Source organism: Diadema antillarum, unplaced genomic scaffold (genome assembly GCF_040938485.1).
Source record: "Diadema antillarum isolate AM-2024a unplaced genomic scaffold, OU_Dant_1.0 seq00001103_RagTag, whole genome shotgun sequence".
Taxonomy (NCBI): domain Eukaryota; kingdom Metazoa; phylum Echinodermata; class Echinoidea; order Diadematoida; family Diadematidae; genus Diadema; species Diadema antillarum.
In genome coordinates, this window is record NW_027271919.1 from 19,316 (window position 1) to 91,404 (window position 72,089).

General features: G+C 38.5%; 5 protein-coding genes and 1 long non-coding RNA gene across 6 annotated transcripts in view; all 6 read left to right on the forward strand.

The window, feature by feature from the left end:
* Positions 1-1,711, forward strand: part of LOC139743714 (roundabout homolog 2-like) — a gene marked incomplete at its 5' end in the record, with an annotated part of 18,608 nt that extends 16,897 nt beyond the window's left edge. Inside the window, one exon of the mRNA XM_071654171.1 lies at positions 1,212-1,711. Coding sequence (XP_071510272.1) covers positions 1,212-1,342 — 131 coding nt within the window. The remainder of the gene's footprint in view (positions 1-1,211) is intronic.
* A 3,336-nt stretch (positions 1,712-5,047) lies between these two features.
* On the forward strand, positions 5,048-6,529 carry LOC139743670 (uncharacterized). The gene is made up of 2 exons (XM_071654131.1): positions 5,048-5,101; positions 5,786-6,529. Exons 1-2 carry the CDS (start codon positions 5,048-5,050, stop codon positions 6,527-6,529), a joined length of 798 nt encoding a protein of 265 aa, XP_071510232.1.
* Positions 6,530-6,760: 231 nt separating this feature from the next.
* Positions 6,761-7,210, forward strand: LOC139743672 (uncharacterized). The gene has a single exon (XM_071654132.1). It carries the CDS (start codon positions 6,761-6,763, stop codon positions 7,208-7,210), a length of 450 nt encoding a protein of 149 aa, XP_071510233.1.
* Positions 7,211-30,390: 23,180 nt separating this feature from the next.
* Positions 30,391-49,049, forward strand: LOC139743673 (uncharacterized). Its single transcript, XM_071654133.1, has 9 exons — positions 30,391-30,518; positions 31,353-31,439; positions 33,601-33,948; positions 38,623-38,955; positions 42,031-42,360; positions 44,030-44,419; positions 46,718-46,816; positions 48,000-48,799; positions 48,885-49,049. Exons 2-9 carry the CDS (start codon positions 31,376-31,378, stop codon positions 49,047-49,049), a joined length of 2,529 nt encoding a protein of 842 aa, XP_071510234.1. The 5' UTR covers positions 30,391-30,518; positions 31,353-31,375.
* Positions 49,050-49,060: 11 nt separating this feature from the next.
* Positions 49,061-49,510, forward strand: LOC139743674 (uncharacterized). The gene has a single exon (XM_071654134.1). It carries the CDS (start codon positions 49,061-49,063, stop codon positions 49,508-49,510), a length of 450 nt encoding a protein of 149 aa, XP_071510235.1.
* A 2,880-nt stretch (positions 49,511-52,390) lies between these two features.
* LOC139743702 (uncharacterized) lies at positions 52,391-55,873 on the forward strand. The gene is made up of 3 exons (XR_011711774.1): positions 52,391-52,649; positions 53,131-53,416; positions 55,467-55,873. It is a non-coding gene; the product is annotated as an uncharacterized lncRNA (long non-coding RNA).
* Positions 55,874-72,089: the final 16,216 nt, after the last annotated feature.

Consider the following 72,089-nt stretch of genomic DNA (forward strand, 5'->3'; position numbering starts at 1 on the left):
AATACACGAGTAAGTTATATACCATAATGAAGGTAATTTGTTTGGTTATCAACCTGGTAGGTGAACAAATACGGAAACCTAAGGCATGAGTGAACACCATTGTTTTCTCTTCCAGGGCACATAAGTAAAAATTGCAAAACTGAACGAGTTGTCATTCTTGTGTATGTGCTCTGCCATAGATCAATGAGAATAAACAACATATTTCACACAAAAAGAAACATGAATTAAGTTGCAAAAACAAACCTTTGATCTCCATGATATCTTTAAAGCCTAAAAGACCAATGTAGGCTAAAAATGATGGAGGAAAATAATGCATCTTATGTCAAATCTAAATTCAAATGAAATAAGAGAAGTAATGATTAACAAAAATGGTAGAAATGTGACCCTTTTTTCAATTTAGGAAATTGTAAATAGTGTTGGTTCTTGAAATTGTCACATGGATTCTTAAGTCACTAGATTAAAAGAAATAAATAAAGAAATTCTGATCATTTAATCAAAATTAAGCTTATTACTCCCTTTATGTCATTAGAAGTTTGACTTGACAAAAAATTCTTATTATTTCCCTTTAGTTTCCCATTGTTTTTTCGAGGTTATAAAGAGATATAGAGAACAAACACTTATCTTTCCTATTTCATTCATATCTCTCATTGTGTTAAACTGGTCTTTTGTTGTCAATGTAATCGTGAAGGGCAATTGCAAATGAAAGAGAACATGTCAATTTTTGCAATTTTCAATTTTGTGCCTTGGAGGACAAAAACGAATGTGTTCTCTCAAGTTTTCTTTTTACTTAACCTATTAGCTTAATAGGCAATTAGACTACCTTTAATATGGTGTATAATACATTGATTTTCATAAAAATCGTCTATGAAACATATTACCTCGATTTTTTTTTTTTGCTGAGTGTATGTATAGGTGTGCATGCAGACGTTGCAGTATGTTCACATTGCCTTTAATTTTCTCGAGCTTTATCTATACTATACTGTTACTACTGTTCCATTTTCTGAAATATATTTTCCTTATATCGTTCTAACCATGTGACATCACACACTGTGATAGTCTTACCATCCAGCAGTAACTGCGCAGATACTCAAAAAGTCGTAGCTTTTGAACGGATTGTCCGATTTTCTCCAAACTCTCGATGTGTTCTACTAATTGCTGCATTCACTCAATTCACATGTGTATGAACGTGAACTTGCCCTTCAAATGCACAGGTAGCGGACTACCATTCGGCAGCACAAGAACAACACAAGCCGCGTTCACACCTGCAACAGTGGCAGGAAGCCAGACGGATGCAAACAACATCGTAACATCACCTGTTTCTGTGAAAGGTGCCTGTGAGTAAAGAATTGAGTATAGAATATTGAGGAGTTGTTCACAACACATACACTTGTAGCCTGAAGTGATAGAGCTAAGGACTTGGGTGAGGGAGTTGGCACATCCATCTCTTTCTTTCAAACGTGGCGAAGGTAAAACTGATAAAACAACCTACGACGGTGCTAACAGATTTCCTCAGCGAAGTGGTAGGAACATTTTAATCTGTTTCGTTTATCGAATAATTGCTGAGAAAGAGACAGTGGATCTATCCCGTTGTTCTATGTGCTGCATCATTCGTTTGTGTCGACCATTTTGTTTCAAGTGAACCCTGTCACAGCATTGAAGCTTAACTACGACGGGATACAACAGATAGAAATGAATCTCATATCAGGGTCAGAGGGTGCATGTTAAGGTAGAAGGCTGATCCTTTTACAAACAACAATATATATATATATATATATATATATATATATATATATATATATATACAATATACACTGCAAAAAGTCCGGTGTTAAATAGTGAACACCGAGCTGGTGTTACATTTTCGGTGCTCATTTATGGTGTTAAATTAACACCTACAGGTGTCATTTCCGAATTTTAAACTGTTTTTTTTTGAGAGTTTCTTAGTAACTGCACTTCTTGTTGATTTTTAATTTAAACAAGACGATCAAGAATTTTTCATTAAGATACTAGATTTTTGGAAAAATTTGAAAATAAATTTACACCAAAGTAACACCAGCTGGTGTGGTCCCTTATTGAAGCTGGATGGGTGTTAAACCATTGATATTAACACCAGCAAATATCAAATCAACACCATGTGGTGTCATTTTTTAATTAACACCAGTACAGTGTCAAAATAACACCAGGTACAGTGTCAAATTAACACCACGAAGTGTCAGGTGAACACTTTTCAACACCATCACAGTGTATTTTTAACACCTGTGGGTGTGGTCCTTTATTGAAGTTTGATCGGTGTTAGATTTAACACCCGTGGTGTTAAATCTAACACCGATGTTTTTACAGTGTATATATATACATATATATACATAGGCCTATATATATATATATATATATATATATATATATATAAATTCACATTAAATTTCACGTTGGTTGCTATTGTTCCATTTCAGAAAAAATAATGAAAACAGCCTGATCAAATGCCACATCTTAAACTGACCCTGAAGTTCAAATCCATATACAGTATATGAAAGCATATGTATCGATGTACTATATAAGGTAATATCTATATATCAAGAGAAAAAGCTGACCATTTGGTCAAGCCATGCTTAGTAAACCAGCTAATTGTCCTCAGCCATTGTCCCGACGGTATGTTGTATTTGTCTTGCAATCGAATGCCTCGGGTTGCGGGCACAGAATCACAGTGCGTCTCATTGAGCAATGTTGTGTGTTACTATTTCGTCCCGTTTTTAAATGGTTAACCCTGCATGTCATTACAAATCTCTGTCTAATGGAAACGGGACGGGACATTTACAATAGTCACAGCTTTTCTCATCACTTCAAACACACACACACACACACACACACACACACACACACACACATCACTTACACTACGCTAACCGCTTCCAGTAAGAAACAACCCTAGATAATCAACTGCCTAATACTCTTTCCTTCATCAACCATAGATGATAAAAACAAAGACTTACTTGTATCTTAGATTATTCTGTTCGTGTACTGTGCATATCACACATTTCATTTCATTTTCGAAAAAGTACATGAATGTTCTCTCATAGGAAAATGGAGCGGTGGTTATTGTTTCAACTAACAGCTATTCTACAATGGTATAAGACTCTGTTGCCTGCACAGAAAGCCCTGCTCGACCCTCTCGGTGCAGTACAAAAATCAGGGCAAACCACTCACTCCGGATGACAGAGCAAGCCCAGGTCTCCCTGCCCTTGTGGAGCCGGGATTTTGTTAACACGCTGGGAAATGTGAAATCTCCAAAATTGCATCAATGTAAAAATGTATCGCCGTGAAAACACTAGAAAAGTAAAGACGTTAAATTTTGCCGGTAAATGTAAAAACGCTCCCGGGAAATTAAAAACCATGTACTCCAACAGTATGACGTCCTATAAAGATGTCTAACAAAACTGCTCATGAACCATTACCGTTTTCATTTTCTAATAAATCCACAACGGATTTTCCCCAAACTTGACAGATGGTGATATGATCTTAATCTAATTCGGTAGAATGAGTCCGCCCCCCCCCCCCCACACCACCACCACTACCGAATGGGGGGGGGGGGGGGGGGTGAAGATTCAAAGTCCCTTAAGTCTGTTTTTTTCCTTCGATTTGTCGAACCCCCCAAAAAGAAAAAAAAGATGAATTTAAGTTAGTGTTATGAAGACATAAATGACTGAAATGTCACGTTTGACTATGGCAAATCCATGAGTCGCCCTGATCGGGGAGGGGGAGGATGGGGATTTTCCACATTTTCAGCATCTTCTTGAACAACCAATGACGGATCTTCACCAAACTGCAGAAATAGCATGTTGTAGGTATACTTGTTCCAAGACGTAAACACGGTGTCGGAATGCAGCTAATCTTGAGCTCCACCGTGCAGATATTCCTTCCAAGTCTATTCGCATTCCTATTTCGAGTAGGCCTAGAGAAGCGACAAACGCTATTTACACCGTCTTGATTTAGCTGCCAGAAAGCACAACATAAATATACATTTTATTTTGACTTGCTATGTTCAAGTTGTTATAATGTTGTTTACATTTCCAGCAAAACACACAGAACAGTTATTTCATATTGCAATAGAAAATGTCTAGATAAACGTCATTTATCCCGAATTGTGATATATGCTAAAATAGAAATGTAAGTGCAGATAAAATGATGTGTTCTATAATATATCGCATCGTAATGGTTAAACACTGACAACTTTCTGCCTAAAATGCTCATGCTTGTTGGACGCAGTTTTCGCAAACCGGTTGGAATTAGGTTTTAAGTTATTACACTATCGTCATGGCCAATATGGATAGGAGGATGTTATTTACATGTTGCACCTAATTCGTGAAGGCATGTTGGTAGAAATACAAGGAACAATCATTTCTTCCCGCATATTACAGGTTAAATGTTTTTCATCAGCAATAGTTGTGAGATGCCGTATTGCTCAAAATTATATTCCACAGCTGCTGCGGTGCCTGTGATCCTAGTCCTTCTAGTCCTTATCATCATGGTAATTGCAGGAATTCTTCTTTACAGGAAATATAAGAAGAAAACGAAAGAAAGTAAGTGCACAATATATTTTTTTTTCTGCGTTTCATTGTGTTGCAAATGTATATATATATAATGAAATCTCTGATGGCATGTACAGTTTTCTGTCAATTTTATAAAGCCTAATATGGAAAATCTGTTATTCCCAACTGTAAGCTCAACATAAGCAAAACACCCTAGTAATATTCACTTCAGCAAAGTGAGTCTTTCCCTTCAGTCTACGGAAACAAACGTAAAAACGAAACTTTACAAATAAGATATGTCCACTCTTTATCAAGAGACTGGATATACTTTATGCTTGATTTTTGTTTTGTTTTTGTTTCTTGGTTTGTTCTTTGACTGATTATACTGTTTGAGCGGTTTATGGTCTTTTTGTATGGGGATGGTTGTCATTGAGATAAATATTTATGCGAAGAGAATTTTAACTTGCAATATATAAGTATATGTATACGTCATTAGATATTCGATATTCGATGCTGTGGTTAATATGCTCGGGAGCGAAGCGACCGTGCCCGGTCGAGCAAAGCGAGGGAGGCGGAAGGTGGGAGGGGAACACCCCTTCCGTACTGATATATATATATATTTTCCCCCCAGTTTTGTTGTTAATAATAAATTCGGTGATTTATTTGGCTTTTTTTTTTCAAACTTTCGAAACAGTCCTATAGCTTCTGGATTCAGTAGAAGGAAGTATTATATTGACCAGTACTAGGTTTAGGGAGGTTGTCCGAAGGGGGATGGTGTGAGTGGAGTGTTCACTCTCACGCAAGGGTGCTTTTGCATTCTTTTCAATACACACTGAAATATTGCACTTTTCTATGAACAGAAAAGCTGCAAAAAATATTTAGGAACAATGTGAATGACTAAAACGTAGGTATCTGTCACCTTTTATCCGCTGTGCGACTTCACAGTTTCCTAAGGTTGTAGAAGTGAACCACAAGGGGAGGGACGGTGTAGGAGGAGGTGTCAACTTCCAACACGACTGGGCATTGGCATACATAGAATTGAAATGAAACTATGCGTGCCTGATTCATTGTTTTCACATATTGATACAATGAAATCTTTGAAGGCTTCCGTGGTGGTAGAACGTTGGATGGTAGAAGGCTTCACGCTGCAAGAAACTACCCAGAGACCCTACACCAGCTCTAGAACGAAGGGTAAACGACAAGCTCCTTTCGCTACAACGGAAGGACGCCCTGTCCCAGGCCCTCTACCGCAAACTACGTAGCTCATCGGGCCTGTGCCCGATACTCTTGGGCAACCAAAGATTCACAAACCGGACATTCCACTTAGACCCATCGTCTCGACCAGGGGCTCTCCCACATACGCACTAGCTCAGCACTTGGCTTCTATCTTGCAGCCTCTTGTTGGCCAAACTGTGCACCATGTGAAGAACTCCAAACAATTCATTGACCAAGTCCGTCAGATGACAGTCTCTAACAGTGATCTTCTCATCAGCTTTGATGTTGAGTCACTATTCACGAGTGTGCAAGTTAAGGATGTGTGCGCTATCATCCTCAAGAGACTTGACTCTGATCGAACTCTACCAGACAGGACCAAACTGTCTCCAACAGAGATCCATGACTTGCTCGGTATGTGTCTCAATTCCACCTCTTTCATATGGAGAAACACTTTCTACCAGCAGACAGAAGGCGCAGCAATGGGGTCCCCGCTTTCCCCTATTGTCGCAAATCTGTTCATGGAAAACTTTGAAGAGACAGCACTACAGACAGCGACGCTCCGACCCAAAGTGTGGCTTAGATACGTGGATGACACCTTTGTGGTCTGGCAACATGGTGCAGAGGAGATCAACAACTTCCTTCAGCACCTAAACTCTCAACACCCTTCCATCAAGTTCACCATGGACATGGAGAACCAAGGGGATATCCCCTTTCTGGACACCAAGATCACGAGGACGGCACAGGGATCCCTTTCCCACCAGGTTTACCGCAAACCTACTCACACCGACTAGATATCTGAACTACCGTTCATATCACCATCCGTCCGTATTGAGATCCATCAACAAGACCCTGGTCAAGCGAGCCTACGAAGTCAGCGACCAAGCCCACCTACCCAGGGAACTGAAGCACATCAAGCAGGTGTTGAAGCGCAACAGCTACCCCCACACAAGATTTCCACAGAGCTCCCACCTGTGCGGAATGACAGTGGAACGCAACCAAAGTCGAGACTGATCCTCCCATACATGGGTGCAGCCTCTCACAAGATCCAGAGGATTCTGAGAGAAGCCGACGTTGAAGTTCGTCACAGTTCTTCAACCAAACTTCAATCTCTCCTCACCACACAAAAGGACAAACGACACTCCAAGAACCTTCCTGGAGTCTACCGCATTCCTTGTGAATGCGGTAAGGTCTACATCGGAGAGACAGGCCGATCCTTCGCCACCCGGTTAAAGGAACATCAGGCCCATGGACGACGAGACGAACGGGACAAGTCTGCTATTATTCACCATGCCCACACCTGTGAACACAGGATCCTATGGGATGAGAGCAGACTCATCACACAAGTCCCCAACTGGTACCAACGACGAGTCAGAGAAGCACTGGAAATCGAGGTGCATAATACTGTCCCACAGGATAATGGCCTCCACCTGAGCAATATCTGGCTAACTCTACTTGACAAGCAGGCTAATTAACACCCCTTAGCCTCCCCACAATAGTGGCCCTAATTGATACTTACAGTTTTAGACAACCACCACAATGTGTGCAGCCAACCGTGACAACCCCTCCACACAGGAAGTGACTGTGTGCACTCAACCTTGACCTGCCCACCTACTGTGACCCATTCAGCCAATCAAAGACTTTCCCTCAAGGAACACAAGGTCCCTTTGATCCTTCATGAGGGTATTTAAGCCGGATTTTCCACTCACATTTAAGCCGGATTTTCCACTCACTCACTATCGCGAGCGATACGGGTGAAGGCTGAGCCGGGTTTTGATGAGTACCACTTTAGATAATTAGTAGATAATGTTAGTTTAATAAATACTAAGATAATTTATAAATAAATTAAATTTGTATGATTTACAGTAGCTCCTCTCTGAATACCGTATATACCTTTGTCTGCTTATGCTGTTTTCTTTTTTCTCTCCCCCTCTCCCTACTCTTCACTTGTGCTTTCCGTGATACTCACGGTTCTGCTTTATTTACTCATTGGTTTCAGAGTGATACATCTCGTCAATTTGCTTCTGCTGTATACTGTATATACTTTGTAATAGAACACTCTGCCTGTATACGATTTGTTCCCCATATCTTCAGTTTGTATTGATTACCTGTATACTCATACACGATTTATTCCTCATATACGATTTGTTCCTCATATCCTGTATACGATTTGTTCCTCATATCTTCAGTTTGTATTGATTACCATACTTATACACGATTTATTCCTCATACCTTTATTTGTATCGACTATATTTATATACAAACCCATACACGATCTTTTCCTCAAAACTTTGTTTGTACCGATTATCTGCATACACATCACTGTGCTTATTACACCAATCTTGGTCTCGCAGACTAAGGTGGGGAAGTTTCCATCACATCTCGCATTGTTTTTCTTTTTCCTTTTTTTTTGTATTATCAACTATTTCTAGTTTCAACTTTCAACCTATTATCAACTTTTCTAGTTTCCATTTGAGAGCGGTATAACTACAACGCTTCTTATCCTTTCCCACATAGTTGTCATTACATACCCATAGGTCACTGTTAAGCGCACTAAGATCTGTACAGTTTCGCTTCACTCCATAGCTGTATACTCTGTCTTTCATTCACCGAACAGTGGACTTTCCTAAGCACGGAGATTAGCCCAGATACTCACTGCAAGCTCCTCTGAAACTCTCCGGGAATTTCTTTTCTTCCCTTAGTAATAACAATCCGTTTTTCAGCACACTCTATTCCTCGCATTTCCCTAATCCCTTCATCTGTGAATTAGGTCCAATCTGTGCCCGTGGTAGCAGTATATAGGTCGTCTCCTGTGCACCTGTCACAGTCCTCTTTCTCTCATTTTCTTTGTGTTTCTCAGCACTCCCATACAATCACTACAAAACATAGGCTCAGCTCAATCAAATCCATCAAATATGGAGGACACTGAAACGGAACCTGACCCAGACCCCAATGACACTATGTTCACTCCTGTCAAAAGAAACAAACGATCCCGAAAAGACACCATATCACTCGAAGACAACGAAGATGAATTCCACACCCCCTCACGACCGTCAATCTCACTTTTTGTTACAATAACCGGAGTTGACAAAAACATAACTCAATCCAACCCTATCCAAGTAGCAAGGGAAATCAACCGCATAGCAGGACACGTCCTACAAGTACAACGCCACCCCAAATCGTTCGTGATTAAATGCGCCAACTCAAAACAAGTACATTCTTTTTTAGCGACAACCAACTTCTGCAACACTTCAGTCTCCGTGACCAACACCAATACCCCCCTCACCTTAACAAAGGGAGTAATAAAGCGCGTTCCAGTTGATTTATCAGACGACTCAATTCATCAAGAACTACGGGATCAGGGAGTCACCGATGTACGCCGTATTTACAAAAAGATCAATAATACTCGCTCTGCCACATCTGTTGTCATTGTCACTTTCAATCTCAAATCTCTTCCTTCAGCTGTATCATTAGGGTACGAACGTTTCGAAGTATCGACGTACATTCCCCCTATCACGCGATGCTTCAGATGCCAACGATTTGGGCATGGCATCGACACCTGCCGGTTCAAGCTGCGATGTGTCAGGTGTGGTGAGCCCCACCAACTTGACCAGTGTCCCATCAAAGGTACCCCTCGATGCTTGCGATGTGGAGGGCCCCACAGTGCCGCTTATGCAGGTTGCCCTGAATACAAACAGGCAAGGAAAATACAGTCAGTTAAAGTACTAAACAAGTTATCTTATGCAGATGCAGTCCAGCAAGTACGGAACTCAACACAACCTGCCCATACCTCTCCGCCCGAAAACCCAACAGCTTCTCAAGTCATCTCAGACCCCGTCGCTCTCCCCACGCCGATTAACCAACCCTCTTCTTCCCATACGAACCCATCCCTTACTGTTACATCGTCTGCCACCCCTCATTATCAACATCCTCCCGCTACAGCCAAACACTCATCTCAAGTCCTCCCAACCCCTAATCTTCCCCCCACAAGACCCTCGACTTCAGACGCTTCAACACAGGTAGACAAGATCAACCAGTCTTCGCAATGCTCTCCTGGTTCTCCACTTACAGTCGAAAACCTGGTCACCTTCCTTGTTTTTGTTATCAACAACCTAGAGACTGCCAACTCGAAGAGCAACAGAATAAAGCTAACAGTACAGGCCGCCAACACCTGTTTCGGCACAATAATACCTCCTGAAAAAATTCATGAGCTGTTAACATCCATTTCTCAATAATGGATATACAGCTGCTCTGCATACTGTTTTCCCTTCCCCTGTTCAGTATGCAGTTCACGCTCTGGCAGTGGAACGCCCGTGGAATATCGTCCAACGGACACGAATTAGTTTACCACATTAACACCTCAAACGTTCCCCCACACATCATTTTGATTCAAGAAACTTGGGGTCATATACACACTGATTTTTCTATTCCTCATTATGTATCCATCTGGCGTCACCGTCCCAACTCCCGTAGAGGAGGATGCGCCATTTTCTTACGCTCCGGTATCGCACACGACATCATTAACTGCGCCCCCTCGCTCGAGGCGCAACAAGTTAATGTTTTGTTAGGCACCGCTAAATTGTCTGTTGTTAATTTTTATAATCCATTAAAAAAACTTACGTTAGATAATCTCAAAGCATTAACCTCCAATTGCCTCCCAAATTTTATATTAGCAGGTGATTTTAACGCTCACCATCCTATGTGGGGCGGAACCACGGAAGATCATAACGGGAGACTGATAGCTGATTATATATTATCCAACAACATATCTATATTGAATGATTCCTCCCCCACACGAATCGATATTTCACGCGGGACATCGTCTTCCATAGATTTAACTCTCTCAAGTCCCTCTCTAGCCGCACGATGCAACTGGTCTGTCTCTACTACCACTATGGGAAGTGATCACTTCCTGATCAAATGTGATATAGCACTTAATACACCTGTACCCAACATCACTCCCACTGATTTCAGATTACCTAAATCATCCCTATCCTTCCACAGGGCCAACTGGGAGCTGTTTGAAAAGGAATTACACAATACTTACAAGATGAAAAATGTTGACATTGAAAACATTTATGATTTCTACAACTTTTTTATTCTGTGCATCCAGAAAGCAGCGGAAACCGCCATTCCAACTAATAAAATAAAAAAACTTCCCCCTAATCCGTGGTGGAATTCAACATGCACCCAGGTTATCAAGGCTAAACACAGAGCTAAAAGAAGATTGGAAAGCTCATATTTATATTCTGATCTCTGTGATTATCTCAAAGCCTCCGCTCTGGCGAGGAAAACGATTAAATCTGCCAAACGTGCTCATTTTGAACAGTTCTGTAATACATTAAACCGTTTTACTCCTCTCTCTACCATATGGCGTAAGATTAAAATACTTTCCAATAACCGCCAGCATGGCACGACTTTTCCTCCTCTCCATATCAATGGTTCTCTTTCTTCTGACCCTCTAACTATAGCCAACGCTTTAGCAGCCTCATTCTGTGAGAAGTCCGCCTCTTCACATTTCTCAACACGTGAACTACCCACTACGGCCACACCGAACATCATTCATGATAACAACACCCCATTAAATTCCCCCTTTACACTTAGGGAACTAAAAAGAGCCATCCGCATAGCCAAAAACTCCTCACCTGGAGCTGACGGGATCAACAAAGCTCTCATATCCCACCTGACTGATAGCATGATTCATTCGCTGTTACGAATAATAAATCACATATGGGACACTTCCACCCTACCACCCCAATGGAAACACTCTATCGTTATACCCATTCTAAAACCCGGCAAGGATAAGCACGACATACGTTCTTATCGTCCCATCTCTCTGACTCCATTCCTGTGCAAGATCATGGAACGAATGATATCCAGCAGGTTAACCTATGTCATAAACAAACACCATCTGGTATCTCACACTCAATCCGCTTTCTTACCTCATCGCAGAATAACCAACAACCTTCTTCTTCTTGAATCAGATGTCCGTAAATCCTTAATCACTAAACATTACACCGCAGCTATTTTTCTAGATCTCAGCCAAGCATTCGACACCGTCGACCACAACGCTCTCATTGCCAAACTCCAATCCATCGGACTACAAGGTAGATTTCTTGAGTGGATTCGCAACTTTTTAGACTCGCGGACTATACAAGTACGCATTGATTCCTTTCTGTCCGACACTTATCACCAAAATATCGGTCTTCCTCAAGGAAGCGTTATTAGTCCAGTTCTCTTTACTCTTTTCATCAACGACATCTCTTACTGCAGCAGATCCAATATATCTCTTTACGCAGATGATATAGCGATTTGGCGCACTTCCACCAACCTACGATACATCAATTTCAAATTACAGGTGGACATCGACAACATCGCCTCTTGGCTGAAACAATGGGGCCTTTCTTTATCAAGCAATAAATCCAAAGTAATGATTTTTTATCCGCGATCAGTTGCCGCCAGTAATTTCAATATACATGTATCTGATACTCCTTTAGAAATTGTGCAAAACTACAAATACCTCGGCGTCATTTTTGACTCCTCGCTATCGTGGTCATCTCATGTAAACTATATACTGAATAAATGTAATAGACGCCTTAACCTTCTTCGGTCTGTATCCGGCACGTCCTGGGGCGCTGATACTAAAACCTTGTTATTACTATATCGTTCATTAGTTCGCCCCCACCTTGATTATTCATGTGAAATCTACAATTCCATTTCCCCAACACTTGCCAAGAAGCTGGACTCAGTTCAAGGCCACGCCCTACGTATAGCCACTGGTGCTCTCCCCTCCACCCCACTACACTCTCTCCAAGTGGAATGCCACGAAGCTCCCTTAGATATACGCCGTGAGAGGGCCGCTTTCAACTACTGTGCTTATCTGTTTTCTCTCTCCACCACTCACCAAGCCCGGGCCGCCATCTCGGACTGCTGGCAGTTTGCCACTGTCAAATGGCCTGAACACAAAAAACCGTTTGCCCTCCGCACTTCACATTTATTTCCCACTTTCAGCAAACTCATCCCGCTATCTGACTGCCCGTGTCCGCCATGGTCAATATTATTTCCTACAATCGACCTCTCCATTCATGACCACTGCACAAAGACGTCCCACCCTGAAATGCAAAGACAAACTGCTCTCCAGATTATCAACACTTCCTATGCTAAACACCTTCATCTCTACACAGACGGCTCTCACGACCCCACCAGCAACAGGGTTGGTATTGGGATTTATATTCCCCGCCACGAAATAAAAATCTGCGAAAGAATCTCCCGCATTTCCATATGCCGTGCTGAACTCACTGCAATTTTAGAAGCTCTAACCTGGCTAGAAACTTCTTCTCCACAGAAAGCTGCAATATTTTCAGACTCCCTCAGCGCTCTGTCTTTATTAGAAAACTATTCCTCAAATAAACACGACCTAACTTGTGATATTTTATTGAAATGTTCACATTTAATATCTAATGGATTTTCTCTTTCCCTAGTCTGGATCCCCTCACATTGTGGTCTAAAAGGTAATGATTGTGCAGACTCTCTCGCGAAGAAAAGTCTAAAAAAAGATTACATAACCATCATGATCCCTCCTACCGTTTCTGAGATTAGACATTTAATCTCGACAAAATGTCTGGACGCCTGGAACGAGACCTGGCGCACATCCACCCATGGTCGTCATCTATACTTCATTCATAGTAATGTCAAACAGCTTTTCTCCATCGATTGTACTTGCCGCCGAGACGAAATTATCATTCACAGACTCAGAATGGGTCGTGCTCGACTCCCTGCTTTCTTACACTTAATTCACAAACACCCTAATGGCCTTTGTCACACCTGCAACTCCCCGGAAACTGTAGGACACTACCTGCTATACTGCACACGATTCCTAAAACAACGTACAGCATTAGCACAAAGATTACATAAATCTACCCTGCAGCTGTCTGATCTTTTCTCCAACCAGCAGTCCATGGACCACCTGCTTCAATATGTAAAGGACACAAACCAGTATTTCACAATTTGATATCTCTTCCCTTTTATCTCTATGCCACTACCTACATTAATTATACCAAGGTATGTTTGTAGAGGTCAAACGACTGCAAGGGAGAACTCCACACGCATACATGTACCATCGATATACTCAATACGCCTTTGTTTTATTCCGATACCACCGTCATATTCAACGCCATCCTTAGTTCTATATCTCTATTCTTTCTCTTCTTCTACACTTATCTGCATTTTCTCTAAGGCTAGCATTATCAATGGCTCGTGACCGACGGTAACGCTTCTTTCAATTGTGATCCATTTTTATATCCCATGCATGTAATCTTGGTAACGGGCTGACCCTTTGTCAGAGAGAGGAGCTCAGCACCCTCCACCCCCCTAGCTGTCTGTCTTCTCGTTCTGTCTTCACCCTTTCCGCTATTCTTCTATCAACACTTCTCTTCCACGATGTCTCTGCCTACTAGGCTAATAATAATTAACACCTAGGCCGATAAGGCAACTAGAGGCGCCTGACCCCGGGAAAGGCCAAGACATCACCGGCGTCGGCGGGCGGGTCCTATACCTGCTTTGCCGACGGGAACGGCGTAACCCTGCATTTCTCTCGATGCAGGAGTAGGCAGATGACATCATTTCCGGAACCCTGTCCCCTTCCTTCCGTTGTATATATATATATCATTGTAAATATGAAAATAAATGTAATTTGGTTTTTTGTAAATAATTTAAAGTAGTTTAGGTTTTTATAATTAAATTTCAGGCATATCTGAATAATTATATTTTTTGGAGCAAATTGCCCACCCGGCAGAGAGCTCCACAATCTAAAACAACAACAACAACAACACTTGCTCATTTTTTTTTTTTTTTTTTGTCAGGTTAGGATCACCAATGGCTCGTGACCGATGGCAACGCCTCTTATTTGTGACTCATCTTCACATCCCATGCTTGTAACCTTGGTAACGGGCTGACCCTATGTCAGAGAGAGGAGCTCAGCACCCTCCACCCCCCTAGCTGTCTGTTTTCTCTGTTCTGTCCTCACCCTTTCCGCTATTCTTCTATCATCCCTTCTCTTCCACGATGTCTCTGCCTACTAGGCTAATAATAACTTAACACCTAGGCCGATAAGATAACTAGAGGCGCCTGCCCCCAGGAAAGGCCAAGACATCACCGGCGTCGACGGGCGGGTCCTATACCTGCTTTGCCGACGGGAACGGCGTAACCCTGCATCGCATCTCTCTCGATGCAGGAGTAGGCAGATGACATCATTTCCGGAACCCTGTCCCCTTTTCCTTCCTTTGTAAATATATCTCTTGTAAATATTAAAATAAATGTGATTAGTTTTTTGTAAATAATTTGAAGTAGTATAGGTTTTGTAATTGAATTTAAAGGCACATTTGAATGATTATATTTTTTGGAGCAAATTGCCCACCCGGCAGAGAGTTCCATCAAATCTAAAACAACAACAACAACACTTGCTCATTCCCTTGAGAACGGCGAGAACATGCTCGCCGAAACGTCGGGATTGGGTAGGCCCTTTTCAGGGCCACTCACTTACTCCAGAAAGAATACGTGGTGCACCGTGAAGCCTTCTACCATCCAATATTGATACAAGTATATAAGTCAAAGTACCTTACCACTGACTTATCGTTTACGAAACCACTGCGATTTTCATGCATAATGTAACATGGGTTATAAACCTCGAGAAACTCCGGATACTTGATGGAACTGCCTATCGCGGAGTCTGTCAAAATTATAGCCCTTAGAGTTTGAGCTCTCCTCATTTCCTTTCTCTGGAAATAAAAAAAGGAAAGGACAAAATTCTGATAAAGAACCAAAAAAAAAAAGATCAGGAAAGGATATAAGCTTTTTATATCCACTAATTCCGGTAATTTTCTCGTATATCTCAAACTTATACACTCTCTCTTTGGAAAAAGTTTAAAGGCTGTAGCTTTATATGCATACATGCCACTTAATTATCCTGGGGTTTTTTTCGCATTCCAAATCAATTTTTTGAAGGGGGGATATGACCGTCCCACCCCCCTCCCCACCCCTTATCTACGCTACGGATGTTCTTCTTCAATCTCGCTTAATGAATTGAATTGAATTGAATTGAATGGTATTTGCAAAAATATGCCCCATGATTATTCTCTATTTCACACTTTCTACAGGACTGGATGCTTCAGCCTGTCAGACGTTACTCCAGGACAAAGGTAAAATTGATGTGTTCCTCGACCAACTATATCTTTTTGTAAATTTGACATTTCCTTTCACCACGCATATCTTTCAACAGTCGTCACAGGGACGGTCTCCCACCGCATAATTTGTTAACGATTGCACGCAAAAATCATGCGTTTTGCAAAAGCATTCGAGGCAAAAATATATTATATGGTGACAACGGATGAACACGGTTATTCCATACACGTACTAATAGAGAGCACGTGGTATGCGGTTACATTGTATTTACATGTGCATACTATGTATCTTCATATTTGAGATCATAGTTGTATGTGTGCACGTATGTATATAATATACAATGTGTAAGTTTGCTGAAATCGAAGGAAAGAGGACGATATGTTGTTCGATGAAATTTCATTTTCTTCGTCACTTGCCTAACAGGATCTTGCGCAGGCTGTGTTGTTTTTTTTCCATCTTGAAATATTATAAATGCAAATTGGTTATGGATACCTGTTCAATTCAAATGGAAGTTACGAGTTTTACACGTGTATAAGCATCTTTTCCCTCTGATTTTAAGCGTAGATAAACAATTCTGTTTGCTTGTTCTCTTCTACTGACATTTCAAATTTGTGACGCAAGTAAGAATGATTTATACAGTAATCTTTAGCACCATCCTAAGAGAAATGTTTATTCCATTTTCATTCTGTGAAATATCCGTGTTGCGTTAGAGTAAAACTCATGACAAACAATAATCCCTGTTTCAGGATGTGTGTATGCACGCACTTGAAATCAACGCGTTTTCCTATATATATATATATATATATTTATACATATATTATATATCTATATAAAAATGACGTTATTGCCTCTGTTTGTTCGATCGGCAGGTCACCTGGTTTCGTTTGTAGAACTGTGGCACCTGGTATCAGGAACAGAACTAGAAAAAATCAATTATCTCGCGAATGCAATACAGGAACTCAGTAATCTCCATATTACGGCTGTAGCATTACCTGGAATGAATACTCTCCCAGCATCTATGTATTCTCTGTTGTGTAAGTGGAAAGATGGATACAAAGGACAGAATCAGCTAGAAGACCTCTTCCGGTGTCTGAGGCAACATGATCTAGAGAGTGAGGTGACAAGATTAGAAGGTAAAATAGGGTACTTACTTGGAGATTTACGATTGGCGGTTGCAATATTGCACTTTTTCATTAGTTGAGCGATGTAAATATCGTCTATATTTTCGTAGAATTGGTTTCTAACTCATCTTCACACTTTGTATTGCTTGGGCCTTAAGTCACCTGTAATATGACATGGAAAATATAATTACATCTTGAGATTTCTGTAGACAGCGTTAAAATGTCACAACTACCAGGTGTTTCAAAAAACATTTCCCACTTTTGACCATTAATAGTGCAAAAACTATTCATCCGATAAAACTGTCATTGATATGAGTCTTAGCTGAATAGTGTACAATTTTTTTGAAGGTAATATGGATGTGAAAGCATGAATCAGTTTCATGAAATCTGAGATTGATTTTGAAGTAAGGTTTCAGATTTTGGTCAAATTTTAACCCTCTGTACAAAAATGAACTTTGCACAGGAACCAATGATTTGTATGTGAGTGTGAGCTGACAATGGCCATGAACAATGGACATGCCTGAACCACCTGTTTACTAGGCGTCAGTCTCGCGCTTCCAGGCACATGAATGCTTAATCAATAATTTATGTGGATTGCCCTGGGCACTGCTAGTCTGAATTCATGCACGGTAAGGGTGGGATTTCACGGAGCACGCGAACGATTTGCGAAGGACGCGAATGACAAAATCCAACATTCGGAAAAGTTTTTCTCCGAATGTTTTCCGACAATGAAGCCGAAAACTATTCTTGCGCAATTTGTGCGAAGTTTCCACGACGTATGTGCGAATGTCGTGTGTATCATTGTTAAAGTACAGCATGTTACGTACACGAAGAACACGCGACGGAAAAGCGAACAACGAAACATTTTCAATAATCATGGGAGAAAATGTACCCAAGGAGAGGTGAAAGCTGTCTTGTGTTGAATTTTTGTCTTTCCTCTATTTCTTCTTTCTTTTTCTCTCATTTCTCTATCCTGTGCTTGCCTACATTTTTTTTTCCTAGGACGCATCTCCACTAGTAAAGCATTTGATCTTTTTTTTTTTTTGCAGTTCCTCCAACACATAATCTCTATACTTCAAATAAAATTTTACATACTTTAGATTAATTTTAAGTGTATTCTGCGATTTCTTTTGTATATCAAACATTTCTTTCTCTTTGCTAGTCTTTAATTTCTTTTGTTACTATAGTTGTTGATAATTGTTTGATGTTTAGGTGTATGCTACGATTTTTATTTGTAGAAAACGTATAGGTCATGCATCCCCCAAACGTGCGCTAAACGTTCGCGAGAATGTCTCAAAAGGTACGCGAACAGTTTGCGATTACGTCGTAAAATGATCGGAAAAACTTCGCAGATTTCGCGTAAGGCTGGGATTTCACGGAGCACGCGAACGATTTGCGAAGGACGCGAATGACAAAATCCAACATTCGGAAAAGTTTTTCTCCGAATGTTTTCCGACAATGAAGCCGAAAACTATTCTGGCGCAATTTGTGCGAAGTTCCCACGACGTATGTGCGATTGTCGTGTGTATCATTGCTAAAGTACAGCATGTTACGTACACGAAGAACACGCGACGGAAATGCGAACAACGAAACATTTTCAATAATCATGGGAGAAAATGTAGCAAGGAGAGGTGGAAGCAAGAAAAAAATCAACTCAAAAAGCTTTCTTGAGTTGATTATTTTTTCTTTCCTGTATTTCTCCTTTCTTTTTCTCTCATTTCTCTATCGTGTGTTTGCCTACATTTTTTCCCCCTAGGACGTATCTCCACTAGTAAAGCATTTGTTCCTTTTTTTTTTTGCAGTTCCTCCAACACATAATCTCTATAGTTCAAATGAAATTTACATACTTAAAGGGAAGGTAAACCCAAAGAACAATGTGGAGTGAGTGAAAGCAGCAACATTAGTAGAACACATCAGTGAAAGTTTGAGGAAAATCGGACAATCGATGCAGAAGTTATGAATTTTTAAAGTTTTGGTGTTGGAACCGCTGGATGAGGAGACTACTAGAGGATATGACGTATGAGTGGACAACAATACAAAGAAAATATAAAGGAAATTTAACAAAAATTCACTTTTCTAGAATTATGAAAGAGCAATGGACCAACCGCTTTCAGAAAGCAGGAAGAATAATTGCTACCCTTAACATATGTCAATATCAAGTTGATGGAATTTGTAATTTTCATGAAAAATGGATTTTTGCAGAATTTTCTTTATATTTTCTTGGTATTGTTGTCCACTCATACGTCATAACCTCTAGTAGTCTCCTCATCCAGCAGTTCCAACATCAAAACTTTAAAAATTCATAACTTTTGCATCGATTGTCCGATTTTCCTCAAACGTTCACTGATGTGTTCTACTAATGCTGCTGCTTTCACTCAATCCACATTGCTCTTGGGGTTTACCTTCCCTTTAAGATTGATTTTAAGTGTATTCTGCGATTTTTTTTTTGTATATCAAATATTCTTTCTCTTTGCTAGTCTTTAATTTCTTTCGTTACTATAGTTGTTAATATTTAATTGTTTGATGTTTAGATGTATACTACGATTTTTATTTGTAGAAAACGTACAGGGCATACATCCCTCAAACGTGCGCTAAACGTTCGCGAGAATGTCTCAAAAGGTACGCGAACAGTTCGCGATTACGTCGTAAAATGATCGGAAAAACTTCGCAGATTTCGCGTAACATACGCGAGACATTCTCCGAAGTTTCGGAGTCTGTTTGGGGTTTCACGAACATTTTGCGAACATCGCGCGTGTCTTGCGAAGGTCTTGCGCATATGACGAAGCTTTAAAGACACTTTCGAGAACAATTCACGAGCAAATCCTGACTAAGTGTGCGGAAAAGGTTCGCAAAAAATTTCAAACTTTTTTGAAATTATCGCCGAAGTAAAAACGACATTCGCGAACAATTGACGACGCTTCCGAACCCTCACGTTTGTTTGGCGATCTTTTGCAGACTAAAATGCGAATGCTGGATTTTGCCATTCGCGTCATTCGCAAATCGTTCGCGTGCTCCGTGAAATCCCACCCTAACATACGCAAGACATTCTCCAAAGTTTCGGAGTCTGTTTGGGGTTTCACGAACATTTTGCGAACATCACGCGTGTCTTGCGAAAGTCTTGCGCATATGACGAGGCTTTAAAGACACTTTCGAGAACAATTCACGAGCAAATCAAGACCAAGTGTGCGGAAAAGGTTCGCAGAAAATTTCAAACTTTTTTGAAATTCTCGCCGAAGTAAAAACGACATTCGCGAACAATTGACGACGCTTCCGAACCCTCACGTTCGTTTGGCGATCTTTTACAGACCAAAATACGAATGCTGGATTTTGCCATTCGCGTCCTTCGCAAATCGTTCGCGTGCTCCGTGAAATCCCACCCTAAAGGGTTAAATGCATGCACATGGAAAAAGTAAGCACATGCTTCCAATGTGCTCGCAAACACATTTCATTGCAGCTGGCAATCATTGCTATTTTTCAAATTTTACTTCACCATATCAATAAATCTGGGATATAAATAAGCATAAATGATCTAGAGTTCTTCATTTTAATACAACTGTCTACTAATAATCTGACAAATTTGTCGCTTTTTCGATAAAAAGAGATCATTTTTGGTAAAGAGTTCAGCAGCATTTTTCAGTGGGGCGATTTGTTTCACAGTAGATTTATTTAAGGCTCCATATACACAAGTGCATACTCTACATTGATTTTCTTTGCTTCCTGTCACCATGTTTACGACAGAACAGAAGGTATTCATTGAGATTTCGTTTTTCAGAAGTAGGGAGAGCACTGTCGCCACTCAACGACAGTATCGGCAGGCGTTTGACTTTACACAGATACTGACATAGGCTGAATAAAGACTAGTTGTGATAGAGGAATTTCTCATGAAAAAAATAATGAAGCATTCAAACCCTGGCTATTGTTCAGGACCATTGTCAGGTTGTTAAAGGGGAATACTAAAGAAATAGAATTATATATGAAGTGAAAGAGTGGGACACATAAAACAATTTGTCGTTTACATCGTTTAAAATGGCCTTTTTGAAGTGGAGTTAGAGGATTTTGAAAATTTACACCTGTCACCCCCCTGAAATGTAGGTCACATCGTAAATTTCGAGGCTTTGCCGATGACGTCATGGGATGAAAGGTCTCGAGCGCCGCAGGTCCCCACGCGCATAATGCATGCATTGTATCATACAATTCAAGTTGTTGTAGATAGTATTTGCATACAACGTTTAAAAGTTTGTTTTTCGATAATGCACGACATCGTACGTTAAGGCCATGCAGTGATGATCAGGATGATTTCTTGGTGGAATTTGAATGTGGGAGCGATGATGAACTGAGTGATACAGTACACACTAGTGATGATAACGATGATGAAACTAGTGATGATGACCCTGGTGAAGTTGGAGAGATAGATGTTGCTGACGAGCCGCACGGCGGGGCGCAGGAGGGAGACGCTACGGGCGAGCTAGTAGGGAAGGCCCAGGGCGGTCCGGTGGAAGCGGACGGACTTAGTAAAGATTGGCAGTACGAGCCCTTGCCACACGGCAGGCCAGGGGACAATGTTGGTGACGCAGGACCAATGCCAGGTAGACTTCAAAATTTAGATGGGTAAGAGTTTTTTTTTTAAAATTCTAAACTGAAAATGAACCGAGCTTAGTGCTGACTTGATCTCATACTTCAGAGCAGCAGTAGGCCTAACTGAACACAGCCCAGTCGCTGTAAGTAGCGCAGCGTCTGGTCGGGCTACGTACATGTATTATCAATCACATCACACTCACTCCTAACTTTACACAGCCCAGTGGCTGTACGTAGGTACGTTGCGACAGGTATTCGCACAGCGTACTTACAGCGTCTGGTCGGGCTAACTCCTCCGTACTCCCGTTCACAGCTCATCAGCATTCTATCTAGCAAGAGCTAGGTACTGCACGATCCATTCATTACTTCACCGAGTCCATCAAAGTTTTATCACTATCAATGAAAATCGCAGTGCTCTGTATCGTTTATTGGTTTATCTCCAGATAGGCCGGCCGGCCTAGTCAAGACTTCGACTAGCCGATGCCCGCGCATTGATTGCGTGGTGTCTAGCATTAGCGATCCACGTAAAAAGTACGCCAAATGTTTCGCGAGTTTTTTTTTCTAATTATTTTCGCCAGTTTCGATAACCTGGTGCTTTTTGCGAATTTAAAAACACGAGAAAATATTAACTCTCTTTCCGTATATATTTCCCCCTTCCGTGGTTGTACTCCATAACCATGCGAAATTATTGGCAAGTCCCGATTCGCGAAAAAATAGACTCGCTAAATACATGTATATGGCGTACACAGCTGTAGTACTACCGAGGAATTGCCGATATATACATTGTACGTACCAAAGAGGTACGAAGCTCAGGCTTCTCCACTCTTTGATACACGGAGGCTACTGCACTGCGACATACGCGGCCGGTGATGGGCGCATGCACGTGACTGATCGACTACGAAGCACCATCGTACAGGCACTAGGCCTGACAGCTTCTGTATTCGTGGCCTAAATAACACGTAACAGACTCTATTTAAACGAGGAATGTGTGATTTCACAGGAGACTTGAAGTAGAAAACAATTTTATTTCATTTTTTGTGACATTCTGATAAAAAATATCTTGGGATTTCGGGGTATGAGCCTCGACATCACGCTCTCATCGAGAGCATACATAGGTAAGCTTAGGCTGTTGTGTGATACTTCAAGGTTTGCCTTTCATCCCATGACGTCATGAACACGCCCCCAAAATAACCACGGATCTTCCGATTGAGCATGATTCAGGATACATTTTTCTAAGCAGCCGTTCTCCAAAACGCAATTTTCTAAAATGGATGAATTAAAGGCCGCTGTGTTTAACATGCTCTATGCTTGAAATGGGGGAATAATCCAACAAAATATGCATTTCCTTTAGTATTCTGCTTTAACCACACACTCCCATACACACCCAGTGACCCCTGTGCAAAGTGAAATTTTGTACAGAGGGTTGAAAATGGAGCAAAATCTGAAACCTAACTGTGAAATTAATCATGGATATCATGAAACTGATTTATGCTTTCATATTAAAACCACCTTCAACAAAATTGTATACTATTCATCTGTCATTCATATCAACGACAGTGTTATTTGATAGGACCCTATATAGTTTATGAATTATTAAGAATCAAAGGTGGGAAATGTTTTTTTGAAACACCTAGTATTAAAGTCGTGGATTGATTGAGAATGTGCGTTGATATTCAACAATACTGCGCAGAATAACACCAGTATTTACTGTAACTGAATCATTTATTCCATCTTTGTACGCTTTACTACATAATAAAGCTCGTTCGTGTACAAATATGAGTATGAGATTTATTATGAAATCATCCCATTGCTTAGGGTTTTTGCACTCCTGTGCTTGGCTATTCATGTTTTTTCTTCTTTTTTTCATTAAGCTTTCAGGAATGATGCTGAGAAGAGGATACCCCCCGAAACGATTAAAATGTTGATACGGAAGATTGACAACAAAGAAAAAATTAAGGAAATTTTTAAAGATCTTGACATATTATCCGAACAAATTGATGATTCATTAAAATGGACATTGAAAAGAACAAAGGCGCGCAGTCTTCTAGTGGTATGTCTGGACTCTTGGCAACGCTCAAATACCGGCGTGAATCCGTTGGTCCTTCTGAACTTGGCAATGGAGAATGCTAAGTGTAACCCTACTGACCGGGAATTTTTCAAAGGTAACTGTGGAAACATGAGAAATGCCGATTAGTTTTTGTTGGTTTTGTTTGTTTGTTTGTTTTGCTTGCTTGTGTGTTGTTTGTTTTGATGAATTGCAGGAAAAAACAAGAAATTTCACAGCTGATATCCTTTTGTCATAATCATAGCGTCTTAGTGCCTTAGTCTTTGAAAATTAAATTCCTATTCGTTTCTCGGAAGCGGACATTCAGCCGAATACGTTTTTTTTTTTCCATGTTTGACAAAATGATTGAAATTTTCCTTGAAATAGAACACGTCATATAGGGATAAACAACGACTTTACAAGCTAAATTGACTTCGAAGTCTCATGCGTCTCATTAAACACTACACATAACATTATATTCGTTGATTTACTAACTGTTCCTTAATATTTGTTTCGGTTCTATCTCGATCTCTTTGTAAAGGAATGGCGTTTTGACTATCAACTTTTCAATTGTGTAATTGTACCGATACAATCATCATATTTTCCCCGTGATGTTTATAGCAATCCTATCTGATTGTTTGAATTAAGAAATACTCAAATTATATAAAAATGCATAAAAATGGACGTATTCCACAAAAAACAACTTGCTATTAGAATAGAATTTCATTTCATTGATTTCTTTTCCTGAATTTTTAAGGTTTTACGAAACTAACCGAGCAGAATAGGTGGAATGGGTAAAGTGTATATGTCTATATATACATATATATATATATATATACATATATATATGTGTGTGTGTATATATATATAAATATATGTGTGTGTGTATGTGCATGTATATAATCATGTATACAAACATTTCTTAAGGAGAATTTTTTATCCAAAATAATCCTTAAGTTAGGGACCAGAAATATCACTTCAACTAAATGCAAAGGGAAATAAAATATGGAGACTTGGCAACTTTTCAGTATATGTTGTTCTAAATGGAAATGGTATTGCCATTTACACACAGGCGTGAAAAATAATGTGCACTTCAAAAGAATAAGATGGATCATGTCATGTTTTCCAGGTTTTGACTTTTGAACGTTGCAAGCTCGACCAATCTCCTGCTGGTCCAAGCGATCTCGAACAGACTTCTTTGTGACGAGTTGTTGGAGGAGGACGGATTAAGCAATACAGAAGTTGAAAGCCGACAACAGGAACCTAGTACGGCTCATTTTGACGTTGGAAGCGGGACAGTTCAAGTCAAGGCCGCTATTCACTAAAAAGGCCTTGTTGATGTCAACATTGACAGCTTATGAACTATCTTCTCTTTCAACGTTGTCACAATATTTACAGATAGATATATCCTGATAATTTCCATTTTCATCGATATGTTGTGGCAGACACATTATAGCAATCTCAAATAAAACAATTTATAAGTGTAGTCCTAGCATTATATTGCTTTAATAAGAAATTGAAGTATTGTAATTACTATAATATTTATTGTATTCCTCTTTGAGTAGTTTTCTTACTTATGGGTAAATTCTACTTAAAAAGCTGTGCTTCTTGGTTACCCTTCATAATGATTCATTTTGTCATTTTGCCAGTTTAAGAAGACCTAAAATGTATAATGTATATTGCTTTCAAATAATTAATGTGTTGTCGTTGTTGTTATATGTATATCATTCATATTTTTATTCAAATGAACACTTGATATCAAGTATTACGATAACTGTTTGCACTCTAAGGACTTGGCTTGTCATTCGTATCTGACGTCCCTATATTTTATTAGTTGAAATTGAGCAAAGAAAATGGGAATCCATTGAGATTCGAACCCGAGACCTCCAGATTGCTGGCCCGGTGCCTTACCGACTGAGCTAAAGAAAGCCCTAGTTCAGTGTTCGTCCCAGAAACCCTAAATTCTCAATGCTCGAATGGTCAGAAGCTATAGCAGTGTGTTTGTGTGTGACAAACACGTACACACTTGAACCTGGCATAAACCCGAGGGATAATTCAACTTGGGAATAAAGGCAGAGACCATCGAAGTGATGGAGAGTATGTAACAAACACAAACAGAAAAACTGACCAGAATGAATATTATTTTAGAGTGGAATATTGAGCAAAGAAAATGGGATTCCAAGGGGATTCGAACCCGAGACCTCAGGATTGCTAGCCCGATGCTCTACCGACTGAGCCATAGAAAGCGCTAGTTCAGTATATATATATATACATATATATATATATATATATATATATATATATTTATATATGTATATATATATTCTATATATTTTGAATGATTGTGTGTGTCCTTACATTGATATCAATAGTTGTTGTCAAGCTGATGTTATAACTCCTTGTATTTCTGTAGCTTGTGGTTGCATGACAAGAATGTTAAATTCTAGGCAAGAATTAATCGCATTCCAAAGCGTAACTCCTTGATGTAAGCCAAAACCGTAAATGTTAATGTTTTGTTTCCGTGCATGTGTTTGTTTGTTTTTTGTTTGTTTGTTTGTTCTTTGGTTTTAATGGCGCGTTATCCGTATTTTTGCCATCCACTCTTTACATATTTTTGTATATAATATATACTAACATATATATTGTAACGAAATTCGGTGGAACCGATTCGATTTAACCGTTTCGATTATAATTTGTCATAATCGATTGTGCCTATAGCATAGAAAATGGGCGATTATCGGAATGTTGGACAAACATTATAATGTGGTAGCGCATTATTATGAGTTTTAACATTTATTATTAAATATGTGGTTACTTGTTTGTCATGGGCAAGTTTGGATTATTTTAATACCAACTCCGGTTTAGACCGATGATACATGCCGAATTATAGTAACCATGTACAAGAGATACTGCTAAAATGTATAATCATTGTACGAATTTTGTAACCACGCCAGCATTGTAAATAATTTGAACGACTACTGCTGGTATTTGCCGCAGTGCTTACGGCCGTGAGGGATTGTCTCCTCATTCCGCGATAGGAGGAGAGGCATATAAAATGGCCGTTGTGTGACATAGTCCGCAACAAGTAGCCCGTGTATGACACATTTACAAAGTGTTGTTTATGTTCACTCCTATGTGTAATAGACTGTACATGTGTTCTTGAATTGCTGCCTTCACTGTGTCTTCTTGAGGGTACTACCACAACAACTTGGAGAGTGGTAGTACATGTTCCTGAGTTGGAGCGCCGTTCCTGAGAAGACCAACGAGCAAGTCATTGGATTTCGGGTAAAATGGTAATGTGACTTGTCGCATAGTCCGTGCCCAATCCAAGTTCCAGTCGTCGCCGTTGGATTTCGGGTGTATTGGTAATGTGACTTGTCGCATAGTCCGTGCCCAATCCAAGTTCCAGTCGCCGCCTGAAGAAGTTGGTAACGGGTGCGATATAGCACTTTACCCCGTGCCATCAACGATACCTGTGCCACCATATGGTTGGGAAAGGTGTTCCACGTTAGCGTGACTGAGTTGGTAGCAAAAGTTCGTAGCAGAGATGGTAACAGGTGTTCCACGTTAGCGTGACTGAGGTGGTAGCAAAAGTTGGTAGCAGAGTTGGTAACAAAACTTGGTAGCAGAACTTGGTAGCAAGAGTTGGTAGTAAAAGTTGGTAACAAAATAAGTGTACCAATTCAACATCCTCTACAAAGTGACGCTTGGGAGTGACATACTTTAAGTGATGCTGAAGTTGGTATGTGTGCCGCTTGTGTTGGTGAGTTACTTCTGACACAACATAATACATGGTAGCGTACAGACTAGTAGTTTTGATAATTTAAAGGGATCGTTGTAAACTGCAACAAAACGAACCCCGCCTACTCGGCCATCCTGACACGGCTCGCGGAGACATTTGTACAAACAGTCAAATACACTCACGACGAGAAGGCGAGTTCGTCACAATATATATATATATATATATATATATATATATATATATATATATATTGTATATACACGGCGCACAATGAAGTATTAATATACAACTCGTGCATGTCTTGGAAAATGTCTTCAAGACCGCCAATACAAACCAGTAAACCAATTTTGAATGTTCATGGCTTAAGACGAGTATTCCTCGGTAATCTCGGTAGTTCTCTCTTTATTACTATCACATTATGGTTGAGAGGGGCATGTATTCTCTACTGATTGCTAGTGTTTAGAACTGGTACATTGATATCTTAATCTTCAAGATAATTATCTACTCGAGCTGGTTTTACAGTAAGTTCCAACTGGGATTGAAGAACTGAGCCGAGTTGAGTTGGATTTAGGTTTTTCGATTTTTAAGAGACGAAAACGTGACATCATTAGGCTCAAAATATGGTAAGTACTTTACAGTGCCAGGGAGGGATAGTGGCTCTAAAGTTTTTACTGACTTGCAGGATGATTGTGAGCAAACAATAATATGGACTATTGCGCATAAGGAGGAACTTCACGTGTGAAAAAAAGTAAATTTGATATCGTGGCAAGGCTAGGCCAGAATGCGCGACAAAACCCTAAATGCACCTGCCTGCCTGCTCAATGCTCATAAGCATTATGAATGACATGAATATCATCTGCATAAGACTTTAGCTTTGAGGATGGGACGAGGCTTAATCGTATGGGCGAAGGAGAAGCTTGATCGGAACAAAATGAACCACAAAGGAGACTGATTTTGGTGGTTTGTCAATTCAGTGAAATTCACTTCTTATTTTAGCAATCTCCGCATGAGAGTAAACTTTGTCAATTTCTGGTATAAGGAAGAATGGATCTTTCTCATATTTTAGATAGTTCTATGAAGAAAAAAAATCACTAGAATTTCTACTCAGCGGAATATTCCAAATTTAAAGAATAGTAGTCATACTAACAATCATTGCTAAAAACATTTGAGAACGTAAGAACGTAAGAAGGGTTTTATAAAAAATAAAGATCTGTTGCTCAATCGTCAGTAATTACTTTCTGAAATTTAAAAAAAAAACCAAACAAGTCACAATAATGTCAAACAGGGTAAGTACGCAATCACATCTTTGGGGCCAAATTGGTTTCCATTTTCAAGTCACCTTTTACCATCTTTTTCAGCATGATATATCATTAGCAATTATATATCTCTGTTCATAATTGTGAGGCTTTCACTTCTTCTAGAGGGGATGTCAATAGTTACCTTTTCAGTATGTGTTAAAGTATTCCTTGAGGCATGCACTATTTGGGTTCAATATTTGGTGTACATTAAAACAATGGTCTGGAATGTACTTGCAGTATAAATGAAGTTTTTATTCCTCATTCGTAACCATCATTATTGTGTCGTCGCTTGTTTGCAAGGGTGTATGTGCACTTTTAATGTACAGTGTAATTGAAGTTTTACACTGTATAGTTTTATCCGAATTGTCTTGATTTTACAAGTGCCGTATATATAAAAGACTTTAATAATCAATTAATGTAGGAGACCGGTAGGGTGGTTGTGAGAGTGGATGCGGTGTGTTGTGTGTGTGTGGGGGGGGGGTGGGGGGGGGAAGGGGGATAGTTAGGGCATGTTGTTGGTTCGGTAAGGAATCCTGAGCAGAAAAAAAAATGGAGGGGTTGGAGATTTACAATGAAACAATACATGCGTGACAGTTGAGTTTACACTGCACCAACGTATTGAAAAGCAGTGCAGAGTTGTAAAGAGCAAATGAGCTTATAGTATAATGAGATATGTGACGATGCCGAGCATAGCGTCCTGGTGATTCCCTGGTTTCACGACACATTCTGCTCATCGCTTCTCTCTAGCCCGAAGAATTCAGTTGACTCTCAGTCATATGTTATATGCATGTCATGCTTGCAACAAGTTCAAGATTCAAGATAATATTACACCCACTTTTAGTTCAATTAAAAAACTCATCTTATCACAATATTTGCAGAAGTCTATTCTAGTGTTAATTTGTCTACAGGAGCGCAGGCTTTTCCTATCTCTTTCTCCCTCTCTCTCTATATATATATATATCTCTCATTCTCTGTGGGAATCTATTCTTTACGAAATCACAAATATGAATACTTAATGCTGTTTGAAATGAAAACATTCAGAGAAAATGCAATGAAAACTGAATTAGAAACAAAGTCAACTCTCTCAATTGGCATTAGAAGATATTAGGTTTGGAAGAATAGTATGGACAGTGTATGGATACTGTACGTGTATAGTTTACAAAATTAAATGTGAAACTGCAAAACAAAAGTGAAATTTACTTTTGAATTTGTATTGAAATTGCGACGGAGGCTTGGTGTAGTTGTCACAAATTAAGGAAAATAATTGTCTCATTTCATTCTTGCAGACCCATACTCACGCCTGTACGTGTCAGTCTCCGCCTCCGCCTCAGGGGTCTTTTTTTTTTCATGCTCAAACTCTGGCAAGCTTTTTCTTATTCCTCAAGAAAAAGATTCCCTAAAGATCACAAACTTCGAACCTTAATTTTTGAGAGACTTTTTGATTTTTGGCCGAATAAGCCACAATATTCAATAAGAATTTAATCCCCCCCCCCCCCCCCGCCGTCCTTTGGTCGTTTTGGTCAATGACGCGCTACAAAACTTTACGCCTAGCTGCTCAATGGGCTTGACATCTGTCGTCTTGCTGCAAAAAAAAAAAAAAAAAAAAAAACACCAAAAAAAAAAAACAAACCGATCGTTCGGAGCTGGATTCCTGTTATGTACACATGTCGGAAATTACCCAACTTTAACGCGTCACCAACACATGACCAGTTAGTGTTTCGTTTTCTGTTCGGATTTGTCTTGAAACTTGGTAGCTTGATGTGAAATTTACCGACCGATTATCCAGAAAATCTGCCAGGAATGCCTACCAGGAACACAGAACAGGTTTGTGTGAATGAAATCATTTATTTCATACACAATCATGCCGTATATTAGGTCTCATTAACTCTGCTGGCATCCCTTAAATGGTAGTTCGTGTTTGCTACGTGTTGGGTTACGTAGGCCTATGTTACTCTCGCAATAGATCGCACCTTTCCCCGACAAACGGGCCAGGGTGCATGCGGTGACAAGAAGTATATTACACATTGTATATATCACAGTCTCTGTTTTGTTCGGTTTATATCCAAATTACACTTTCATATGTATTTTTTCCTGCCTATAGCGTTTGTAAAGCAAACTACACGGAAGTTACTTCTGTGCCGTTATCCAACGTTTCTAGGTTCTTAATCCCTGAAAATAAAACTATGTGAACTGACTGAATAGAAACGCTATGCTATAATGGAAAAAAGATTTAGATTGTTTAACCAGAAACTCTTTTGTGTTCGGCCCCTACATTCTCTGAAAAGATGTCCTAATCACCTTGACAAGGGGTTGTAGATTACATGGAGAAACCACTCAGGTTCCTCTCAACTTGATAGGGTATAAAAACAATCTCAGTGCCCTCCTGGAAAATACATATAATTTGTTATCATGATAGGCCACCAGAGAGGGAGGTTGACAATACTGTCATAATTTCGATAATAATACCTATCAAAGTAAAATACCAGACTGCAAATTCACCTTTAGAAGGCGCAGCTCCTTATCAATATTGCAGATTCCTCTTGTACAAATAACAATTAAAGCAGAGTAGAAATTAGAAGTGAACTATATTGGTGAATTTGTACGTTATCTGTACATAAAATGTTCTTTGTGTGAACCTTCTCACACCATTATCGTTAGGAGAGATTACCAATTTATCCAACATGCCACGAATTCACTGGACATGGGTGTTTGTTGCCCTGCTAGTAGCAGTCTCCCTATCGTCAGGTAAGCACATTATATATACTTGCTATAGTATACTAAATTCAATTCTGAAAACCAGAAGGTCGTCATTGCAACTTTGGGGGATATCAAATTACTGGTATCAAATTGAAGTGAGATTGAGATTCAATTGATTGAGTTTTAGTGCAATGTTAAACATAAAAAACAGAAAGGTTTGCTCGATATTTGGAACGATGCGTACAAATCTACCTACTTTTCATTAGATACACTTTTTATTTCATGAAAATTGATCGTTTCGTTTTTATTTAAACTCAAATCTTAGAAACCGATAACGCCCTTCTGGTTATCATGATTAACATTGTATTTGGTTCTTTCCCAATATCAGCGGGCTGTTCACAAAAAGATGGCACGCCACTTTTTAAATTCCCATTCTGGTTATTATATACGTAGACATGGTAGAGATGAAATTGTATTTTTATTAAATACTTCTTCTCACGTTTTGCATAATGTGCTTTCATTTCGTCTTCGCTTATGTTTCTTCTTCTTGTTAGTTAAAATGTGACTTTATACAACTTCCGTCACCATGTGATAATAAAAGTCACAACAAAATTACAAGCAAATATTTGGTCAGTTTGAAGCATAGACAAGAAGTTTGTAATTTTGAGAAGATTATTAAATTTATTTACCCCATAGTGTTCTTATAGAGTCAAAACACTCACAAACACACTTTCACACACACAAAAGCAAACAAGCAAAACCAAAAAAAAAGAAGAAAAAAAAACACACACAAACAAAAGCAAACAAGGAGGAAAGCAAAAATAAAATAAAACAAATTACCCGAAAACACATTGATGCGATTACTGTTATTCGGAAAAGTGTAACATTACCTTTAATGGGGATTTCCAACGTATTACGCATCAACAACAACCAAAAAAAAACAAACCCCAAAACCCCGAACAATCAGAGGAAGAGCAATGTGACCATAGTCGAACCTTGCCTCGTCTGCATACACCACACCATCCGCAAAGAGTTCAGCTTTTTTACCCTGTAGTCTCCATACAGGACCCGTAGCTGTGGTCGCTAAGTTTGAAGAGGAGGGAAGAATGGCTGCAGCTTCCCAATACTCAGGGCTTAAGGAAAACAAAGCAAACACAAGCACGAACAAAACTCCAAAATCGAACCAAAAAAAGGCACCCCCCACACACACGAGAAAACTGAATGGCATGATGACATTATGATCACCGATTAAAGACTATTTAGTGATTAAACTTGCCTCTAGTATTAAAGGAAACCATGTAAAATTATCCCCTTGATATGAAACAACAAAAAAACCACCTATATAAATTATTTGCGTTTCCTCACATATGCAAGTGTAAGTGTAAAGCTCTGGCAATTATTTTTAGCATGCTGAATATCGTCATATAAACAATGTTGTCATGGTTGTATGAGACTTTGCGATGACATTTGATCCGGAAATCAATGTGAAACTGGAAACTTCCGTCCTACAAAACCCAAATTATCAATTAACACACAGACAGTTTGGCACACATTTGGCATAATCTTCCCGACAGCATAGAATCTTTACGTTTTAAACTTCTTACAAAAGGATACGCACCTAATCAACAATAAATCAACATCTCTATGTGATTTATTATGATTTATGATTACAGAGGAGATCTTGACGGTTCACAGTTGTCCAAGATGATCCTACTATGGAAACATATTAATTATGTAAATCGACAACCCTGTATTGGTCTATATATGCAGGATTGAAAAAAAAAGTGAAGAATATAATCCAACAACTAAAGAAAAACTGCGTGATGCATGGGTTTATATTAAGTCCCTTAGATAACGACAATGGTTTGCTCGTTGCATTATTGTAGTTTGGACTCTCAGCTCAGCTCAAAGAACAGATGCAATGTTCAGCCACCATAGCTTGTAACACGCGAAAGAAAATGTTAACAAATAACTTCTATCATTATGTATTGTTTGATAAGGCCTAGTTTCAACTTCAAGGTTCTGACTCTTGCATTCAAAATGTCTTTATGGAAATGTCTGCCTTTGTCTGCCTCTTCTTGCCTGTCTCGGTGAACTCATCGAGAATATCAGCCCTGTAGATCTACTATTTGCCTTGTGTGTTTATCTGATGTGCAAGATTTCATCGATCCGATATTGAATTAAATGGCATTCGCCATTTTTTGTCTAGTGATATTTCTGGCCCATGGAGCTGTGGTTACCACTGAACCAGAGGTAAGACTACGACAAGGCTTACCCGGATCGGTGTCATGTACCGTGACCCGGAAGCTATTTGCGGTCTACTGGAAGAGAGGAGACACAATCGAAACTGCCATCACTGTCGTGATATTGGATACCTTTTACAACAATGGAGACATCAGCGGTCCAGGGTTTGAAGACGGGAGGTTTACAGTCGCCTCAAATCATTCCCTCATCTTTAATACTGCCCGGTCGGAAGACTCTGGTAGATACTTCTGCGAGGTGTCTGATTACGAGACCGGATCCCCGTATAGCAATCATTCAGATGTGACAGTATTCGGTAAGTTCCAATCAAAACTAATGTTAAAACGTATACTTTCTTTTTATATAATGGTTGTACTCTCATTCCTTTCTTTTTCTTCGCTCCCCTTAGAGTTTATCTTTTCAAATGCACCTTATTAATAACATGGCGTATTGATAATGTTAAAATAATGCCTATTATAGCCCATAATACATATTGTATTATGTCCATATATGAAAAGGGAAACAATGATTAAATACACACGCACACACACACACACATTATTGCAACAGTACCATATCAATGATAGTGCTCTTCTAGGCCATGCTTACACCAAGAACAGGCAACTTTACGTTGATGTCTTGCGTTTGATTGGTAATGCAAATAAAGTTAGAACTGAATCTGTGAATTTCTAATGATTTGAACAGTCCTTGGATCCATTTTGATGAATTCGTTGATGTCTGAAAATCTTGAACTTATAGCAACCTATCATTCCTCCCACTTTAATCAAACATATGCTATGTAGAGTATTGATTGTGATCATGGATATTCGCTTCAGAGTCAATGTGTAAGGGTGCTCAATAAATATTCATGTCACTTGCACCTTTGGATAAGAAGTTTGCGAATGTGCTCGTTGCAAATTGCTGAAAGCTTGGACATTGTGATTAAGTACTGAAACAATTTGAAAAGCGAACAGGCGTAAACAATGCTAAGCTAAATGCATGATTATGTTTGTCCATACATTCGTTTCTTTCCGTCAGTTTTTACTACAGTACTTTCATTATAGTAACCGAGGTGAAATATGTATTCGTGAAAATCTCTCTCTCTCTCTATATATATATGCATTGATAGATATGATATATATGTATATATATATATATATATATATATATATACATACATATAGAACTACATAATATATATATGATATATTTATGTATATATATGTATACACATCCATACATATAGAACTACATAACATATATATATATATGTATATTAAACATCTAATGCAACCCGCCACCCATGTACTCTTTTCTATCAATTAGAGGTATTTGGGATTCAAGTTTCAGAAAAAAGAAAATCATTCAAATATAAGTGAACATTTTGTTATCTTAAAAGATATTCATTGTTATGTAACGTATGAAAAATTATTGAAAAGATGTCATTTTTCTGTTTGATGAGGACCTTACTTTAAAAAGAGCGTATAAGTATTTGCATTCAAACCATTTGTGTCTTAACACATCTTGACCTTCGAGGCATAGTGACAACCGATTGGACGTCACTGTGCGGCATCCGTTTATATTAAAGCTTTTGGAACTTGGCCCTTCGCCGGATCTACAATGTAGACCCTACATCGAAAAAACGTACAATGACAATAGATAGATAGATAAATAGATACTTTATTTTCTGCAAATCAATATACATAAGTTACATAATAATGAACATGCAGGGAATATACAAATTAAATTCAACACAGAGTCGTTTGACTTGCATAAACAACGATATACATAAGTTACATAATCATGAACATTTAGGAAATATACAAAGTAAACTCAACAGAGTCTTTTGACTTGCATAAACAACTATAAAAGCGAATTAATGATATGATATACAATATGCATGTCTATGCAGCAGGAATTACAATAACTATTATAGTTAAGAAGCGATTATACGGAGGGCCGCCATTTTAAGCATTGCTTGAAAAGATGGCCGGCCCGCGTTTTTTTTTAAGACGGCACAGATTGGGGCATGGCGCGTGTTAAACCTATGGGAAAACGTTGGGTTAGGGTTTTTGGTTAGGGTTAGGGTTAGGGTTAGGGTTAGGGTTGGGGTTAGGGTTAGGGTTAGGGTTAGGGTTAGGGTTTGATGGTTAGGGTTAGGATTAGGATTAGGGTTAGGTTTAGGGATAGGGTCCCCAATAGATTTTTAGGGTCCCCAATCTGCGCCGTCAAAAAAAAAAACACGCGGCCGGCCCGAGGAAAAGAAAGGGACGTACTAGATTCGTAACAATACAAATTCTGCTGCGAAGATAGCAGGGGAAAATAAACTCTGCTGTGTGATGGTGGTGAATGTGCGTGCAGGTGCTTGAAAGTGCACAAGGACAGACAGGCTCGAATTTAGAATAATAGAATTGGTTTGTTGGAAGAGGGGACGACATGCGATGTTGCTATCGGGAGACCAACATTAGTCATATAAATTATTTGTTTTTAGTTCGTATTTGAAGTATACTGTAATAAAATGTGTTTCTTTAAGTTTGCTTTGAATGAAAACAAGGAGGCACATTGTTTCAACTCCTCAGGAAGAGTGTTTCATGTATCCGGACTGTGATGTCTAATCGACTTTTGAGCAAGTAAAAGCTTTGGATTACTTAAATGAAAATCATGGGAACGACGGGTAGGGTATGAATGAATATGGTCATTAGTTACAAGGGCATTATGAAAAAATGGTAATAAATTTCGAGTGTTTTATACATAAATATGGCAGTTAGGTATAAATGTACATCATGGGCCTTCAAAGTTTTTAGGCGATGAAATATAGGATCAGTGTAAGCCAAGAAATTTAAATGTGTGCATATACGAAGAGCCCTTTTCTGGAGAAGAAAAATTGTGTTCAATTTAGTTTTTCTACAGTTGCCCTATACAATATTGCAGTACATTACATATTGTAAAAATATAGTGTTACATAACATTATTAAAGTTTGATAATTGATTAGATATCTTATTCTTCTTAAAACACAAGTTGCTTTAGATATCGCTGTTGTAATATTTTGAACATGAATATTCCAAGTTAGATTGCTATCTAGGGTCACTCCTAGGAACTTGGTTGAATGTTTCTCAGCAATGTTTGTATCATCAATAAAAATACTATGGGGGTGGGGTGGGTTGGGATTGAAGCGTATGAAAGTGTATAGAACATGTCTTATCAATATTCAATGAAAGCTTGTTACTTCTAAACCATTTCGAGATGTTGCTTGATTCCGTATTTAGTGTATAAACCAGTGTTACAATGTCCTTGTGGGAATAAAAAACGTTGGTGTCGTTTGCAAATAAGATGAAGTTTAAACGAGGAGAGGAACTGATAATAAATCATTGATGTAAACTTAAAAAAAGTAGGGGCCCGACGATAGATCCCTGAGGGACACCACAGTCATGACACGTTAGAATAATTCATGTTGAGTGACTGGATTCAAATGCAACATATTGTTTTCGATAACTTGAATAACTTCTGAACCACGATAGAGTAATCCCTCTCACCCCATAATTATGTAATTGTTCAAGTAAAATGTCATGATCAATAGTGTCAAATGCTTTACTAAGATCCATAAAGACTCCAATTATGAGCTCCTTTTTAGTAAACGCATCAATAATTTATTGTCAACAGATTTAATTACAGCATAATCGGTAGAAAATCCTTTCCTAAAACCAAACTGATTCGCATTTAATATTTCATTTTCAATCATGAACAAGTAGAGACGCTTGTAAACTACTTTTTCTAGAATTTTCGATATTGCAGGTAACAGTGAGATGGGTCTATAATTTTTCACCATTGAAGGATCTTCTCTTTTATAGATGGGGATAACTTTAGCGATTTTGAAGGAGTCTGGATACCTACCGTTAAGTAGGGATAGATTGAATATATGGGTGAGAGGGGCTGCTAGGGGTAAATATTTTTTTTCAGCAAATTCACACTTAAGTTATCAGGCCCATAAGTACAAAATGTACAAAAATCGAAGTACATTTCATAACAGTTTATCGGAGTAAAGATACGGTACATAAGCAAGCTACGTATTCGTACCTATCTTTATTACGATAGACGCGTATCTAGCTTGTGTGCCCTGTACATTGTAGATCTGGCCGAGGACAGAGGCCCGAAAACTAATAGACGGGCTAGTGCAACACAGTGAGTTCCATTTTGTGTATAAATCTGTTGTCATTACATAAAGTCATGCACCTCCCCACTATGTTTATGAGTTTAAGTCCCTGTTGCCGTAGCTGATGCGTATATATATATATATATATATATATATACTTGGTGTCACAAATAAGCAAAAGCAATGGACAACCCTAAAGGTAAAACATAGTTCTGGAACGCCTGCAGACTTGTCGAATTTCGCTCAAAAGTGTACAAGTATGCCTAAGAAATGTGTGGAATAAAGCTGAAATAACAGGATGTTCTTTGGGTGATGAGAATGCGAAATATTAACAAAAAAAAAGTTTGCCGGAGTCGGGCTAACTCGGACCCGAGAATAACTCGGCTCGCTTTAACGGTGGGCAAAGGCAGGACCGAGTTGTCCCTCTTAATTGTACAGTGTTGTGCTATGGGAGCGCTTCGCGTTCTGGCTGGTCGCAGGTACGGGCCGAGTTGATACAACACGTACGCCTTTGAATTGTATGCGATTACGAACTGCGTGTAAATTGTCGGAAATAGCGCCGAGTTGTCCCTGAGACCGAATTTGCCTGGATCCTTCTGGAATAAAAGTCGGTAAACTGAATTTTATTTTTGATCTCAAATACTCCAAAACAACTCATCATCCAGAAAAATTCACGTCAGTCAGGTAAGTTTTTTTTTTTTTTAAAAGACTCTTTCGATATATTGCAGGCATATATTAAATGGTGCCTGACGGGTTCTCAAACCCTTACCAGAACAATATCTTCATTTTAACAGTAATACGTCTTCTACCGGCACACATTGATACTCTACCTAACTCAGATCCGCCAGTCATCACCGATGATAGACGTGTTCTTCAGTATGGTGAAAGGGCGATCCTGCGGTGTCAGTATGAAGAGCCGGTTTATGGAGTCTCCTGGCGGAAGGGAGATGAATATACTGAAGCAGAACCACTGATTGCGCTAGATCTGTTCTATGAGGTAAACCAGCGAGAATTTGGTGATGGCTACGACCAGGGTTGGTACAACATATCCGATGACTACTCTCTTGTCATCAACTCAGCGAGGATACGGGACAGAGGAAGATACTTTTGTGCTGTGTCTGATCTGGCAACAGGCAGACTTCTCGTCAACTTGACCAATGTCGACGTTGCGGGTAAGTCCTTTCTTGTATGTTTCTCATGACGATTGTAAATGATTAATGCAGTTAAAGATGATTATTTATAACGATGCAATGACAATGATTATACAATCATTGCCGGACGAATCACATAATACCACTTTGACTGAATAGCTTAAGGAGACATCGTGGGACAACGGATTTAAACGCTAGTCGTAATTTGGACCCTATATTCCCTTTTCAAAGGATAGTGTATTGCAGATTGGTAGCAGTCATGGATCGAATCCATGGACAATTTCAGCTTGATCTGATAATCCTTTTGTTGTGGCTATTACATAATTTCACATTGTTTTTTGTCCCATTCATTGCACAGCACGCAACTTGGCTAGAGGTACATGCATGTAGCACGCGAATAGATTCCAAACCTCAAAACCTCTTTTTTTTCAGTAAAGACTTTCACAGTCTGTGTCCTTCCTTTCCATTATCTAGACAGGTTAGGAAGGTCCACTTGTGTTTGAGTTATGGATCATTTTAAAACCTTCAGTCTACTCTTTCAGAATCTGCCCTTATAAAAATCCATGTCTGGCGATTTTTTTTGTTGGTTTAGTGATGCAGGATCACATATAGAATAACATTGGTAGGTGATATGAATTGTAACAGCCTTACAGTAATTTCTTGTCCAGCAGATTAACTGTTATGAAATAGGTGAATCATTGGGTATCTCATGGAGAGGCCAAGCATAATAAAGACCCAAACTCGTTGCCTCAAATATCGCGCTTCGATCATTTTAATTGTTTAAAGAAACTGCATTTCGTAATGATCTAAGCTCTGTTGATGGGAATGAATTATTTTCAAATGTTACTGATGTAAATGTCACGTGGCAAAAGTTAAAAGAATTTTTTGAAACTTTCTGACAAACATGCACCTCAGGGCCTATGTATCAGTGCGCACCCCCCCCCCCAAAAAAAAAGCAACCAAATAACAACAACAAATCTAAGGGTCCCAGATGGATAACTACACTCCATGTTTGTATTCTTAATCAGTTAATACAATTTGTGCGTATCCCTGCCGATTTTGAAATGGCCAAAACAGTTTCTGTTTCCAAAACCAAACATACTTATAAACAAACAACTTTCGTGCTATCTCCCTTTTGTCAATTGTTTCCAAAGCGTGTAATGGAGCAGTTAATTCTAGATTGATGAGATACCTCAATAAAAGAATGATTAATGATTGATCGGCAGTCCTGTTATAGGAATAAAAATCCACCTCAACATGTTGACAGAAATTTGGGAGATGATGTAAAATACAACCTTTACAAAGGTTCTACTGATTATGTTTTCTTAAACGTTCGTTATTATTGCCCATGATCTTCTTTCAAGAAACTATGGGATTTTTAAAGCTTATTAAGAGTCTTTAAACTTATACCGCAGGCTAATGTTTTGGTGGTATATATACCATTTTAATGGCTGTTTAATACAACTTTTTTTTTTTTCCGATTACATTGTTTTGCCATTTTGTACACCTGGTCATTACTGATCTTCAAACTTTGTTTGTTTTTATATCTATGAAACGTGATTTCATATTTATACATTTGGATTGCACAGGATATTGATGTGAAACAGCATTCACCTGCTGATCTTGTTATCATGTCAAATATGGAAAAATATGAAAAAAAAAGGATTGATCATTGTCTGATGAAACATGTTTTTCATTATATATCACTTTGGCTCCTAATATTGACTACTGTTCAACTGTGTAGGGTTTTCATGGACAAAGAAATATGTCATGGGATTACAAAGGTGTCAAAACAAATATTGTCGTTAAGTATTAGATGCGATTGATTACACGCCTCAGTTCAAATGATGTTAGATTCTTTAGGGTTACAATCTATCGAACATGGATTTGAATAAGATTACCATGTACTTAATGTACAAAAGTTTGAACGGCCTTCCTCCTGGTTATTGAAGAGGAGCTTTACCCAAGACAAGCAATTCATATGCTACAAGATCAGTTTCAATGCACCAACTGTATACGTAGCTAAAATCAAACAGATTGCAAAAACAGTCTTTGTCATACATAACAACGGGTTATTCATCTCACTAATCGTTCCCATCAAATCCTCCGCCTCACTTCCCTTTTTAAATAATGTCCGCAACATCTAAGTAGTAGATTGATATCTTCTCTCTTTGCAAATTGCCTTCATGTATTCTTTGTATCCCTTTTGTTCCCCTCTTTCCTTTTTGTCTTTATACCTAAAGGTCCTACTTTTATGAAATTAATTATTGTATGATTATTTTATGTTTGTAATAAACATTATTATGACATTGTAATGCAATTTGTAGCAGTTCTCCCTTGAAAAGCAGGCCTTGCGGTTTGAATGGAACCAAACAGCTTTTTATAAAGAAGTTTGTAAAGAAGCCATTAACTGAATAAACGAAATTTAACAAAGAATCGAAGCTACAGTGACTTCTGTAGAGAATTGATTGCCATTATAGTTGTCCGCTCCAGATATATATCGAAGTGAGAGGGTGCAAATCGATGTCACCCCTCACCCAAGTTGTTGTTGTTGTTCATTTTGTTGTTCATTTTCCATCTGTGAAGATGGCTGGATAGCCCATATTCAGCTACACTAAGCTGGTCTTCCATGGGGTCCAGTTGGATGTGGGGTGAGACCACTTCACCGGGTTAGACACCCTGCTCTTTGCAATGAATGAATGAAGCGGGATCTTTTGCGTGCATGAGCTGTGACTCTATCATACACGGGACCTCCATTTTATGTCCTATCCGAGGGACAACCACGTGTTCAAGTGTAAAAATGTTTTTGCAGTGACAATTTTTGAAAAGGTACCTGATGTAAGTAATGCGTAGCTAAGTACCAATTGCAATATCCCAACATCCATCTCCTTCCGTTATTGTTGTTGTTGTTGGTAAAATACTTTCATCGTGATCAAGGAGACCACGATGGTTTGGTTTCATTTCCTCAAAAATCATAATGTAAATTAATGTAGGGTAGACAGATGTATAGGTGACAGAAAGAAGCAAAAGCAAAGGACAACCCTTACGTAATATGTCTTACCAATACCAATACACGTTGATATTTTACCTAATCAGATCCGCCAGTCATCACTGATGCTAGACGTGTTCTTCAGTATGGTGACAGGGCGTTCCTGAAGTGTCAGTATGAGAAGGCGGTTTCTACAGTACACTGGCTGAAAGGGGATACCTACGCCGATGCAGATTTGTTGGTTGTACTCGACCTATTACAGGAGATAAGCGACCGGAAAGGTCCTGGTTACGACCAGGGTGGATACAACATATCCAGTGACTTTTCTCTTGTCATTAACTCAACAAGAATACAAGACAGAGGAAAATACTTTTGTGCTGTGTTAGATCTGGAAACAAACACACTTCTATTCAATTCGACGTATGTCGCAGTTGTTGGTAAGTCCATGTACTATGTATATGATGACGATTGTAAATGATGAATATATTTGATGATGCATTTACGATGATAATACCAGCATTGCCCCATAATTGCACAATAGCCCTCTAACAGCCAAGTTCCTAGGAGTGACCCCAGATAGCAATCTAACTTGGAATACTCATGTTCAGAATATTGCAACAGCAATATCTAAAGCAACTGGTGTTTTAAGGAGAATAAAATACTTAATTAACGATCAAACTTTAATAATGTAATATAACACCTTATTTCTACCATATGTAATGTACTGCAATATCGTATGGGGCAACTGTAGCAAACTAAATTGAACACAATTTTTCTTCTCCAGAAAAAGGCTCTTCGTATATGCACACATTCAAATTTCTTGGCTCACACTGATCCATTTTTTTTTTTATCGCCTAAAAACTCTAGAGGCCCATGATATACATTTATACCTATTTACTGCCATATTCATGTATAAACGCACTCGAAATTTATGACCATTTTTTCATAATGCCTTAGTAACCAGTGACCATATTCACTCATACCCTAGCCGTCGTTCCTATGATTTTCATTTAAGTAATCCGAAGCTTTTACTTGCTCAAAAGTCGATCAGACATCACGGTCCGGATACATGGAACACTCTTCCTGAGGAGTTGAAACAATGTTCCTCCTTGTTTTCATTCAAAGCAAACTTAAAGAAGCACATTTTGTTACATTAAACTTCAAATACAAACTAAAAACAAATAATTTATATGAGTAACGTTGGTCTCCCGATAGCAACATCGCATATCGTTCCCTCTTCCAGCAAACCAATTCTATTATTCTAAATTACAGCCTATCTGCCCTTGTGCACTTTCAAGCACTTGCAAGCACATTCACCACCATCACACATCAGAGTTTATTTTCCCCCACTATCTTCGCAGCAGAATTTGTATTGTTACGAATCTAGTACGTCCCTACCTTTTCCTCGGGACGTCCATCTTTTCAAGAAATGTTTACAATGGCGGCCCTCTGCATAATTGCTCCTTAACTAAAAATTGTTATTGTAATCCCTGCTGCATAGATATTCATACTGTATATCATGTCATTAATTTCCTTCTATATCGTTGTTTATGCAAGTCAAGCGACTCTGTTTTAAATTTACTTTGTATATTTCCCACATGCTCATGATTATGTGACTTATGTTTATTTATTTGCAGAAAATAAAGTATCTATCAAACAAACAAACAAACGCAAAGGCTTAGGGAGAGGAAAGTGTTCAACGGATTTAGATTGACTAGGCGTGATTTGGACCCGATGTTTCCTATTCAAGAGCCCTATCTATTATCCATCATGTCTATGTGATGAACTGAGACTTTCGTTCTTCTTGAATGCCATCGCTTAGGCAGGAAATTAATAAGCCAGAAAGAACAGTTTCAAACGAATTTTACGCATCTGTTTACTATAAATGAAACCCGATAATGCTGTGATCATTTCTTAAGACTCTATCACATTATTCCTGTACCTAGCTCGAGGCTGAGTGCCAAGTGAAAAGTTCCATTTAGAAGAGAGGAAAAAATCCCTTACCTTCCTTCTCACATATGCCTACTACCATTTCATTTTACTATTGTTGAAATGTTCATGATCTTAGCACTGACTGAGATGTCAATGCGTGTGTTCTATTTGCAGCCGCCCCCCAAGAACCATTTCCGGAAATTGATATGTGTGTGCCGATCAGCTCAAATGAATCGATGCAAACTTGCAACATCAGTGCGGACAGCAATACAACAATATCTCTCACATGCACTGTGACGGGGTACTATCCCAACATCAGTTTGCTATTCAGCGATGCCTCACACCTGGCAAGCATGACTGAAAGAAGAATCTCTAAGGATTCGGAAGGACTACTCACCCAGATGGTTACGATAGAGCTGTTGGTAGGATCCGATCCGGTTAAATGCACATCTAGCGGACTACCATTCGGAACCACGAGAACAACAAAGGGTGTGTTCACACCTACAACGACAGGAAACCACACGGATGCAAACAACATCGTTACAGCGCCTGCTCCTGTCAAAGGTTCCTGTGACTATAGATTTATGTTGATAAATTGGTCACAACACGTAGGGGAGATGCAGTAGAGCTGAGCCAATTATTCTATTTTAGAAACGTTTCATTAGAATTATTGCTTATAACAGGTGTTTGTTACCACGTTGAAGTACAAGTATAGAACTGTCTTGTACCTACGAAAAGCCATTCTAGATCATCGCCCAATTAAAAAAAAAATCTTTGGAAAAAGCGTTAATTGGCTTAACATTCTGGCGTTGTGAGGAGTGAGCCATGTCGTCAGGAGAGTTGTACCATGGAGCTACCAAAAAGGTAGCTCCATGGTTGTACCAGCTTTGGGAGACTTATGGCACTTGTTACAGAGTTGAACCATAATGTAAACAGATACAGATGAATGTAAAAAATGGGCCTACGAGTAACCAAAAATAACTCTAAACTAACAAAATTGGTTTCATCTTAAAGTCAAGTAAGAACATCTCGAAATTAAAGAAGTTGAAATATTCATCATATCATTAGGCAGTTTATCAAAAGCCCTCAAAAGAATCACTCGCATTAAGATTTGCCTTTAGATATTTTGCAATAAGACCTCATTACTTGTACTCATCACCTTTGTCTTATTTAGGATAATCCCTTGCATAATGAAGTAAAAACAAGCTACTCATTGGAACTGCAACCTGAATCTTAGTAACAAGGCACCGTAATTTTAAAAACATACCAAAATAAAGAAATGTTAGAGGGATGGCATAGTTTTGGTTGAGCTGGGAATTCAGACTTTAACTTTTTGCGAGATAATTGGAAAGTACTTAAGATATTAAAGACCATACAATTCCATGAGAAATTAAAGACTTGTTTGATTTAAAAAATGATTTTGACATGACTGAGATATTCAAAAACAAAGCAAAACACAGTGGTTCAAATTAATGATGGGACCGTATCATGTCCATATGTATAAAGCAAAAATCATTAACGTTAAATACGCAATGATTCATGCCAACCGCTTGCTATTATTCCTTAGAATAGGAGGCCTTGTTATTCACAGACTCTAAATGGACACTTCCACTTAAACCCTAAGCGTGATGCAGCTTGTGTTTCTGGAGGAAAATTAACAGATAACTGTAAAAAGTTAGGTTACTCTACTTTTTTCTTTCATACATATTGGATGTAAATTGTAAGAAGAGCATAATTCAATATTTTAACTGTCACATGTGCCAGTACTGTGACTATAGGCAAGCCATTAGCATTCATTAGGAGTTTCGATAAACTGAAGCTCTTACTTTCGTTTCTGTTTTTATCTTTTTTCTCCAAAACAAAAACATGGAGTACATCCATTAAAAGACAAGTCCACCTTCATATACATGCATGTGAATTAAGTGAATACAGCAATTTAGTAGAGCACATCAGTGAGAGTTTGATGAAAATCGGACATCCGTTCAAAAGTTATGAATTTTTGAAGTTTTTGCTCAGTCACTGCTGGATGAGAAGACTACTACAGCTTGTGATGTCACATGTGTAGAACGATATAAAGAAAATATGAAGAAAAATCAATATGTTTTCACTTTTCTCCCTTCATAAACAAACACTTGACTTGCCTGTTTCAGAAGGCAGGGGGAATTATGTTACCCTTAACATACGTTAGTGCAAGTCGAGGAAATGTGCACTTTTTTTTCAAAAAAAAATATTGAGTTAGTAGTCTTCTCATCCAGCAGTGGTGTCGGAATGCAGCTAATCTCGAACTCCACCGTGCAGATATTCCTTCCAAATCTTTGCATACCTATTTCGAGTAGGCCTAGAGAAGCGCCAAACACTATTCACACCGTCTTGATCAACCTGCCAGAAAGCACAGCATACATTGTATATACAAAACTTGCTATGTTCAGTTTATTATAATATTTCAAGCAAAACAAACAGAATAATTATTTCATATTGCAATAGAAAATGTCTTGATGAACGTCATTTATCCCGAATTGTGATATATGCTGAAATAATAATGAAATTGCAAGATAACAATATGATGTGTTCTATAATACATCGTATCGTAGTGGTTAAACTCTGACAACGTTCTGCATATTATAATGCTCATGCTTGTTGGACGCAGTTTTCGCAAACCGGTTGGAATTAGGTTTTAAATCATTACACTATCGTCATGGCCAATATGGATAGGAGGATGTTATTTACATGTTGCACCTAATTCTTGAAGGCATGTTGGTAGAAATACAAGGAACGATCATTTCTTCCCTGATATTACAGGTTAAATGTTTTTCATCAGCAATAGTTGTGAGATGCCGTATTGCTCAAAATTATATTCCACAGCTGCTGCGGTGCCTGTGATCCTAGTCCTTCTAGTCCTTATCATCATGGTAATTGCAGCAATTCTTCTTTACAGGAAATATAAGAAGAAAACGAAAGAAAGTAAGTGCACAATATGTTTTTTCCTGCGTTTTCATTGTGTGTTGAAAATATTATATATATATATACATATATATATATATATATATATATATATGTTATATAATGAAATCTCTGATGGCATGTACAATTTTTTTGTCAATTTTATAAAGCCTAATATGGAAAATCTGTTATTCCCAACTGTAAGCTCAACATAAGCAAAACACCCAAGTAATATTCACTTCAGCAAAGTGAGTCTTTCCCTTAAGTCTACGGAAACAATCGTGAAAACGAAACTTTACAAATAAGGTCATATATCTACTCTTTATCAAGAGACCGGATATGCTTTATGCTTGATTTTTGTTTTGTTTTTGTTTCTTGGTTTGTTCTTTGACTGATTACACTGTTTGAGGGGTTTATGGTCTTTTTGTATGGGGATGGTTGTCAATGAGATAAATATTTATGCAAAGAGAATTTTAACTTGCAATATATAAGTATATGTACACGTCATTAGAAATTCGATATTCGATGGTGTGGTTAATATGCTCGGGAGCGAAGCGACCGTGCCCGGTCGAGCAAAGCGACGGAGGCGGAAGGTGGGAGGAGAACACCCCTTCCGTAGTGATATATATATATATATATATATATATATATATATTTCCCGTTTTGTTGTTAATAATAAATTCGGTGATTTATTTTGGCTTTTTTCAAACTTTCGAAACAGTCCTATAGCTTCTGGATTCAGTAGAAGGTAGTATTATATTGACCAGTACTAAGTTTAGGGAGGTTGTCCAAAGGGGAATGGTGTTGGTGGAGTGTTCACTCTCACGCAAGGGTGCTTTTGCATTCTTTTCAATACACACTGAAATATTGCACTTTTCTATGAACAGAAAAGTTGCAAAAAATATTTAGGAACAATGTGAATGACTAAAACGTAGGTATCTGTCACCTTTTATCCGCTGTGCGACTTCACAGTTTCCTAAGGTTGTAGAAGTGAACCACAAGGGGAGGGACGGTGTAGGAGGAGGTGTCAACTTCCAACACGACTGGGCATTGGCATACATAGAATTGAAATGAAACTATGCGTGCCTGAATCATTGTTTTCACATATTGATACAATGAAATCTTTGAAGGCTTCCGTGGTGGTAGAACGTTGGATGGTAGAAGGCTTCACGCTGCAAGAAACTACCCAGAGACCCTACACCAGCTCTAGAACGAAGGGTAAACGACAAGCTCCTTTCGCTACAACGGAAGGACGCCCTGTCCCAGGCCCTCTACCGCAAACTACGTAGCTCATCGGGCCTGTGCCCGATACTCTTTGGGCAACCAAAGATTCACAAACCGGACATTCCACTTAGACCCATCGTCTCGACCAGGGGCTCTCCCACATACGCACTAGCTCAGCACTTGGCTTCTATCTTGCAGCCTCTTGTTGGCCAAACTGTGCACCATGTGAAGAACTCCAAACAATTCATTGACCAAGTCCGTCAGATGACAGTCTCTAACAGTGATCTTCTCATCAGCTTTGATGTTGAGTCACTATTCACGAGTGTGCAAGTTAAGGATGCGTGCGATATCATCCTCAAGAGACTTGACTCTGATCGAACTCTACCAGACAGGACCAAACTGTCTCCAACAGAGATCCATGACTTGCTCGGTATGTGTCTCAATTCCACCTCTTTCATATGGAGAAACACTTTCTACCAGCAGACAGAAGGCGCAGCAATGGGGTCCCCGCTTTCCCCTATTGTCGCAAATCTGTTCATGGAAAACTTTGAAGAGACAGCACTACAGACAGCGACGCTCCGACCCAAAGTGTGGCTTAGATACGTGGATGACACCTTTGTGGTCTGGCAACATGGTGCAGAGGAGATCAACAACTTCCTTCAGCACCTAAACTCTCAACACCCTTCCATCAAGTTCACCATGGACATGGAGAACCAAGGGGATATCCCCTTTCTGGACACCAAGATCACGAGGACGGCACAGGGATCCCTTTCCCACCAGGTTTACCGCAAACCTACTCACACCGACTAGATATCTGAACTACCGTTCATATCACCATCCGTCCATATTGAGATTCATCAACAAGACCCTGGTCAAGCGAGCCTACGAGGTCAGCGACCAAGCCCACCTACCCAGGGAACTGAAGCACATCAAGCAGGTGTTGAAGCGCAACAGCTACCCCCACACAAGATTTCCACAGAGCTCCCACCTGTGCGGAATGACAGTGGAACGCAACCAAAGTCGAGAGTGATCCTCCCATACATGGGTGCAGCCTCTCACAAGATCCAGAGGATTCTGAGAGAAGCCGACGTTGAAGTTCGTCACAGTTCTTCAACCAAACTTCAATCTCTCCTCACCACACACAAGGACAAACGACACTCCAAGAACCTTCCTGGAGTCTACCGCATTCCTTGTGAATGCCTTAAGGTCTACATCGGAGAGACAGGCCGATCCTTCGCCACCCGGTTAAAGGAACATCAGGCCCATGGACGACGAGACGAACGGGACAAGTCTGCTATTATTCACCATGCCCACACCTGTGAACACAGGATCCTATGGGATGAGAGCAGACTCATCACACAAGTCCCCAACTGGTACCAACGACGAGTCAGAGAAGCACTGGAAATCGAGGTGCATAATACTGTCCCACAGGATAATGGCCTCCACCTGAGCAATATCTGGCTAACTCTACTTGACAATCAGGCTAATTAACACCCCTTAGCCTCCCCACAATAGTGGCCCTAATTGATATTTACAGTTTTAGACAACCACCACAATGTGTGCAGCCAACCGTGACAACCCCTCCACACAGGAAGTGACTGTGTGCACTCAACCTTGACCTGCCCACCTACTGTGACCCATTCAGCCAATCAAAGACTTTCCCTCTAGGAACACAAGGTCCCTTTGATCCTTCATGAGGGTATTTAAGCCGGATTTTCCACTCACTTGCTCATTTTTTTTTTTTGTCAGGTTAGGATCACCAATGGCTCGTGACCGATGGCAACGCCTCTTATTTGTGACTCATCTTCACATCCCATGCTTGTAACCTTGGTAACGGGCTGACCCTATGTCAGAGAGAGGAGCTCAGCACCCTCCACCCCCCTAGCTGTCTGTTTTCTCTGTTCTGTCCTCACCCTTTCCGCTATTCTTCTATCATCCCTTCTCTTCCACGATGTCTCTGCCTACTAGGCTAATAATAACTTAACACCTAGGCCGATAAGATAACTAGAGGCACCTGCCCCCAGGAAAGGCCAAGACATCACCGGCGTCGACGGGCGGGTCCTATACCTGCTTTGCCGACGGGAACGGCGTAACCCTGCATCGCATCTCTCTCGATGCAGGAGTAGGCAGATGACATCATTTCCGGAACCCTGTCCCCTTTTCCTTCCTTTGTAAATATATCTCTTGTAAATATTGAAATAAATGTGATTAGTTTTTTGTAAATAATTTGAAGTAGTATAGGTTTTGTAATTGAATTTAAAGGCACATTTGAATAATTATATTTTTGGAGCAAATTGCCCACCCGGCAGAGAGTTCCATCAAATCTAAAACAACAACAACAACACTTGCTCATTCCCTTGAGAACGGCGAGAACATGCTCGCAGAAACGTCGGGATTGGGTAGGCCCTTTTCAGGGCCACTCACTTACTCCAGAAAGAATACGTGGTGCACCGTGAAGCCTTCTACCATCCAATATTGATACAAGTATATAAGTCAAAGTACCTTACCACTGACTTATCGTTTACGAAACCACTGCGATTTTCATGCATAATGTCACATGGGTTATAAACCTCGAGAAACTCCGGATACTTGATGGAACTGCCTATCGCGGAGTCTGTCAAAATTATAGCCCTTAGAGTTTGAGCTCTCCTCATTTCCTTTCTCTGGAAATAAAAAAAGGAAAGGACAAAATTCTGATAAAGAACCAAAAAAAAAAAAGATCAGGAAAGGATATAAGCTCTTTATATCCACTAATTCCGGTAATTTTCTCGTATATCTCAAACTTATACACTCTCTCTTTGGAAAAAGTTTAAAGGCTGTAGCTTTATATGCATACATGCCACTTAATTATCCTGGGGTTTTTTCGCATTCCAAATCAATTTTTTGAAGGGGGGATACGACCGTCCCATCCCCCTCCCCACCCCTTATGTACGCTATACGATATACTTCTTCAATCTCGCTTAATGGTATTTGCAAAATTATGCCCCATAATTATTCTTTAATTCACACTTTCAACAGGACTGGATGCTTCAGCCTGTCAGACATTACTCCAGGACAATGGTAAAATTGATGTGTTCCTCGACCAACTATATGAAGAGTTTGTTCGCAAAAACCGATAAGTCCATTTTTGAAGATTTTCAAGTACGGCCTCTGTCATAAAGTACAAAATAATACCTTTTAAATGATATATTGGTCATTACATATAAAGGTACATTTTTGAAGTTATGGTCAAAAGAAGCAAAAATTTTCTTATTATTCTCTTTATTTTTCTTGACCTTTAATCGCAAATATCTCCATTTGGCAAATATGGACTTATCGGTTTTTGCGAACAAACTCTTCATATCTTTTTGTACATTTGACATTTCCTTTCACCACGCATATCTTTCAAATTTCGTCACAGGGACGGTCTCTCACTGCATAATTTGTTAACGTTTGCACGATAGAATCATGCGATTTTGAAAAAAAAATCGAGACAAAAATATATTGACTGGTGACAATGGATGAACACGGTTATTCCATACACGTACTAATATAGAGAGAACGTGGTGTGTGGTGATTTAAATGTGCATATGCATCGTCATATCTAAAATAATAGTTGTGCGGGTGCACGTATCTTATGAGGGGGTCGGTGCAGTATAGTTCTAACCCACACACTAGTCATTTTGAGATAATCGCTGTTGAGAGTCCATACATTGTACATTCATAAAACATGAATGTTTGCATTTTTACCATCTTATTGGTTGAATTAAAAAATGATATTTTTACAGAGGTTAGAGTGAAGGATAAGGATCATGAAAATGCATGTAACTCAATTTTGACAAAGAAATGTGGGTTAGCACTATATAGCACCTACCCCTCATATATGTATGTTTACTGAAATGTCTTCGAAGAACAGAGAACGATCTGTTGTTCGAGGAAATTTCATTTTCTTCGTCACTTCTTCACAGAATCTTGCATAGGCTGTTTTTTTTTTCCATCTTGAGATATCATAAATGCAACTTGGTTATGAATACCTGTTCAATTCAAATGAGTCACGAGTTTTACATGTAAGCATCTTCTTCCTCTGATTTTAAGCGTAAGTAAAAAATTTTGTTTGTTTTACTTTCTTCCACTGACATTTCAAATTTGTGAAGCACGTAAGAATTAGTTATATTTAATCTATAACACAATACGCACTAAATCCTATGGGAAATGTTTATTCCATTTTCATTGTGTGAAATATCCGTGTTGCGTAAGAGTAAAACTCATGACAAACAATAATCCATGTTTCAGGATCTGTATGCACACACTGAAAATCAATGCGTTTTCCTACACGTATGTATATAAAAAAAGGTAACTTTATTGCCTCTATTTGTTCAATCGGCAGGTCACCTGGTTTCTTTCGTAGAACTCTGGTACCTGGTATCAGGAATAGAAGTAGAACGAATCAATTCTCTTGCGAAGGCAGTAAAGAAACTCAGTCATCTTCCTATGAATGCTGTAGCGCTACATGGAGAATATACCTACGCAGGATGTATGTATTCTCTGTTGTGTAAGTGGAAGAATGGATACGAAGGAGAGAATCAGCTTGAAGACCTCTTCGACTGTCTGAGAGAGCACGATCTAGAGAGTGAGGTGACAAGATTGGAAGGTAAAATAGAGCATTTACTTAGCGATTGACGATTGGCGATTGGATATTGCACTATTTCATTAGGCTTTAGTTGAGCTTTGTTAATATCTTCTCTATTTTCGTAGGATTGGTTTCTAACTCATCTCAAGTTCACACTTTGTAAGCCTATTGCTGGGGCGTTATGTCAACTGTAATATGACATGAAAAATGTAATTACATCTTGATTTCTATAGCTTGCGTTAAAATGTCACAACTATTAAAGTCGTGGCTTGACTGAGATTGTGTTTTGATATACAAAAGGTACTGAGCAGAATAACGCCGGTATTTACTGTAACTAAATCATTTATTCCATCTTTGTATGTTACGCTTTACTACTTAGTAAAGCTCGTTCGTGTACAGAAATGAGTATGAGATTTTTAAAGAAATCATCGCATTGCTTAGGGTTTTTTGCACTCATGTGCTTGGCTTTTCATGTTTTTTTTTCCCCCTTTTATTTCTTAAGCTGTCAGGAATGGTGCTGAGCAGAGGATACCCCCCGATACGATTAAAAAGTTCATGCAGAAGATTGGCAACAAAGAAAATATGAAGAGAATTCTGGAAAATCTTTACATATTATCTCAACCAACTGATGGTCACTTGAAATCGACATTGCGATTGAAAAACGTTCGCGATGCTGTAGCAAGGGATCTTGAAAGTTGGCAAAATACAGCCAGAGTGTATCCTTTGGTCCTATTACTATACATGGCAATGGAGAATGCAAAGTGTACCCCTACTGAAATTCTTCAAAGGTAACTATAGAAATATGAGAGATGCCGATTTGTTTTTGTTTGTTTAGTTGTTGTTGTTGTTGTTGGGTTTTTCGGGGTTTTTTTGCTTGTTTATTTGTTTGTTTGTTTTGATGAATTGCAGGTAAAAAAGTAATTTCACAGCTAATATCCTTTTGTCATAATCACAGCGTCTTAGTGCCCATCTTTGATAAGTATATTCCTCTCAGATTTTCGGAAGCGGACATTCAGCCGATTACACTATTTTTTGCATGTTTTTCAATGTAATCAAAATATCCCTTGAAATAGAACACGTCATAACAAGGAATACACAACGACTTTATAGGCTAACTTGACTTCGCACTCTCATGCATCTCATAAAAGACTAAACTTTACGTATATTGACTGTTCCTTAATATTTGTTTCAGTTCTCTTTGTAAACTTCTCAATTGTATGTTGTGCCGATACAACCATCATATATTCACATCGTGATGTTTATAAGATCCCATGTAACAGTTTAAATTAAGACAAACTCGGATTATCGCAAGGTTGAATATCATGAAATTTCACTGAATAGAAAAAAAAACCGTATTCCAGAAAAAAAAACAACAACTTACAATTACGTATTGGATGATAGAATATTATTTCATGGGTATTTCTTATCCTGCAATTTCTAGCTTTTGAATTGATGCAGAGACAACATGGAACGGATACGCTTTTCGCATTAAAATCTTAAGGGAAATTTTTCCTATTCATCCAGAAACACACTTATTCTAACTAGCTTTCTTCATTCATGTGAAGATGTTGACCATCGCGGTGAATACTATGACGATGGGGGAACAAATTAATCACTTGTCTCGCGAAGAAAATCGTAGTGATCGAAATGAGTAATCGAAACAAGTATGAGATTTCTTTAGAAATCATCGCATGCTTAGGGTTTTTGTACTCATGTTTTGTACTGAGTGTGTTTTTTTTTTCTCATTACGATTTTCTTCGTGAGACAAGTGACTAATTTGTTCCCCTATCGTATAGCTTTCTTCAATGTTCAAAAGGTCTGACACATGCATGACATGATTAAGTACTTTTCCTTCTGAGCCGGAAATCTCTCTTCTCACTATGTTGAATGTACCTAGAACGACGAAAGAGTACCGGCTTGATTTCCTTCACTTGCATTGACCTAGAGGTATAATTCGGAGTAAACATGAATATATAATGTAATGCATTTTCTGTTTGTTTGTTTTTTTGCCAATAAAGGTGAGTTTATTAGACTCAAATTTTCAGCAGCCTCCGCCTTCTTCAAGAATCTTGACAATCCTGAAGAAGGCGGAGGCCGCTGAAAATTTGAGTCGAATAAACGGGTGCACGTCACGAGACCGACACCCACGAGTCATACAGCCCAAGAGTCATACAGCTCACAAGTCATACAGCCCATGAGTTATACAGTTCACGAGTCGTACAGCCCATCAGTTCGACACTAAGCCAACAAGGCCCACGAGACCGACACATTACGCTCCGTGTTGTATCTGTCGAACTCGTGGGCTGTTTTCACTTTAATTAGTGTCGGTCTCATGGGCTTTATTTGCCTAGTGTCAAACTCATGGGCTGTATGACTCGTGAGCTGTATGACTCATGGACCTGTTTTCAATGTCGAATTCGTGGGCTGTATGACTCGTGGGTGTCTGTCTAGTGGGATGACCCCGAATAGATTGGCCAAAAAAATTAGCAGTTCATTTCTTTATTTCTTCGTGAAGCCTATACGTGAATTCTCACCATGTTTATATATGCATTTAAATTTTTGAAGCAGAAAATTTTCTACAATATAATCCTTTATGAAATGAATCGGAAAATTGTCCTTTTTTTGTGTGTTTATCATTATTGATGTAGGCCAGGGCCAGACGAGAAATGTCATTTCGACTGATTTCCAGTGAAATGAAAAATATGGCAACTTGTTAACTTTTTTGCAGTACATGTTGTTACAAAACAAAATGGAAATGGTGTTGCTATTCATAGTGTGTGGTATGAAAAATAATGTGCACTTCAAAAGAATAACAGTGGATTATATCACATTATCCAGATTTTGACCTTGAACATTGGACGCCCGTCCTTTCACCACCTGCTGGCCCAAATGATGTCAAATAAACTTCTGGACCGTGTACACTGTTGTAACGAGATGTTGGAGGAGGACGGATCAGGCAAGACGGAAGTGGAAAGCCGACAGCAGGAACCTGGCACGGCTCATTTTGCCGTTGGAAGAGGGGACAGTTCGAGTTATGACCACAAAAGGGCCTTGTTTGATATCAGCATTGACAGCTCATGACTTATCTTCTGCTGCCACGGACAAAGACGGTCGGAAATCCATTCGTCTTTCAACGTTGTCACGCTATTTATATATAGATATATCCTGATAATGTTGATTTTCATAGATATGTTGAGGTACACATATCATAGCAATCTAAAATAAAACAATTTATTTCAGTGTATTCCCAGCATTATATTGTTATAATAAGAAATCACATATTGTAATAACTATCATGTCAATTTATCGTATACCTCTTTGAGTCGTTTTCTTTCTTATGGTTTTAATTGTATGCCCTACTTTAAAAGCTGTGCGTCTTTGTTTCCCTCTACAATGATTCATTTTGTCATTTTGCCAGTTTAAGAAGAACTCGTGTGTATTGTATTTAGATGTCTGTTGTTTCGTAATGTTTTATTATTTTTATATCATTCATATATGTTATCATAATTCAAATCAACAGCTGATATAATCTGTTGAGTGAACTGCTTGAACTCTACAGAATTTGACTTGTCATTCAAATTTTACGTCTCTTTATCGTGAATGATTATGCGCTTCCTTACATTATAGTTGTGGTCAAACTGATGTAATAACCTCATGTATTTCTGTAGCTTGTAGTCACATAATATGCTTGTTCATTGTTCAATTCTAAGCAAGAATTGACCTTATTCTTACGTATAGCCTGTTGTTGGTGTATGTCAAAACACTCGCTATACCCATTCTTTGGCCAGCCACTGCAGTCTATTATCTCGAACCGAATTTTGTTCGATGATCATTACGAGTATAAGGACATTATTAATTGCCATATTATTAATATTGCACATGGGTAGGCCTTCATATTTTGTATCTCGATCACTGGTGTATGGATATCTTTAACGAAAACTTCTAAATGTATTTGCCAACTGAAGTCAGGGAATATCATTTCAGTAAGTTGTAATCATGTGTTATATCTGTCATAATTTATGTTATCTTTACTGAAATTTGTAATACATTGCATTTGGGTTTGTGCATACCCATACACATCTCCGCATTATATTCTTTCGTTTACCTATGTTTTTTTTTTTTGTGTGTGTGTGTGACCTAATAACAATAACTAGTTTTATCATTAAAATGCATTCCAGTGCCCTGCACATGCATCGCATTCATATCATGTCCCAAGGCAAAGATTAAGAAAAAAAAAATTCCCGTTAAGGAATATCGTAAAGCTATTTAATGATTATACAGATTAATGTGGTGCGAACAGCGAGTACATCGTGTACTCTATGTGTGTTTTGTATCTCTTTACTATGTTATTTATCACAGATTATGATGTAATTGAAGTGATAGAGTAAATACTAAACCTTTGTGTGCTATAAGTTCACATTGGCGAAGAAAACCCCGAGCTGTAACAACTTGAGAGGCACGCGGAATGCTCGGAGAGTAACGGTATTAGTGATTGTTTGTTTTCTTTTATTCCCCCTATCTTTTTACATTTTGTTAAGAACCAAAATGTTTAAGCGCGCGCGCGCGCGCGTGTGTGTGTGTGTGCATGTGTGTGTGTGCCCCCAGTACCCATCCACCCCCGCCCGTGATCCCTGAAACTGTCCAAATTCCCTGGTACAAAAGGGTTAATGCTCAAAAGTGTATCGCCAAATGCGCGGCCCCTCTTTTATTGTTGTTAAAACAAATGAAATAAAAAGAAAAAATGGGGGAGGGGCGTGCGCCCCCTTTTAATTTTGTAAAGGCGCCCCCTGTTTGCGGAATTCTTGGATCCACCCCTGCTTCATTGTCCAACTACAAGATTCAACTGGATTGGCCATGGTGGTGCTATATAAAATCACACAGATTCTACAGTGACGTAGCCTGTACTGTGTTTAAATTGACCAAGCATTAACGTATCCCATTTATCGTTTGAATCATGTTGGATAAAATGCGCATATTGCCGTGTCCTCCAAGCACCACAAATTACATGTAAGCAGTGCAGCTTGTTACCTTCTTTGTTGTCATGTGTAACTCAGTAGGAAAAGGCAATCGGTATAAAATATCAGTAGATTTATTTGTGGCTTCAGGATTTTAATGACCTGCAAACTAAATTCGCAATGATGTTTTTATGCATTTCTGAGAGTGTCAGTGTTATCCAAGTGTACGGATATGTTTAATGATATAACCACTATGTACTAGCTTTGATATTATCAATTCTGTGCCTTTGGACGATAAATATATACAGTGTTGGATTCTACGTTCTTTGTCTGTTGTGTAATTAACAATACATGCTTTTATGTGGAAACCGGGAGGAATTCGGCATTGTTTCGTATCTATTGTGGTATCAATAGAGTAAAAGAATAGCGTCGTTGCTTTATTTTCTACTTGACATCTTTAATTTTGCACATCGTATCATTTTAGAGCATAATCAACCACTTAAAGTATAGTTCAGGGGCTTGCAGGATTCAGCTACCTAACGTAACATGCTCAGTACCAATAACGTTCTTTCAGATGGCTGTGAAATGCTATCAACTTTGCACAGCCAGGTACCCATTCAAACAGGTAGATTACGGGTGGACATGTTTGTGTAAAGCACACTTCGTTATTCCCAAGGTTTGTTAATCCGAAAAGAAATAAAGTCTGTAATTCAGAAGTTTGTTTGTGTGTACCTTCTTTTCGTTTTCGGAATTATGAACCTTATCTTTTTGGGAAAATGCTTCAAAATGTTCGGACAAACAATCATTTTCAATTCTTGGATCACCAGCTATCAAGTTTTAGTACATTTGTGTGTTATTTCTTTTTCACCGATTAACGAAATTAACAATAACGAACACCACCCGTCCAGATTATTGTACGCATCAGGTACAGTTTGAGCCATAGTCTTGTGCTTCGCCAAAGAACACTTATCACTCATTTTCATTACTACATATCACTCTAAACCTATGTAAAAACATTAAACACTGCAAAAAGTCCGGTGTTAAATAGTGAACACCGAGCTGGTGTTAAATTTTCGGTGCTCATTTATGGTGTTAAATTAACACCTACGGGTGTCATTTCCAAATTTTAAACTGTTTTTTGAAGAATTTTAATAGTAACTGCACTTCTCGTTGATTTTTAATTTAAACAAGACGATCAAGAATTTTACATTAAAATACTAGATTTTTGAAAAAATGTGAAAATAAATTTACACCAAAGTAACACCAGCTGGTGTGGTCCCTTATTGAAGCTGGACGGGTGTTAAACCATTGATATTAACACCAGCAAATATCAAATCAACACCATGTGGTGTCATTTCTGAATTAACACCAGTACAGTGTCAAAATAACACCAGATACAGTGTCAAATTAACACCACGAAGTGTCAGGTGAACACTTTTCAACACCATCACAGTGCATTTTTAACACCTGTGGGTGTGGTCCTTTATTGAAGTTTGATCGGTGTTAGATTTAACATCCGTGGTGTTAAATCTAACACCGATGTTTTTACAGTGTAAAGTGTGGTAAAGTTGTTATATTGTTTGAAAAAAAAGTTAAATCATTTCAAGGGACATTTGGTCGCTTGGATAAGTTATCTTTGATTTCATATAGCGGTTCTTCATACAGGGTCATTCAAAAACGTTTGTATTCAGAATATTGACTTCTTTCTTTTTTCAAACAGCCATGAACGACTAGTTATCATAAACATGTTGAAAGCGCATGTTGTACCAAAAGCATTCAGTACCATTATGTGTGTATGTGTTCACGCTTAAATCATATTACAAGAGGCATGATTGTTTGCAGAGCTCAAAAATACATGTATCTAAATGAGAGAATGAATTAACTATATCAAATAGGATGCATTTCATATGTAATGTTGCGTTTTTTTAGAAGCAAAGTCGAACGCATATATTTCATTTCAATAATCTTTATTCATTAAGTATTCAAATAACACAGTCACAATATATAAGCTGAACCGCTGTACATGTGCGCACGCACAAACACACACTCGTGTTACATAGCACATTAACATTTTAACTGACCAAGCCATTTGGGAGAATAATGATCATTGTGATGTTCATGAACTATACTCTGATCATGGCATTGTTACTGAATTCAAATTCTATTTTGATACTACATAAATATCTGCGATTTTACAGATATGTTCCCGCTGTATTGACGATTTGGTTTCAAGTAAGTAAACACAAACTATCAGTGCGCGAATATTTTGTGAAGTATGAACATGAGTGTTGACGTAAGGCAAAATTCAGCTTGATATCATTAAAACTGCACAGCTAATATCCTTGACACAAAGTTGATTTCAACAATATGCCATTTTGCGTGTTTACGGACAGTTGATTTTACGTCATGGGAGATAAGAAACAACAAAACCATTTATACAAAAAAAAAGACTCATAGCGTTTTGAGTGCTCGGTGATAATTTTTGTATTGTACATGAAATGACACAATTCCTCCATTATTTTCTGCATAATACGTTATCAAAGACACAATTACCTCACAGTCTTTCCTCCCAACAATCTTGCCGTCAGCTGAATCATGCGATAGTTCCATGACTGAACTGATAAACACACAAAAGACACATTTTCTATTAGCAAAAAACAAAAACACAAACAAAAAGGAGATGTCTAAAGACAACAATAAGCAAGAATTGTTTATTTTTCTGCTAGTTCTCTCTTCTAGTAGGTTAAACATATACGACCGGCGGAGGTTATGTTTTCTTTCCCGTATGTTTGTTTGTTTGTTTGTCTCTTTTGTCTGTTTGTGTACAAGGTAACTCCAGAACGGATGAACAAAATTTTCACAAAAATCGCAGGGTGTGTTTATTGAAAAAATAAGAAAGACGCAATTGATTTCATAGGTTATGAGGCCCGAGCTCAAAGATAACATGTTTGATAGTACATAAAATAAGCTTAACTGCCTCATGATCAGTTCCGAGCACCTCATCGGATTATGGGATTATCGAAAAAAAAACGACTTTAATGTAGAGTCAAGAGGTCGAAGGTCGAAGGTCGAAGGTTATAGGGGTTCATAAAGCACATAACACGGGCTTAGTAATCTTCCAGAAGCTCAAGAACTGATGGTCAGATTTTCCAAAGATTTGCACTCTGTGTTAATAATGAAGTAAGAAAGAAGTAATTAGATATGGGGTCTTGAGGTCAAAGGTCAAAGGGGCCATAAAGGATATAGCATATTAGCTTAATCTCATAATCACTCAACAATGGATGATCAGATTTTCATGAAATGTATTGTGAAGATGTTCCTGTACATTTATGTTTGTAATGAAGTCATTGCCTACCAATGGTGATATCTTACTCAGCGGAGGTCTGCATGCTCTCTTGGGAGTGCTCCTTTAATAGTTTGATTTGATTTCTGTATCTTCCAAATAAAGAAACATACATTTATTTATCTAATTCTTACAAACCAAAGACAAGTGTCACTAAGAACACATAGTATGCTACATACAGCTACACATATTAGACTCGATTTTTCATTATAGTTAGATAACAAGATGTAGACAAAAGAGTGCAGACTTTATCTTAAGATATTGCTTGATTTTTTTCTTGTTTGGGCGTGTGTATCAAAATATGTGTGAATGTGTGTACATGATTTGTGTATGCATGCCTTTATACGAGTTTCCATGCATTTCTTGTTTATAGAAATGATGAAAAAAATGACCAAAAAAAATCTATTTTTCTGCTATTATAGGGATATAAAATTAGGAATCAAGACCAGGGCACAAAATGTTACAAGTTGTGAGGCGATGACATCATCAACTCATCTGATTGCATACTCATTTTAAATGTCCAATAAGTGTTATGTGAAAATTATCGAAAGTTCAGATTTTCATAAATCTCAATCTTCATTCGAACTTGCTCATTTTGTTTTTTGTTATGCTTACAAAATTTACTCTTTCGAATTGCTTATTTTGTCCGCAATATCTTCCCGGTGAAAGGGAATTAAGTAGACTCAATTTTTTCAATTACTTTACTTGTGTTACAAGGTACAGATACTGCTTGGGAATTGCTTATTTCAAGTGAACTATCATTCTAAAACGGGAATCACTTTATGTACTTTAAGATGAGTGAGATATATAGCTGATGAAAAAGATGACATTAATACACGTATAGGCTGTAAAGTAAAATGTTTGATCAGCTTCCAAAAGTAAAGCGTCTGATACAACGAAATTATTTACAATCTAGTGATGTAGTATGATATCATTTCATTCTGATTCCTCAACGGTTGAGGAATGCTCTTCCAATAATCATTTGAAAGTAACCTTTACAAAAAATGCACGTTTTGTGTGCTTTGAATTTTGCCGGCTAATTCTGAGCCATACTTCCAAATGTATGTGTTAAACGAGATACCATAACCGTGATGTATCATCACACTTCAATATTTTGTGTGTGGGAGGGATGTTAAGTTTGTTTGTTTTTTATTTACTGTCGGTATTATTCCCAAAGGCTTTCGAATTAGATTAACGTTCCTCTCTTGAGAGTGATACATGATACAAAATGATCAAACAATGATATTTTGTCAGTACTCTGTTTTACAACTTTTTCGATTTATTTTTGTTGCGTTTCGTAACAATGACATTATAAATGCGGTTTCTCGTTTTATAGGTTTCATGATATCGTTAGTTGTCCAACACATTTTATTTCTTATAAATCCTCATAGACTTTTAATTTTTTGGATTAAATTATGTAATAAAAAGTCCCCATATTTCCATTGCATGTTCAATGTAGACATCGGACAACGCACACCAATTATTGCATTCGTAAACTGCCATTACAGTTACTTTCAAAATTCAGGGATCATGATAGGAATGCAACATTTACTAATCAAAATTTGAAATCTCCGTTAATGCATGCCTAACTTCTTGCAAGAGAAAATTTTCCAAACCGTCTTGCGAAAAAGAGGTTGCGAGGCTAGGTAGGCCAGCGGGTTGAGAAAAGCGTTGGAGTAGCCCAAGAAGGTGATTAAGAAGAAGGCTATTCTTGGCAGGGAGACTAGATCCAGGAGACTTGGGTCGATCGAGTAGAGGAGCTCCATGAGACTGATCGGCAGCCATGCCACGACAAAAGATACGATGATGAAGGTCAAGGTTCGAGTTGCTTTGCGCATGTCAGCAACGGACTCTCTGGTTGCTTCTTTATCCTGCAAATCAAAGAGAAGAGATTATAGAGATGTCGAATAAATCTAGGCTGTCGTGCCTTCCGTAAAGGTATCATGAACAGGTGTTGGCAATAATATTTAGTGTTTCCTTTTTTTTCTCTTATATCTCACGTCACATCGTCTCCATTAAAGTTTGAGAAACTTCACTTCTTGTACAGGCGAATAACACCTTTTTTTTCGGGTACACGCCTTCTTCGTGAAGCTGCCTGCAATTTACACATTAATTCTCCATCTTAAAATTGTTTTTATTAGTGGATAAAGGCTTGATAAAAGTGAAGACAGGTGTTAGTGAAACATGTAGCGAGTAATTTCCTTTAACACTCTGATATATTTGTTGTTTGTGCCTCAGTAACTTCTTTTTTTTTTTGGTTCTTTCTTTCTTTTTCTTTCTTTCTTTTGTTTTCCTTTTTTTCTCACCAATGTTATTTGGTACTTAGTGAGCATGAAGGTAATTCTAACTAAACGTATGACATTTTGTAAAATATCATCACCCCATCTATGGACCGCGCCTTGTGTATTTTATTCCAGAAGTGGACGAGGGTAGACATTTAATTTTTTTTTTCGTTGGTGTTGGCCAATATTCTGGCGGACTGGATAATCTCTTTAAGCTTAAAACTCAGACAGTGGATTTTGTTTTTTTAAACTGCTTCAATGACAAAAACTGTCATTTATCTAATGAATTCTGTCTCCAACAATGACAGACAATGCACAATATATTAGAAGTGTTGTATTTTGAATGCTACTTCTGCTTTACATGAACAGAAACCTAATACCACTTCTGCAATTTATTCTATATGACGAAATAACCTCTTTATACGTGTACATCGTGTACACTGGAAGATACTCTGTTACGGGTATGGCTGAAATTAAGAAATTACTAGCGTGAATTTATAAAGCATGAGGTTTATATATAACAGGGCTCGACACTGACGGTGGCCCGGTGGCCCGGGGCCACCAAAAACGCACGTCGGGCCACCAAAATTTCAGAAATGAAGATTTTGGTGGCCCGGGATGGATGTTTTCCTTTACTTTTGGAAATGGACAGCGGTAACAATGGGCTCCGTAAGATGCTGAAATAAATGTCAGATTTTTGTTGTTAAAGGGGATGGCTAGTAACTGATCAATGGGAATCAGTGGGAATACTGGGGGATGATAGCTCCAAATCTCGTGGGATTCATTTAAGGGTGTGATTTTACGGAGCACGCGAACGATTTGCGAAGGACGCGAATGGCAAAATCCAGCAATTGTATTTTAGTCTGCAAAAGATCGCCAAACAAACGTGAGGGTTCGGAAGCGTCGTCAATTGTCCACGAATGTCGTTTTTACTTCGGCGAGAATTTCAAAAAAGTTTGAAATTTTTTGCGAACCTTGCGAACACACTTGGTTTTGATTTTCTCGTGAATTGTTCTCGAAAGTGTCTTTAAAGCCTCGTCATATGCGCAAGACACGCGCGATGTTCATGAAACCCCAAACAGACTCCGAAACTTTGGAGAATGTCTCGCGTATGTTACGCGAAATCTGCGAAGTTTTTCCGATCATTTTACGACGTAATCGCAAACTGTTTGCGTACCCTTTGAGACATTCTCGCGAACGTTTAGCGCACGTTTTGGGGATGTATGACCTATACGTTTTCTACAAATGAAAATCGTAGCGTACATCTTAACATCAAACAATTATTAACAACTACAGTAACAAAAGAAATCAAAGACTAGCAAGAAAAAGAAATGTTTGATATAAAACACAAACAAATTGCAGAATACACTTAAAATTAATCTAAAGTATGTAAAATTTCATTTGAGCTATAGAGATTATGTGTTGGAGGAACTGCAAAAAAAAAATCAAATGCTTTACTAGAGGAGATAGTCCTAGGAAAAAAAAATAGGCAAGCACACGATAGAGAAATGAGAGAAAAGAAAGGAGAAATACAGGAAAGAGAAGAAAAAAAATCAACTCAAGACAGCTTCCACCTCTCCTTGGTTACATTTTCTCCCATGATTATTGAAAATTTTTCGTTGTTCGCATTTCCGACGCGTGTTCTTCGTGTACGTAACATGCTGTACTTTAGCAATGATACACACGACATTCGCACATACGTCGTGGAAACTTCCCACAAATTGCGCAAGAATAGTTTTCAGCTTCATTGTCGGAACACATTCGGAGAAAAACTTTTCCGAATGCTGGATTTTGTCATTCGCGTCCTTCGCAAATCGTTCGCGTGCTCCGTGAAATCCCACCCTCAGGGTGTGATTTCACGGAGCACGCGAACGAATTGTGAAGGACGCGAATGGCAAAATCCAGCAATCGTATTTTAGTCTGCAAAAGATCGCCAAACGAACGTGAGGATTCGGAAACGTCGTCTGCGAACTTTTTCCGCACACTTGGTCGTGATTTGCTCGTGATTTGTTATCGAAAGTGTCTTTAAAGTCTCGTCTTATGCGCAAGACCTTCGAAAGACACGCGCGATGTTCGCAAAATGTTCGTGAATCTCCAAACAGACCCCGAAACTTTGGAGAATGTCTCGTGTATGCTTCGCGAAATCTGCGAAGTTTTTTCCGATCATTTTACGACGTAACCGCAAACTGTTCGCATACCTTTTGAGACATTCTCACGAACGTTTAGCGCATGTTTGGGGGATGTATGACCTACGTTTTCTACAAATCAAAATCGTAGCATACATCTAAACATCAAACAACTATTAACTACCATATAGTAAAAAACAAGAATTCAAGACTTGAAAAGAGAAAGATATATTTGATATACACAAATCGTAGAATACACTTAAAATGAATCTAAAGTATGCCAAAATTACATTTGAAACTAGAGATTATTACAGTGTTGTATAAACTGCAAAAAAAAAATCAAATGCTTTACTAGTGGAGATAGATCCTAAGAAAAAACTGTAGGCACGCACACGATAGAGAAATGAGAGAGAAAGAAAGAAAGCTTCATCGTCGGAACACATTCGGTGAATAACTTTTCCGAGTGTTGGATTTTTCCATTCGCGTTCTTCGCAAATCGTTCGCCTGCTCCGTGAAATCACACCCTAAATTAATTGGATCGGCTGCCGGCCAAGCTGCGAGTTCCATGGGCTTACAAGATCTAAGCCTGCATATTTACAATATATCTGATATTAAAATATCGTCCGGCAAGAAACGTTCGCTCTCAGACAAAATTTCGTTTAAGCACCCCAAAATATTAAGAACATTTTCGGTACACAGTCTTGCTGACGAATCTCATGAGAGCTGATAAAATTGAAGAATTTTTTAATGATTTGAAAATGTATTTCTTTAACCTGTCAATGAATTAGACTTTACGTTCTTTGCCAAAATGTTGTCGGTTTTCAAATGTTTTTTCAGCCTGATCCGCTTCCTCTTCTCTTTCATATCCATTATTTTTCTGCCTATGCCCCCTCGATGCACGTAGAGACGTCTTTATGATATTCATGCCTTCATTCATTCAGTTTTCCATCTCCAGTAAAAAAAAAATAATATGTTACAAACATTGTTTGCATGAATTACATCACGACGTGTAATAAAAGAAATGTATAAATTTGTAGGATAAAGAGAGTATACAGAAAGGCTGAAAATCGGGAAGAATACCAAAAAAGCAATGCTGGGAGGGTGCTTTGTCCCAACATGATATACAACGTATTGGGTTACTGCCATCATCATCATTATTTTCTTCAGGACTGGTGTATCAGATATCATGGCCCGATATCAGAATAGGCTTTGTATTGCGGTATTCCGATCATTACTGGCAGCATTTCTGCATATAGAATTTCCCAAGAAGGAAGTTAGATGCGACATTAAAAAAAGTAGAAGTTACAGAATTGTGTAGTTGACAAAAGAGAATGAACAAGTAAATGAATGAAGTGCAAATCAATTTTAACAAAATTTATTACAGATAAAATCTCGACTTTCAGGCAAAAACTTGGGAATTATGACATTCTGTTGGAAGGACAAACCTTTATTTTATCATTTAAAGGATTCTGAGCCCAAGTGAGTGCTACACATTTTCTCACTTTATCATCATTGTACATTCGATCAATGGTACGATGTGATTACATGGAATATCACTTTTTCTAAGATTTGCAACCGAATTCAACATAAACAATGGAATATTTGCTCTGAAAGTGTTATTAAAGTTTTTATCAAAAGAAAAAGAAAGTAAAAAGGCATAGCTGAGAAAAGGAAACCATCTGTTTTTGCGTGTTCTTAACTTGTGGCTTGACTATCTTGCGGCGATGAACTCTTTTTTTTTATGCTGTCTTTGAAGACTTTTGATGTGCAATAAGGACTATGCAAGATATTACGACCATTTTCTCCAAATTCAAAGATTGTTGGTGTAAAAATCGAACAGAATAGGATTTAAGTAAATGCGACTTATTTATCGTGTAATTACATTCTGATTACATGAATTATGGAATATAGTCCTGCTAAAGCATATTTGTCTAAGATAAAAGAAAAACTGTTGCTTTGTTAGAGAAAGCATCATTTTACTATTTACAGCACTTAGCTGAAATGTTTCATACACCAAAGATACCATCAAGTAATACATATGGAATATACTTTCTTTTCTGTTTTCTTTTTTCGATGAGAGTCAAATCGAATATCAAAGCGTGTCACAAAGGGAAGAAAATAATTGCAAACCACATACCTGTTGTTTCTGGTTATCACTTGGTGAGCTAGACTTCTTTATATACTTTGTCTCTTGCTCTCGGTGGTTTCCTAGATTCTCTTGCGAAAGTTTTTCAGACAAAGTATGCCCTGTTGATTCATCAGCGTTTACTGACGTCATTTCAGTCATGTTTACGGAGGAAACATTATCAGCAAATTGTTCTCGTACCGATTTCCCTCCGATTGTCTTCCGAATTCGAGAGAGAATTCGGAAGTATAAGACGCTCAAAAGGCCAAGTGGGAGCAAGACTCTGATAACATTAGCGAGAATGGCGGTTGCTGGGTATTGGAAGTGACGTGGTAAGCAGAACATTGAGATTCGTCCGCCTCTATCATCAAGGAACCTCCAAATTGTACCAAAACTCAGCCAGAAGCCAAGGGAAAGACCCCAGGCAAGCGACACAGCTAGCATCGCCCTTCTCGTGCTCCGTGCCATGAAGTGTTTGATAGGAAAATAGACCGCCTGGTGCCGATCTATGCAGATGGCAATTAGGATGAAGTTTGAAGCTGTGGCCATTGCGGAACGGAGACCGATGTGGAAATTGCAGAAGGTCTGTGAGAAAGGAAAGAAACCTACAGTGCTTGTCATGGCGTCTACGATTAGCACCAAACCTGTACACAAGTCTGCTACGGACAGGCTGATGATGAAGTAATTGTTGTATGTCCGAAGATGCTTCTCTACAACAAACGCTATGAGACTTATCACATTTGACACGATAATCAAAGAAACCGTGATCGCAGACACTAAGAAACCTGAGAGATCGGCTATTTTCAAAGTCAATAAAGGTTGAGCCGTTTCGTTTAGATTGTAGTCGTCACTGACAGAATCAAACGACCACTGAGAACTGTGATTCACTCGAGCCATGTTTGCTAAGTGTGACGGTCTCCAACTTCATATAACCGATAACTCTTGCTCTTGTATCCAGACGTGATAATTTCAAACAGAATTGAACAGCTTGACTTGTAGCAATACTGTCATATCCAATTATGAAGATTTATGCACAAGGGCACAGAGCTCACAACTCTGAACTATCGTCCTTCTTGTGGTTCATTAAAAAGAATCGGAGACGTGAAGGTAGACGCTGACTTTCCCCTCATCTCCAATCAACCAATCACAGAGCGATCTCTGCGCATTGTCCGAACGACTCCGATTCTTGGTATGTGATTGGTTTATTTTTTTTTTTAAGAACAAGACACGTCCAACCGCTGCAATTCGCTCACCGATGCTCTTGATCCTCTTCAATAATGCTATACAGCTAACAGCTGAAACTAGCCAATCAGAAGTTATCCTGTCGGCAACAAAAGTGATTGCACTATTCCAGGAAATTGAAAAATGAAGAAAAACAAATCGTCACTCAAACCATTTCAAGGATGGTGTATTAAACTCAATATTGTATTTCACAAAAACTGACTGTTCGAACATCATCCGGTTCATTAAACTAAATTAGAGAAAAAAGACACCATCTTTACCAACGCTGACAGCTATCAGTGCTTTGTAGTCTTTGATTCAAGAGTGTTTCTTGGGGTATATTTTGATGTATATGGCTCTGGTGAGCCCCAAATACTTCTTTCCAACCAGTCGACTTAATCTCTATTTATAATTAGTTTGTCTGCCACCAGGTATCAGTCAAAATCTCTTGAGGTATGCTCTTGAGATGCTGTTCAAACATGTCATCTTTGGCTTATATTTTTACAAAGCATTTTGCATACCACCTCGTTTTAGCCCTAACACTGATCTCTCCTTGATTTTCACAAGTAAGTCGAGTCGAACAGATTTTATCACGCGCTTTTAACATACTACCTGGATGAATCAAATCTGTAACCATATACGTTGCTCTGTTCCCAAGCAGGGATCGACGTTTTGGGCATGAATACACAATTGTTTTGCTACAGACAGTCCATGTAAGGGTTGTACTGGTGACTGTCAACCAGCTCAGCAATGAAAATATTCACTATGGTGCTGATGTTCTTGTTTTGTTTTTGTTTTTGTTTTTGTTTGTTTGTTTGTTTGTTTGTTTGTTGTTTTTTGTTTGTTTGTTTTTGTTGTTTTTTTTGGGGGGGAGTCATATCATCGTAACTCTTCGAACTTTCTTAAAGGCTAAAATCAACAATCGCAGACTTTTGCGGCAACACAACCGAAGAACATAAATAGCTACACTCTTAAAAATGATGTGTTTTGATTGTTGACGTCATGTAGGAGTGTTTGCTGAATGTGTCCCCCTCCCCACCCAAAAACAACAACAAAAACCTTGAAAAAAGGGGAAAGGGGGAAAGGGGGAAAACGGGAAAGAATTGTAGAGCAAAGTAGTATTAAAGTCACTTTTCCATTTGCATTACCTCCTCCTACAAACACACACACAAACACACCCACGAACACACACATATTTACACAAGGAACAGAATATAAGGTCAGTGATTCAGAAGACCGCCTACCAAGATAATCAATCTTCCCTTAGAAATTAATTCAAAAGATTTTCCATCGATATAAGTGACAAGCAGGAAAGAGGCGACATTAGAAACTGAAAGTTCCTTCGGTTCAACATCGATTTTGGGTTGACTTCTTTCAGGAAATCACATCATGTCGAAGTATAGTGGTAGGCTAACCTTTATAGACACGTGGCTAAGGCGGCTTTTGGAGCTGAACTCCGACGAAGTCATATTGCGAAGACGTATGAAAAGGAATTCCTTTCTCAGATTATTTCTCAGACCGCTGTAGAGCAAATGAAATGATAAAAATCATGCTAAAAGCATCGTATAAATCATTTGATTTCATCTCTTCTTCTTTTTTTTTTACAAGCGGCGAATTCAAAAGAAAGAGGAAAAGAGACAGACAAACAGATCAATATTTGAGATTAAAAGAAAAGAAATTGACAACTGGAAGTAAAGATACAGTAAGCATAGTTCCTTAAAAGAGGATGGGGTGGTTTTTATGAACATCCTCACAATTTCCGCAAACATGATGCGTTAAATCTAGAATTGAAAATAAACGCAACAAAAGTTACTATGCTGTTCTTTTCATTACCTTTACAATTGATAAGTAATTAAATATGATAATTATGCATATTATCGAAATACTTGCGAACGATTTCTCCTTCTTGTTTGCTTCACTCTGCCAATAGGCCTATGTCTCATTTTCGGTCGTGATTATAGACCTGACTGCTGACCATTATCAATAAAGTAGATTCTGGATTAGGATATGTTTAAAACTGCATTATTCTGCACCATTATTCAATTCATTTCAATTCATTCGGCACCAAAAAAAAATAAAATAAAATAAATAGATAAAAAGTCCATTATGTGCACAGTAAAAACAAAAGCAATGTGTATACATGCACATATTTAACAAAATCAACGCCAAAACCCCTTTAAAACAACCAGAGCTTGTTAGGGAGCCAAAAAAACCCAAAACGATTTATACAAGGTAAATGCCTGATAGCAATACGTATTGTGAAGAAGAAAAAAATAGTTGTCCTCATATGGATGAGAAGCAGATTTTCACACCTGCCCTTCACTATACACACACCATGTTCTTATCGCTTACACATACACACACACACACACACACACACACACACACACACACACACACTCACACACACACAAATATACGCAAACACACACATTCAGATGCAATTAAAGGAGCGGAAAAGTGGAAGGAAGAAGAAATTTAGAAACAAACAATCTACTCTGTCATGGATAACAGTTTCTTGAAAGTATTTTGTTTGAATAGTATTCTGAAACGAGAAAGTGTAGTGCTCGACTTGAGATCTGTACTAACTGAATTCCATTCATGTACACCGGCAAAACGAATTATATGAGTTCTAACTGTTAAACGAGCTAGTGGCATTTTCAGGTTACTTCTTACACGATTAGAATAATTATGAAAACATGAATTAAACTTAAACATATTATGAAACGAAATTGGGAGAATACCTTTATAATACTTCAACATAAAAATTGAAATAACACAAAATTATCAATATGTCACAAGTCTGTCATAAGGAGATATATCATATCATCGTATAACAAATTTTCATCAAATTTAAAGAATAGGTTGATTACATACGACGGATCTGACAGGATGTCTAAAAAGGATATCCCACGATCAGCCGGTTGAGGTTCGTTAACCGAACATTCGTTATTCCGAACGTTCGTTAATCCGAACGAACCATTATTCATTTCCGGATTATAACGTATATGCCTTCGGAATAACGAATCTCTTCAGGTTCGGAATTCCGTGTCCTATAATTTGCACTTCCTTTACATATCAGGATTCTAAATAAGTCGTATTAGATTATCTTGTAATTAAAAACAAGAACACAATATTGATATTCATGCTGAGGGGGGTTGTGAAGTGATATCCATATCTGTTTTATCATCAACTCCTCTTTAATACGAAAACCATGTCTGTCAGCAACGTGCATGGTTATAACAGTTTGTTTGGCCCTGCAGCTTTTGAAAGTGGTAAAATTAGGTTCAATTTCGCGGAGAGTCACGTCGTGAACTCGTAAAGCTTCAATCGTGATAAACTGGCATCGTGACAAACAATAAGACAGTTCGACTTATTTACAGACGACCGTCAATAATTCAGTAAAAAT

Coding starts and splice junctions, on each gene's coding strand:
- LOC139743670 (XM_071654131.1), top strand. CDS start 5,048: ATGCTCGGGAGCGAAGCGACCGTGCCCGGTCGAGCAAAGCGAGGGAGG. Junction 5,102..5,785: donor CAAAGCGAGGGAGGCGGAAG/GTGGGAGGGGAA, acceptor CAAACTACGTAG/CTCATCGGGCCTGTGCCCGA.
- LOC139743673 (XM_071654133.1), top strand. CDS start 31,376: ATGCCACGAATTCACTGGACATGGGTGTTTGTTGCCCTGCTAGTAGCA. Junction 33,949..38,622: donor TTCAGATGTGACAGTATTCG/GTAAGTTCCAAT, acceptor TACCTAACTCAG/ATCCGCCAGTCATCACCGAT. Junction 42,361..44,029: donor GACGTATGTCGCAGTTGTTG/GTAAGTCCATGT, acceptor TTCTATTTGCAG/CCGCCCCCCAAGAACCATTT.
- LOC139743672 (XM_071654132.1), top strand. CDS start 6,761: ATGGGTGCAGCCTCTCACAAGATCCAGAGGATTCTGAGAGAAGCCGAC.
- LOC139743674 (XM_071654134.1), top strand. CDS start 49,061: ATGGGTGCAGCCTCTCACAAGATCCAGAGGATTCTGAGAGAAGCCGAC.